This window comes from Plectrocnemia conspersa, unplaced genomic scaffold (assembly GCF_051122295.1).
Source record: "Plectrocnemia conspersa isolate PC_06_02 unplaced genomic scaffold, ASM5112229v1 ptg000010l, whole genome shotgun sequence".
NCBI lineage: Eukaryota > Metazoa > Arthropoda > Insecta > Trichoptera > Polycentropodidae > Plectrocnemia > Plectrocnemia conspersa.
This window is the reverse complement of record NW_028277174.1, coordinates 1,897,201-1,949,593: the sequence shown is the minus strand read 5'-3', so window position 1 is coordinate 1,949,593 and position 52,393 is coordinate 1,897,201. Positions and strand designations below refer to the sequence as shown.

General features: G+C 29.4%; 3 protein-coding genes across 3 annotated transcripts; all 3 read right to left on the bottom strand.

Annotated features, from left to right (window-relative positions):
* Window positions 1–18,582: 18,582 nt before the first annotated feature.
* On the bottom strand, window positions 18,583–21,342 carry LOC148230299 (uncharacterized). The gene is made up of 2 exons (XM_088195589.1): window positions 21,201–21,342; window positions 18,583–19,413 (listed from the first exon to the last, which is right to left on the bottom strand). Exons 1-2 carry the CDS (start codon window positions 21,240–21,242, stop codon window positions 18,634–18,636), a joined length of 822 nt encoding a protein of 273 aa, XP_088051715.1. The 5' UTR covers window positions 21,243–21,342; the 3' UTR covers window positions 18,583–18,633.
* Window positions 21,343–24,145: 2,803 nt separating this feature from the next.
* LOC148230298 (uncharacterized) lies at window positions 24,146–42,959 on the bottom strand. Its single transcript, XM_088195362.1, has 4 exons — window positions 42,824–42,959; window positions 41,584–42,377; window positions 32,369–32,552; window positions 24,146–25,112 (listed from the first exon to the last, which is right to left on the bottom strand). Exons 1-4 carry the CDS (start codon window positions 42,863–42,865, stop codon window positions 24,282–24,284), a joined length of 1,851 nt encoding a protein of 616 aa, XP_088051488.1. The 5' UTR covers window positions 42,866–42,959; the 3' UTR covers window positions 24,146–24,281.
* A 5,096-nt stretch (window positions 42,960–48,055) lies between these two features.
* On the bottom strand, window positions 48,056–52,092 carry LOC148230297 (uncharacterized). Its single transcript, XM_088195361.1, has 3 exons — window positions 51,938–52,092; window positions 50,811–51,575; window positions 48,056–48,640 (listed from the first exon to the last, which is right to left on the bottom strand). Exons 1-3 carry the CDS (start codon window positions 51,977–51,979, stop codon window positions 48,071–48,073), a joined length of 1,377 nt encoding a protein of 458 aa, XP_088051487.1. The 5' UTR covers window positions 51,980–52,092; the 3' UTR covers window positions 48,056–48,070.
* Window positions 52,093–52,393: the final 301 nt, after the last annotated feature.

The window sequence follows — 52,393 nt, the reverse complement described above, 5'->3', positions numbered from 1 at the left end:
ATGCAAAGATTATCTATTTTCTTGTAGCAAATGAGAGACATTTAATTTTTTTTTCTGAATATAATACTTATTTATGATGAAGGTTAACACGAAAGATTCTTTAAGATTGGCGTTAACCAATTATTCTTTTAATGATATTATTTTGGTGGATCAATTAAAACCGTCTAATAAAAAAATCTTTGCTTATGTATATTTAATAATATGCTGTACCATTGTAAATGTTTTTCTAAACATATTAAAATAGTTTATAAATTGTCGATTTATTACAGCAAAATAAGTCGATCGTAGTGTCTAAAAAATATATAACCAATCCAATCTAAACAAGTTTTCCATCCCTTCCTCACATAATACTCGTGATCTATAATATATCTATATTCGTAACTATCTATTCACGAAAAAATCTTTCTCCAGTGAATCCGATTTAAACGAACATGTACAGATGTAACCTCACACACAATCAAACTTTTATTCACCAGACACACAGCACAGATACAACACCGCCCCTTGGAAAAGCAAATAAACACGTTTGATTTTTATATAATACATTTTCGGGGCTTGCGCACGAGCGAAAGCAAAAAAAGTTACAGAGATTCGTGCGTGCGTGCGAAATTGTTTCTTTTTCCCCTTACGTGCCGCGAAATTTCCCAATAGTTACCCATCTCCCCACCCCTTTCTGCCCCATCAGCAGTGAGTTGTTCTCATGTTTTTGTTTCTTCCGAGAAAAACAAAGCGGCAACGATGTAGCTACATTAACCGGCAGCAAACGGCAGTTTTGGCCGAGTAAATCTTCTCGGGACTCTGTGCAATAAATCGTTTGGGGGCCTCGACCCCTAATTGGCAAAAATGCGACCGGATTTTGGCACAAATCATCCAGAGGCACGCATAAAGTTATCAACGGGAAAATATGCCTTCTCGGGGAGAGTGAATCATATCGTAATCTTCCCCGTTCTTGGCGTTTACACTTTTCTGAGCGATCTTCCTTGCTCTATTTATCCTTATATATTTACTTCAAAAGTCAAAATTTATATTGACGCGACGTTTTCGTTGACATTGAGAAAGCGTTTGACATTATTTGTTTTAAGCTTTTTTCTTTTTAAATTAGGTTAAATAATATAATTTTTTGTCGAATTATGAAATTAGATTCTAAAAAAATAAATCCATTAATTTGTTTACAGCGTCGTAAGCAAATGAAAAAGTATTATACAAAGCAATATTTGGGATACTAAACAGTTAAACTAAAATTAACGTACAAACTAGATTCAGTATCTTTGTCAAAAACAAAATGTCAGATGAATTAGCTAGGTCACCAATAAACAAAGGACATCAAATACCATGACTTAAAAAATGTAATATGTATAAGGTATTAGACGTCGCATATACAGATATTGAGAAGGCTTTCGACAGGGTTTGTCATGGGATATTATTATAAAAATTGCCGAACCTCAGTTGCTCGGATGATTTAACTCGGTTATTTGAGCGATCGTAGACAGTTCGTTACCTATTGTCACAAGAATATATAACCCCTCCGGGTGTTCCTAAAGGGTCCAAACTGGGTCCTCTGCTCTTTATGTTGACTCCTTCTCTCTACAGAGTGATTTAGAGATGGGCTTCCGTTAAACATCTGCTTTGTCGGAAAGTGCCATACTGTGTCATTTTCTTGATCCCGTTCGCTATCACTTTATTCTTACGATCTCCGTGGGAACATTTTGACTACAGAAACTTCTACTTAAGATCTCAGAATTACTTTTAAGACCAAGTAGAGGTTCTCTCTACTCATACACGACGTCTATAATAAATCTTCCAAGATGAGGAACGCCTTTCGCTTTGACGTTTCGTCTGTTATTTGCGTCCTCTATGACATCTTAGCTTGTAGCATTCTTAAATTGGGATATATAATTTAAAATGCCCGAATAACAAAATATTTCCTTTTAAGGAAAAAGATTTAAAATAGATTTTTAAGATATCTTTTCAAAAAGACATTTGGTTATTATCCGCTTTTATATTTCGATGTTATTATTTGCTCTTAAGAAAATGTCACTATATAAAAAAAAATTAAAATTGTTTAATTGATACAAAATAGCAGAAGTATATGTGGTACTCATAAAGTGTCATAATACAGGGCCGTAATGGGCGTACGTTGCGTCCAAATTATTATATCCTAAAAACGTGTATGATATGTGACCACGCAATATGAGGCAGTTGTACATGTGTTAGTATAATATATGCTTATACACATATGATCGAGAAAGTTCAGAAAGAATGAAAGGATAATATGGATTTAATAAGGATTTCCGGGTTTAGGGTGAATATAGGGAAATATAAATTAACTTGACTACGTAATCTTAAATACGTTATATCTGATTATTATTAGATATTAAATATTAAATATTTACAAAAAAATATATATAACAAAATAAAAAATAAATATGACAAAAAATACATTTATTTCATATTAACTAATATCATCTATTTTTACTTATTAATTTAATAAAATAAGAAACCAGTTTTTATTTTGTATTACATAAAAGCGTTTTTTCTAGAAAAAATTGTAAAAGTTAGAGAATTGATATTTAAAATAAGAGCAAAAGCAAGTGCTTCATTATTCCAAGTAAAATGGGTAGCGAATTTCTTTACAACAAAACGGTTTAAAAGATAGGATATTCATTATTTAAAATTGACAGACGTTAAATAGTTGATATCAAATCACGATTTATAAATTACAAGAAAAAAGAACACTATTTTGATTTTTAAAGATGTAATCTAATTAAAAAATAAATTAATCCTATTCGATAAATATCTAGGAAATAAATCCTAGATTTATTTGTAAAATTGCGTAAATATCTTACTTTTATTAACCTTGAATATTTTTAAGCATTCTTAATATGCAGGATTTCTTCTGCAAAAATTTAAAAATAAACAAGCAACCCTAACTTTTTTTTAATGTCTTTCCATTGCTAAGGTTTTATTTATTTTAAATTGCAAAAAATACAATTTTTGGATTGTGTTTATTGAAATTTAAGCAACATGAGCAATATTTATAAATATAATGTGTATAGTAAAATAATAATAATATATGTATATATACAGCTTTGGGTATAATAATGGGACACCCCTTCAAATGGTATGTAACTCTTTACAAGTGCATTGTCTGATCGAAATTATGAGAACTATACAAAGCAATTTGTCGTTTTTAATTGCTCACCTGAGTTTTAAAAAAAGGTTGTAGGTCTAATTGTTGAGTCTCGCATTTCTCATTTGGTGCGATAAATCTAACTTTAATATAATTTTTAAAAAAAGTTGATTTTTATAGAAAAATATTGCTTTGAAAAATTTATACAAAATTTTCTAAAGCAATAATTTTTTGAAATATTCATATTTTTTTACCATTTTTTAAAGTTTTTGTGACCCTTGGTGTAATACACGTGCATCAAAGAGTCGGAGAAAAATATCTAGCTGATTGCGTAGCACCCAAAGTCATATATTATGGTGGAAGCTTTATAGCAACAGTGCTGGGTAACCAGTATGTATGAATGGTGACATTTATATTTTAATGTTAGAATCCACTTTAATGGATTCTTACTGAAAAATATTTTTAAGGAATTACTACTCGATTTCAGCAAGAAAACGCTTAGTAGCATACTTCCCTAAAAACCAGGAGTTAATTTTTGTCAAAAGACACCAGACAACAGTCACCAGACCTAAATTCTATAAAGCATTTATCGGCAAAATTTAAAGAATATTGCTCAACACAATCGCAAATCGCAGATGGAATGGAAAAAATTGTCTCCGTCTAGTTCAAGCCTCGGCAACTTTTTTTGGCTGCAGGTCAAAATAATTAAAATGTGACTATTAAAAAGACTATTCGGGTCAGTGAATATTTTTGGTCCTAATAACCATATACGTGGTCTAGTCATGACATCATAACACGTTAAAAAAATTATATTTGCAGAACTGAAATGGGTCACTTCAAATCATCAAACGGGTCACTTGGTGACCCGCGGGTCATAGGTTGCCGAGCCCTGGTCTAGTTATTAGTTAACAATATGGTAAAAAGGGAGACAGCTGTAATTAGGGTAAAGGGTATGCCTACTAAATAAGCTAAAAATAAACAACCATAATTGTTTTTTATTTATATTGTCAAGATTTTTTTAAGATATAACACATTTATTGGAACACGTATATTGGTAATTCGGTAATATGATACATTTGATTTTGACCGACCGCTGAAAAATGTTTATTATTGCTGTACAACTAAGATCATTGAATGACTACGAGGCTAATAAACATCGTCAAGGTTAAACATAATTAATAACAAGAAACACGTTTGAATATAATTGCTATTAAAATATATAATTAAAGAAAAAATATTTCAAGCACTTGAACTTGAAGCTCTCTCTCTCTCTGCAATAGATGTCAAAATAAAATAAAATCGCTAATAAAAAAACCCTCCTCCCGTTAAATTAAAACAGAGAGACCCTTAAGACCAGACTGATAGATGATTACGTTCGTTTGACGTTATCGGATTTCAAGTAACAACGGCTCTGGCAATCACTTATTTGCAATTTCTGCTAACAAACTGAGGCATTCGGGTCACGTGCCCCCACCCAGAAGAAAGAAAATGAAATATAAGTCTTTTCATACACCTCTTTCGGCTGAAACTTTAAGCCAATTAGCTGAAAATATGTACAAGGCAGCGACGTGAATTATGGGCCGCTGCGGATATTAGCAGACTTGCATTTGTGTATTGTTTGCCTGCCTTGCCTTGTTGCCCGTCGAAAACAACAAAAATACGTTTAACAAACGACTCGCTAATTTACGTAGTACTTTTTTTTCTTAAATTCTTTTCTCGGGCTGTGTATATAAGGAAACGTAAAGTTTATTGCGATTTTCGCTAAAGATGGAGCTTTGACGAAATGCGAGCGCCGAGAAGATGTGACGCGTTTAATCTCAACTTTGTAGATTTGTAAACAAATCAGACGTCAAAAATATGCTGAAAACGTAATTTTAATTAAAAGTAAGGCGCATTCGTGTAAAGTATTGGAGGAAAAGTAATGGAAATATAAATAATAAATAAATTAAACCGACTGGTGGGAATTTTTATTTGTAAGAATTATCTTTTATAACAGTGTTATTTAAATTTTTTTTGCAAATCGACTTTATTTTATTTTATTTATGATCAAGATATTTTTTCGAAAGATCAGGATAATATAGGAAAACTTAATCTATGATTTTCGGTCGGGGTAACGCGATGGAAAAACTTTCAATGGCCATAAAGATATCACTGATGCTTTCGCGGAGTATTTTTATTACGTCTACGGTGAATCATATAGCAATGAAGACAATCTCACCTCACGACCTAGCTGGTCGTCTGTTTAAGCCAGTGTTTTTTAACGTGGTGAGCACGCCCTACCGAGAGGGGGAGGGGACGATTTGAATGCTTTGGCGGGCAATGCGCAAATCATTAATATGTGCTATATTTTTTAGTATTTATAAGAATTCTTAAAATATTTTTAAAAACGATTCAACATAAAAAATACAATGACGTGACTTTGTGTAGAGATCAAGGCCGACCTAAGGGGCAGGAAGTACAGACGATTGCCTGAGGCACTAGATCTTGTTGGGCGCCGTGATACCAAATAAAGGCGTAATATTTAATTAAAATGGTGAATAATATAATCTGATATTATTTGCCACGCTGATGCGCTAGCCTGAGCAATTCGCTATAAAGCTATTAAAACATGTATACATTATTTCTAGTTGGAAGCCGTAAAGTTAAGCTGTTGAAAGATCGACAGTATGAAGAGAAGACACCAACGGCGATCCTACATATATAAAATTCGCTAATAAACAACTAAACATTATATATACCAGTCATTTATTAGCTAGGTACAATGTTTCAAATTTTTCAACTTTATATAAATCGAGCATCGTCAATCGTTCACCGGTTAGATTAGGCTAGCTATCTGATACTTAAACTTTATATAAACCGAACATTCACCGTTTACAATAATATTTTTTCCATCTTCTTCCTGGAGTCTTCCAAATACACATTGACGTGTTTAATGTTATCTACGAGGAGCTGGTTCATTTCGTATCATTAAATGCACTATAAACCTTAAAGTTTAATTTATTTTTAAAAGAAACGGTTTATGTCGCGCTCTACTACCTCTTAGTCCCATATTCTTGAGCCTTTTTCTTACTGTTTACAAATAAATAGATAGCCAATCGCTTGCAGAGACTTTAACAGACAGCTTTAAAGACGTTTTTCGATGATTTTAAAGGGACTCGCAAATCAAGATTCGATATTTCTGTGTACTTGTTTCCCATTTTTCTCTAAATTATAAGACCTGCAATCCAATTTTTAAAACTCAGGTGAGCAAAAAAAAATATGTATTATTTTTTTTAGTTTTTAAAATTACGGCTTAAACTACTTGCTAAAATATGTCGGTCAGACTAACAACTTGTAAAGAGTAACATAATATTTTAAGGGGTGGCACGTTATTTAGGCAAGGCACCCAGGCTCCATATTATAAGAGGGATTGCAATTTTTATTTAAAAAATATAAAAAAACTAACATGGTTGACAAACTAAGCAGAAATAAATACAAAATTTATATTAAAAAACAATTAAATGTTAAAACTGCAGCATTGTTCGTGTCTTAACAACAAATAATTGAATAAAATGTAAAATATTTTTTTTTTAAATTTTTTTTTGTTTTTAATTTTAGTATTAAACATTTTTACTGTCTTTACTTTTTACTATACGATTTTTTAATTTTTTGAACTGCTACCATTTAAAAACAAATTGGTGGATATAGCTGGCTAACAACTATATTTGAGATGTTTATATGGTATATTTTTTGGCAAAATAATTATGCTGTTACAATTAGAGCATCAGAAGTTATAGTGTCTTTAATTTTGAGTAAATTCCATATATAAACCTATTATTTTTATGCAAAATGTGTTTTTATAAGAAATGAAGTTAGGTTGAGTTAGGCTATGCTACGATTTATCCTAGCATAACCTCACTATCGTAGCATAACCTAACATAGCCTAACTCAAAAGATTTTTGTTAAAGAGAAAATATAAATTTATGTAGATGCGTTTTCAATTTTATACAGGTACATATAGAGGCAATCACCGGAGCGGTACAACGGGTGCAAGGTACTTAGGCTGCATATTATAAGGGCGTCCAATTTTTAATTTTTTTTTAACTTTTTATATAAATTATTTAATTTCAATTGTTCTTTTAAAAAATGCAACTTCTTTCTATATAAAAGAGCAATTCCAAGGGCGGTGCAAAAAGTGCAAGGTACCCAGGTTTCAAGGTATAGGTAGTTGCAATTTTGAAAAAAAAATAAAAAAAAAATTATGAAAATTTTTTTTAATAAAAAAAATTTAAAATAAAAAAAATTTAAAAAAAATTATGACAAAAAAATTAGGAAAAAATATTAAAAAACAATTTTAATTTTTTTAAAAAAAAAAGTTTTTTTGAAATTTTTATAAAAATCAATAAATTGAATTTTTTTTTTAAATTGCAACTTCTTTTACTGTGGAACATTAGTACTTGTACAACCCTTGTTACTGCCCCTATATGTAAATAAATTCATAAAAAGATATGTTAATTTAAGAAAAAAAATTAAATTAATAATTTTTTAAATGGTTCAAATTTTTTTTAATAGGACATCATCACAATATGTAGCATTGAGACATTGAACCCGTTGCACCGCACTGGTGATCGTCTTCTTGTGTACCTGAAATATAAAATTAAGAACACATCTATAGAAATTTATATTTTCTCCATAACAAAAATCTTTTGAGTTAGGCTATGTTAGGTTGTGCTACGATAGTGAGGTTATGCTGCGATAAATCGTAGCATAACCCAACTCAGCCTAACTTTATTCATTATAAAAACACATTTTGCCTGAAAATAATAGGTTTATATATGGAATTTACTCAAAATTAAAGACACGATAACTTTTGCTGCTTTAATTTTATTAGCATAATTTTTGCGCTAAAAAATAGACCCTATAAACATCTCAGATATATTTGTTAGTCAGCTATATCCATCATTTTGTTTCAAAATGGTGGCTATTAAAAAAATTAAAAAATCGTATCTTTGCTAAAAACTATTTTAAAAAAAAAAGTAAAGAAAGTAAAAAGATTTTGTATTAAAAATAAAAGCAAAATAAATATTAAAAAAAAACTTTTTTTCATTTTTTTTTAATAATTTGTTTTTAAGACGCGTTCAGTGCTGCAGTTTTTGACATTTTAAATTTTATCTTAAAAGATTTTTTTTTTAGTTTTGTTTAGTTTGTTAGACATGCTAATTTTTTTATTTTTTAGATAAAAGTTGTTACTAATTTTATTATATAGAGCCTGGGTGTCATGCTTTATTAATGGGGCATCCCTTTATATGGTATGTAACATTTTACAAGCTGTTAAGTATTCACAAATATATTATTTTGTACTCTCACTTGGCATTTGACATTTCTCATTATGAGTTTCCCCAAGAAGATTAGTTTTTTTGGTACACCCTACTGTACAATACTTGGATTAATCCACGCGTAAAAAATTGCAATGAAACAAAAACTACAAATTCTTAAATACCCACAATTTCAAAAAAGAGTATCGTATCAAATATAATATTTAAAAACTTTAATTTGACTAATATTTTTGAGTTCATGTTTTAAGTTATTAAAGTATTAATAGGGGAAGGTGGCGAAAATTTAGTTTTTTTCTAGGGCGCTAAATAACTTAGGGACTGCCCTGGTCGAGATCAAGAGTCGTAAAAATCAACCGACTCTGGCTACTTTTTAACCCTTTCCACTAGAAGAATATTTTTTAATTTATCATCATGCGCTATGCGTTTTAAATCGGTAATATGTAGTAAATAAAATTATAATGCACTTACTCAAATACCAAACAACAGCCGAAAATTAAATTCAAATTAAAACATAATATCGATCTTTTTTTTATTTACTTTACTTGTCACATCAATAAAATTTAATGAAATAAATGTTCTTTATCCAAACATTAAAATTCCAAGAAGATCTTAATAACCATCTTATTATATAAGTTTAAGTCAAGTATTATGTTTTACTTGGAAATAGATCTTTGTCAAATTTTGTAATATAATTTCACTATGATATTAATTAGCTCGAAACTGCAAAATTTTATTGCCTAATAATATAATATAAATAGTTATTTATTAACTAAAATTATATAATAAAAAAAATTAATAACTAACTGTTATCCTATGAAAAATGCACAAGTGCTACATTTCAATATGTTCATTTCATCTAAGAAGCTTTTTACGAGCTTTTATTGCATTTATTCGAATAGCATAAATTCCTAATTAATATTTTTACAAAACAATGATGATGCTTAGACATAATTTTCTATGAAATACCACCACTTTGTAAAACATTAAAAGGGAGCGGTTTGATATTTCAAGCAATTTCCACGAAACCGGTTTAATTAAGCAAATCGAATGGTTTAACAAGAATTAAACCAACTTGATAACTAAGAATTTGACCGTAAATTTTCAGTCAATACCTGATTGAATAACCGCTTTGTAAAATACGATTGGCTCTGATATTTAAATTGAAACTATATAATCAACAACATTTTCAAGAAATTTAAAAAATTATTTTTATCAATAGAATTTAAAAATATATTTATTTTAAAACATCGTATAATATTTTTAGGAATCGGACATATTTGTTATAAATCATCCGTATCTCATTAATTTAACTTAATGGCGCAGCATGTGCCAGTTGTTTGTACACAACACACAAGCACATATTATACAATATTTTCGGAATGGTTGCTAAATAAACGAGATTAATTATCTGGACCCTTTCGTAGGGGTACAAAACCGCGCCAGGGTTTGGCATTCCATGAAAATGTCATTAGTGAACGGCGCTTGATAATTTTCATAAATTAAGGTCACAGCGAAAATTTATTAATTGCTCGCAGTATAAAATTTTTAAACGGTCGCTAAATATCTATTGTTATAAAAGTTTTATATCAAATTCTGCAAGGTCATAGAAAGTTTATAAAATATATATGAAATATGATGAATTTTGCTGAGCATGCGAATGGCGGATAAATTTATAGTGAAAGTTGAAAAGTTAAACATTATATAGCGTCGATTTTTTGTTTTATAAACTGACTTTTGAAAACCCTTTTATTTTAGTAAAATAAATAATGTATGAATGATATATAGCGTTTCATTATTTTTTGAATATCTAAAACATGGTCTTGTAATGTATTTAATCAAACAGTTTTTAACCTGTATTTTAAAGAACATACGTAATGTTCTTATAGCCTTGTCTGCATCTAAATATTAGTTTGAACTTTGCATTTTAAACGTTAAGTTAAGTTTTTTTGCACTAGCAGAGCTACGTCAAGTAGCAACATATACGACTTGTAGAAGTCAAGGAAGCAGCCGCTTTCAACTTTAAGCAAGGAATCTAAGAGTTTAACAAGATTATTAAGACAACTTAAAGACTGAGAATAAACAGGAATATCTTCGTATAATTTTAGGAATATTTCTAAATATTTGATTTCAAACTATGATTATATTAAAATAACCGTATGCACAGTATTAAACGTATTTACATTAAAAATTCAATAATAAATAAAATAATATATATCCAGTTTGTATAAAATATTATACTCAAAAAACAGTTCATTAAATATTCAATACCAAATAAAGTATATGAATGATTTTAACGCTAGATGCAAATACCGTTTTGGATTTTCACATTGGGATTTTCATACATTTTTTTTATTTGTACGCGCAAATTAAATTTTTAATTGAAATCAACTGATGAAAATATCAGGGAAATCAAATAATAGAAACTCGAACGAAACGTTAATATGTTTTTTTGTTGACTTTGAATGGAGGATGATGATTGTTTTTACTGATATTAATTTTCAATATCATTAATGGGTATTATAATTACTTAAGTGTTTTATGGATCTATAAAAAATATATTTTTTTTAATTTCTTAAAAAATATACTATTAAATTAGAAGGCATGTTAGTTTATCTGAGCGTATATATTATTAATTATGATGGTTTTGAGTTTCATGGTTGCGGCCAGGACGTCAGTTGTACGAGCCATCTAGCATCTTAATGAGCCTGCCAAACACAAAGATGTTTTCGGCGATAGCTATGAGGAGCTGGAAGAAATGTGGGATGATGCTCATTTATATATATCATCTATTTTATAAGATGTGGACCGTAATTATTTTAAATATTTTATGATATATTTTTTATTTGTATAATGCCCATATATACAAATCATGATATAAAAATCATGATAGTCAGATTTGTGATAAAAAATAGCAAAAGCATATTTAAGGAATGTTTGACAACATTAGAAAATATCAAATAGTTTTTGATTAAAATCAAACCCTCGATCATATGCTAATTTTCGGTAACGCAACACGAGTTATACACGTGCTCTGCTCCACTCTATATATATATATATATATATATATATATATATATATATATATATATATATATATATATATATATGTATATATATATATATATATATATATATATATATATATATATATATATATATATATATATATATATATATATATATATATATATATATATATATATATATATATATATATATATATATATGTATATATATATATATATGTATATATATATATATATATATATATATATATATATATATATATATATATATATATATATATATATATATATATATATATATATATATATATATATATATATATATATATATATATATATATATGTTTTTCTTTTATTTTACTCTAAGGACCCAGTATAAATTTATACCATATTTAGCGCAAATAAATAATGTCCGTTTCAACGGCTGACGACTAAAAAAAAGTTACCGAGTCCGGCCACAGCCAGATTTAAGCTTGAGCAAGCGGCGACCGTAAGAGGTTTTCCAGGCTTAGCTGAGAGAAATTTGCATTTAGAGCGCATTTTTATTATTCTCTACCCAAGCCTTGATTCACCAATGCAACATAAAGTGAAGTAACACGGCAAAATCCGCACTAATGTGCTCTGAATAAATTACCACCGCTGGATTCTGTAAATCGCCCGTCAACGGATTACTTGGAAAATTCGCTAATTTTGTCCCACGAGACATTTGGTATGTGGGCGAAGAATTCGAAGATTTAACTATTCTGGGTTTGCAAATGCAGTTGTAAAGGAAATGGTGAAAGCATTAGCAAAACACAAAAGAGCCCCCTTGGGGCGCATACCGATCTCGGCGCCGAGAAAAGCTAAAAGGTGCATCATCAAACAAAAACACAAAAGAGAATGTTGCACAAATAGATGAAAGGAGTTGTGAAGGAAATTATGTGATTTAATATTACGGTAAATATAAATCAAATATTAATATATTTATATTTTTACCAAATTGATGTTATATAATAACATACAATAGCAAAATTAAGTCAAATAGATTAATTAGTTTTAAATATATAAAATGAATGCAAACAATAGTGTTGAGTGTGATTTTTTATATTTATTTAAATAAAATTAAGGACATCGTATTGATAATTTTGACCATCATGCATCATGATGGTCAAAAATAATAATTGTATTTTTGCAATACACAAAAAAATATATAATTGAAATAATACATTGTAGTGACCACACACGAGTTCACAGTAACTATTCTTCGTCATTAAGAGAATCCCTTTGAGGCGAAACGGTCACGGATATCCTAAATCACCACATCCGTGACCGTTTCCAAAAAATGCAATACGACCTTGGACGAGTGAACGTCGCTTTCTAATGGCGTAGACGTATTTCGCCGTTCTACGAAGCGACTGCAGCTACTTGCGTTAACACAGTAAATTCGAAAGCTATCCGTTCCATCATTATTTATAATTGAAAAAGAGACGGCAAGTTTGTATTGACGGTACCTTTCATGACAATATTTTTTATATTTAACAATTAACAACCGCTACCCTTTGGATTTGCGCCTGCGAAATGCAATAAGTTTCGTGTTTTGTCAATTGTATTGCATACAATAATATTTACAGGTGTATTACTTAAAATTGGTCGAGAGCATTTATTTTATAAAATATATTTGAATTAAAAAATATATGCATTTATACAATATAATTATAAAATGGAAATAAATAAATATAAAATTCAATGTACAAAACTATTCATATCAAAAAATAATGGTACAATGAAAAGAAAAATTGGTATTAGGGTGCTTTTCCAGGAACTCCAAGTACCAAATATAGCCAAAAATCCACAATTTGTGTAATAATAGATTATTATACATTATGGTAAATACTACCAAATATAAAATTTTGTTGAGTTAATAGAAATTGTAGGATTATTTTCCAAATAGTTTGAAAGTTTTGTTTTATAATTTACCCTTAAATATTGTTATAGGCAATACACTGGACTGGAGCACAAAGTTATTGCATACCGCAGGCGCAAATCCCACTGATAAACGCTTCTTTTTAGATGCCAGTGATGTGCAAGCGCGCTTTCGCTGTCAGATCGGCAAAGCCAAAATCGTGCGAACACACAAATGCTACTGCAAACACATTTTTTAATAAATTAGATTTTTTCGTTATTATAATACAGAGACATCTAAAATTGTTATAATGTTCAAGTTTTAAACCGTTCTTTTATTATTTACTATCGAGCAAACTGTCGTCAGGGCTCTTACAATATTTTCTCAGAATATGATGAATCAGAGTAGAAAGAGAACAGCTGAATTTCAATCAGTGTGAGCTGACATTATATAGGGTAGAAATTTTAGATAAACGCATATACATATGTTGACATGATATTTTTAAAATGAGTCATTAGGGTAAACTCCAACGATTCCATGGTATCTAAAAATGCATACATCTATATTATGAAAAGAAACACATGTTTCACATTTTAAGGTCAAGCATAAAATTCAAAAGGTTCAGTACCGGTTTTGCTGTCTTTCGCGACGCGTCGATATGTTGATTGTGGATTAAACACAAAAACAAAATTTTGTAAATTTACAAACATTTGTGTTTATTATGTTTATTGTGCACATTTTAAATTTAAACATTTTATAAACTATATCTATACATTTGGAGGGGAAAATTGTTACGTGTTTTATGAATATTGACCGGGATAACAGTTGCCAGATTACCAGGTTCGTGGGTTTCTTTTTTAAAACAAAAAATTCTCTCAGGCAAAGGCCGCAATAATTAGTATGTAAAGTTTATTTAATTTAAATTTAATTCTAATATCTATTATAGAACGTTTATGAGCTCTACTTTTTTTTATTGTTTCATTTTTGATTTTTCTTTCATTTTCTGTTTAAATTTTTTTCTATAATTTTCACTTTTTGCTGCAGGATATTGATTAACGAAATTTAATTTTTTTATGTTTATGAATAATCGCTATATTGAAACAAGATAGCTGATCAGGCTCTCTATCGAACATAGCCAAGATATTTACAAGGTATATTTAAAAAAATGTTTTATGTTGATAGGATTAACCCTTTAGCGCGCCAATTAATTATTTTGGAATTAAGGGTTGAAAAATTACTTTTGATAAAAAAAAATTAAAAAAAAAAAACTACGGCAGTTATTGAAATGACTTACAAAAAAATCATTTTTTATTACCGTTTTACATTTTGTCAATTTAAATTTATTTTTATTTTTATTTCTATTATAAAACATTTTTGACTTATTAACTTTTTTCTATATTTTTTTGACGAATTTGGAATTTTTTAATAATTTAATTAGCCGCCATTTTGATATAAGATTATCAGATAGATTTTCAGAACAAGCTTTATGTCGTTACGATTAACACTATGGCAGCTATCGGGTCCTATATTAATATAAAAAAGCAACCAAAAATTTAAAACATTTAATATAAACCACATTTTTTTAACTTATTTTTTCCGTATTTTTTTTCACTTTATTATTAAATCTTAAGAAAAACATAAAAAATAATTCCGGGTCAATAATGTTTCTCTTTCATAATAATTTGAAGCGTTGAAAATGGTGGCGTACATCACAAATTCATAGAAATTTGCTTGGCGTCAAACAGGTGTCAAAGAGTATAATTTTAGAACCTATTAGAAAATAATTCTACCATTCCCATTAGCACATAACATAATATGGAAAGTGCTAATCTTTATCTAAATATATATTCATCTTTTATTACACGATTAGTGGATTCAATTCTATTGTTGGTACTTTGAGTTTCTGAAGAAGCACCCTCATACCAATTTTTGTTTGTTTTGTACCATTCTTCTTAAAAGTATTTCAGGAATATGTTTGATATTAGTTTGATGTATTTAATTTTATTTATTTTTTATTGAATTTTTAAATTTATTTACTGCTAATTATTTATTATTGTAATACTTATATTTTCTTATTTCACTTAATATTTTTTATAAAATAAATGCTCTAGACAATTTTGTAATTTACCTGTAAATATTTATATATGCAATTGATTCGATGGAAGCACAGTGTATTGCATACCGCAGGCGTAAATTCAGAAAGTAAAGATAGAAAACTCACTACAGTGGTGCCTTGACATACGGGTTAAATTCCTTCCGTGACGGAGCTCGTAAATAAAATTACTCGTATATCAAATCAACTTTTCCCATTGAATTTAATTAAAATCAATTAATTCATTTTAATCGGGAAAACTCTTATGAATTAATGGCGATTGAAATGGTAAATGCATATTACCGAAATAAATAATTAAGTTTATTTTTAAGTTATGTACTACGTTTATTTTCTCGTATGTCAATTTAATGAATTTATTTTATTACATGCATTTTATTTTATACATTAATTTTATTAAATGCATTTTATTTTATATATTGCTCATTAAAATTGTACTTTAATCTTATTTTTTTATTGAATTTTATATTTACTTATTGCTAAATTTTTATTATTCTAATGCATATTATTTTAGTTTACATTTTTTATAAAACAACCGCTCTCGACCAATTTCATTAGGTAATTTACATGTAAAATTATTATAGGCAATACACTCGACAACGTACAAAACGTGTTGCATACCGCAGGCGCAAATCCAGAGAGTAGCGATAGAATACTCAATACATACAATATATTTTTAATTCTCATATATTATATTTTATAAAAAGCTTACAATATTAACGCTTTTTATTTTATATTATGCTCATATAAATTATGTTTTATTTTATAATATCAAACTCAAAATAAATGTTATTTCGAAACATACAAAACTATTCCAGAAATTTATAAACGGACACCCATCCAAGTACTGACTATGCCCAATACTGCTTAACTTTGGTCAGCATCATAAGATTCCCCATCGAGCTTGACGATATACCGTTACATTGTAATTATAATCCACTACTATTTGTCTCTCAGCCATACACCGTCGGGGTGTTACCCTACGTTTCATTTCATTTCTAGTGTATAATAATACCCTTTTCTTATAGTAAATACAAATATTTTATTCCTTTAAAAGAAAACAATTAGTAGGAGCACATCTATGATAATTATATTTATTTAAAAGATCGTTGAAATTCTGCGCAAAATTATAGAATAAATTTAGTGGTATTGTAGGTTAATCAAATTATGCATTTAACAATACAGGACTGACGCCGATTCCCGAGAAAGAGAAGTGTCGCATGCAACGAAGAAAGAGATAAAGCATGCTATTTCGTGTAACGGTATTTTGTTCAGACGACATGGAAATCTTATAAAACCTTCGGTCGTGGTACAACGGTGTAAGCATAACAACTAATAAGTAGTAAGATACTAATTCTAAATCAAAATAATTTAAATACATAATTATGAAATTAGATTATAGCTCAGTCAATAAATGTCACAACTTAATTAGTTCATTCATTATAAAAAAAAGTAGCAAAACTTATATGTGATAATCAATCATATTTTTATTTATTTTTTAATCAATAATTCTGAACTCCCAGACACAATAGAAATTTAGAAAACACTTCAGGTTTTTATGAGACACGAACTCAGGATTAGTCATCGACTATGATGCTGGTTTTGTAAATAAACTGGATATATATTGATTGATTTTTATTTATCAATGCTTAGAATATTATTAGATACAATTAAAAAATTACTATATTAATAAATGAGGCTACACCTCCTTGTTTTTTATTACTGAATTTAAAAAGTCACAAAGTAAAATTTAATACAAGGATGTAAATATACATATATAAAAAAATTCAGAGCTGCTAAGCAATATTTTACGACGACGATCATATAATAGAATGGTAAAAAATGTGTTTATCAATATTTTAATAAAATTAAAGCTTCACAAGACTTTTAGTTTTTTATCTGTTCAAGATTAAAAAAATGTTAAAATAATAAAAATATTGCACTGTATTAATTTTTTAAAGTAATACTCGAATAATTTTTTTTATGGCTTCTATCGTATCATACAATAAAATTTAAATCTTCTTTTATAAAATGGGTTGCATATTTGCGATTTTAATTTTGTTTACTGCTGCACGAAATATTTCAGTAGGATTGCACTGCATTGTACTTTACCTCTCCCTTCAATGATGAGTTTGTTCGGTTTGAATTTTTCTCTTCATAAGATGACAAAGATATTATAGTATTCTTATCCAAATGTTCTGCAGAGCTTGTCGTTATTTTGTCATACCTTTTTTTCTTATTATAACTCTGCAAAGCTTCTTAAACTTCATCGAAAAACAATATAATAAATTTATTCCAATGGTTCCTTTGGCTTGTTTTTTATTTTAATGTAGTTGATGTTTATTTTTGTTGATGCTTACGTTAAAGATGTTGTGTTTACTTTTTAGCAGTGGTTGTAAATACATTGTTTGGGTTGTTGAGTCTGGGTTTTTTATTTAAATAATATAAAGATAAATTGTTTCTTTCGAAACAGTTCATGGGTACGTCCGTGGACTGCAGACATCTCCGAAGTGGGTCGCTCTGGATTCCAGACGTCGAGCTTGACCAGTGAATGAGAAGGAATAAACGGTGGTCAGCGATCTTTGCTGGTTCAAAATATCGTGGATTTTGTCGATCGTTTCTGGCGTAGTTACCTCAAGTGGACGTACCAAACGATGTTCATTACTTATGGATGCACGACCACGTTTAAAGACATTCACCTAATTATAAACAGTGTTAAACCCTGGTGCAGATGTGACATTAACTTTATCTAACTCGTCAAATACCTGGTCTTACACCTGGACTACAAGCATAAATTTAATGAACCTATTTTGAAACTTTGCGTTAAGGGAATTATCGCCATTGCGGCCCTTAGGCTGATATTTAAAAGAAAGAGGGCGTTAAATATAAAAAATAAAACGTTATTCACGTATGGGACATGATAAACACATGTAATTTATAAATCATACCATTACGTTTAACTATCAATACAAATAATTGAATGAATTAATCAGTCGCTTGAACTATAGAATCATACAGTCGTATTATTCACGGAGCATCTTTACTTCTATTATCTCTATTATAATTGTTGTTAAATATCCTAAGGCATTTAAGGTTTTATATTTCTTTTAATAAAGGCATTAAATTATATATTTATATTTAAAAAATACAGATATAAAATAAATATTACATTATATTCTGACGTGTGCATTTGCAAATGCTCTGTGCTTCTCACCACCATCGCAATCTTCGTCGTGGCTGTATTTTTTATGAGAAATTACTTGATCTGAAGAATCACAATTTTCATGCAATTCAACTTTATGGTGTTCTCCTTCTTCGTGTTGATCTCCTTGACTATCGCGCGATTTGCCGAAATGCTTTTTAGTGATGTGGTGCAATACTTCTAAATATTTACTTTTCCACATTTCAATTTCTTTTTCGTGCGACTGTGAATAATGGCATGAATCTGGAAGGCATATTCCAGGTGCACCTGGTAGACCTGATGATCCAGGTTTTCCTGTTGTTCCTGGCTGGCCAGTAAATCCGGGTGGACCAGCGGGTCCAGGTGCTCCTATAGTTCCCGGTGGGCCGATAGGTCCAGGAGCTCCCGCTGCCCCCGGTGGACCACCAAGTCCTGGTGCACCAATAAGTCCAGCTACACCTGGTGGTCCTATTGGACCCCCAGGTCCTAGTGGACCGATCGGTCCAACTAATCCCGGTGGTCCTTTTGGACCGACAGGACCAGCTGGGCCCACAGGTCCTACTGGACCAACAGGTCCAATTGGACCAATAGGTCCAACTGGACCGACAGGTCCTACAGGACCGACTGGTCCAGCTGGGCCGACAGGACCGGGAGGACCGGCAGGTCCAACTGGACCGACAGGACCTGGTCCACCTGGCGGCCCAGGAGGACCAGGAGGTCCGTCTTTGTTTAGCCCTGGTGGATCTACAGCCTGTGCTTTTGTTAATACCTAAAAAATAAAATACGCAACATTATAATATACTGATGTCAGTAACAATACTCAATAGACATATTTTTGTATTTTATTATGAACTATAAATAATATGCCATAAATTTATACCACTTCTGAGTATCGATTTAAATATTGAAAGGGACCATATGTTTAAGACAACACAAAAAATATGTTAACTCATGTACACGTATTATAAAAAACAATATTTTTTATCAAGTACTCAATTTTGATTCGTATTTTATTATTTTTAAACTTCTTATACTAATGCTCTTACGTATACTTAATTTCCACATATATTTTATAGCATATAGCATGCTTGATCTCTGCGTAATAATATTTAGTATCTTACATAAATATTTTGATTATTTAAAAAAAAACACGCATTAATTTAAAGTACCAAATGTTTAAACACATATTTTAACTATTTAGTTAAACGCATATTGGCAGTTAATTATTTACTTAAGTATATTAAAAATTTAGTATTTACATACTTTACTTTAATATCTTTTAGTTCTATTCTAAATATTCAAATACCTCTTTGTTAAGAAGATATTTAATGTATGCAGAATTAGCATATATTTTTTAAAATAAAGAAAATTCTACTTACAAAGTAAAACAAAATAACAGCGAGCCTTTTTTATGAAAAAATATAAATTTATAATTTAATACTATATTAACTATTTTTTTTAAGTATTTTTATATACATATATCTTAGCACCAGCTTACAAGTAAATATTAAATTAATCAAATAACTGTAATAAACATAAAATATCGGTTAAAAAAATGTTTTATTTTAATGTTGTAGAAGTATTATTAAAAGTTTATTTTTAATGTTAATTAGATAACATATAAAATTTATTCTCTTTTGGATTACTGCTAAATGTAATGAGATTGATTTATATGTGTCTTTGATACACAATATTATTTTAGATAAAACTAGCCTGAAACTATACTAAAATTGAAAGGTTTTCCGACTGGATAAAGTTGCGTCATACACTGCTCTTACAAACCTTCGGAAAATTAATCCATAAACAAAGAGAGATAGCATTAACTTTTTCAGGTAAAAGTTGCTAGATTTATATTTATATAACTTTTAAATTAAAATTTTATAATAATCTTACTAATTAATGCGTGTCTGATTATATAAAATAATAAACCAATAAACAAGTTGAACTTTCAATATATAATGGCAATTCTACACATGTATAGCAAAAGGCAAAGCAAACTATATAATACAAACAAATCATGAATTTGCAAAACTATAATTAGGACGTAATTAAATCTCATAAAAAAGTATAATTACTAAAATCGTTAATATTTTTTCTGCTAACTGATATTTTTGTTTAATAAATAATTTGATATTTTTAGCAAATAATGAAATATTTAGGTAAATGGTTTTTGTCAAGGAACTGGTTTGAAATTCTGGGCATTGTAAATATTAATTAAAAGTACTACTTCTTTATGCAAAACTATATTGCATCTAAGATATTGGGGTAACAAGAGCTGTTAATAAATAGTAATTTTAATTAAAAACGAAATTAGTTTCAAATTTATTTAATTTAATAATTAATAATAATAATTAGGTCCTGTAAAACTAAATGAAATTCATTAAAAAAATTAAATGTATTTATAAAGCCATATTTAATCTAAGATGTTTGAGTTTTAATAGTTTAATATAAGTTAACGTTTAAGACGCATGTTTTTTAATTTATTATTATATAAAAAGTTATTTACATTTAAATACGTGCTAATTAAATAAAAACTAATTATTGGTATATACTTACAATTATTAACGACAAACACAAAATCAATTTTATGAGCCACATAGTTGATTTTTTAGAATTTTGATCTTCTTCTAAGTGACTCCAGAAGAAGAATAGATACTGGTTGATGAAACTTTTTTATTTTATAGTGAAAGTGCATCGAATACGTCATTAGAAAATATTTTTCATCTGATGAAAAACAATCTGTGCAAATAACATTAGTATATTATATTCATTAAAATGTACTGAAATTGATTTCATTGCGATTCAATATGTATTTAGCTGCAGATTTAATGGTACATTGCTTTTATAATGTTAATATTTATCAATCGGTAGAAATTAATTTAACAATTGACTTGATTACTTAAGTGCAAAATTATGCCCAAAAAAACCAGAAATATTTTTTAAAATTAGCTCTGAATAATACAATTTAAGAAATAATTTCTTAAATATTGGTTAGTACAGTGATAAATCATAATACTATTTATGGATAGATTAAGTTTTTTCACATAATTGCTGATTATGTGCAATTTTTAGATATAACTGAAATAATTTGATTTTTATTAAATTAATATTAAAATTCTTATTGCATTATATGCAATAAGTATTGTGTATACATGTATTTAAAGTTTAGCACGTCACAATCCATACTTATAATTTAATCTTGCTGAATCTCAGATAGTCTTTTACATAACTTTGAATCGAAACAATAAAATATTTTATAATATGGGACTATTTTGAGTTTAAAAATATTATATAATCATCTTTTTGTAAGTGAAAAATATTCTCGATTATAGATACACTACAAGTTACAAGAAAAACAGCAATTTACTTAATATTTGGTTATAAGTTCAAACGCATTTTATTAAAGTAAAAGACGTCTGCTTTGTCAACATTTATTTAATAAAACAGTAAATTTTTATTCAAAAAATAAAATAATAATAATAGTTGACATTGAACATTCTGAGCTTCTCAAAATAAATATTTACCAATTAACTTTATATATCATGTGTATGTAATTAAAGTTTAAGTATTGGGCGGTATTGTCAAATGCGGTAGAATCCAGGGTTATTTAGACTTTGCAGTGGTGATACAGTATGGATGCAACTTCTTAAATTGTACTTTATATCAAAATGAGTATCTTTTTCTCTCATAGCCTGTAACTAATTACGCAAGTGTTTTCTATGGGGTTTTGTATGAATGAAAAAAAAATTGAGAGTGATAATGATATGGTTTCTCGCAAACTGAGATAGAACGAGTAGCTCACGCGTAGGCGTCCTATGGTCAACACGCATGTCGAGCACTGCATCGTGGTCACGTGGTCAAGTTATAATACCACATGCTTATCCGGGACTTCAACAGACTCTTACTGACTTTTTTCAATATTTTAAGGCACTTAAAGAAATTAATTATATTTTTGATAGTATATTCTTCTAACAGATATCGTTATTATATTTTTAGTTATATTAAATTAAATATTAAAAAAATAATTAGTGGTACTTGATTTTTTTTTTAAATATAGTTTCGAATATTTCTATGTATTTTCCTAGATCGGTTTATATAAATGTCACACCATAACGATTTCTTATTTAAAATCGATGGCGACAAACTCTAGAATAGTCACAGATGTAGTGCTCGTATTCTGAAGTATGATTTTTATGTCTTATGGCATTTTGCAAAAGCCGACAAAGATTTTGCGTATTATTTACGACCGAAAAGTTTTCACTGATATTGTATTGGTGAGTGCCTACACAAACTTTTGTAATTATCAGTAGCGTAATTTTAATATTATGACAATTTAAAAATTGGCACATTTTTCGATCGTGCGCAAATATGCTAGCTGTGCGTGACAGCAGCCGCCGTGCAGACGTCATTTATGGCCGCCGTCCGGACTGCATATGAAATTTGTGGCAGTGTGGCCGCTACTCATAAGTCGGCGACCTCGGCCGATTTCAGTTAAACTTCGGTTCGTATAACTTCCAGAGAGTGTAGTACAAGCATGATACTGCTTTAAAAGCAAAACAAAAATATTTGTAAAAAAATTACTTTTAAAAAGATACTTTAAATATTTAAATTTGTGTTTTGAATCTACTTAATATGCGATTAAGCATTTTCGTATTTAAAAATATTAAAACAAAAAAACTAGGTTAGTTCTTTAAGGTAATCGTTAGCCAATTATTCTCCTGATTTTCTTTTTTAGGCGGTAGAAATAAATGTACAATATTTTTATTAAATATTCCTTGTTTGTGTATATTTTATTTTGTACTATAAATATGAATATTGTACTGAAAATAATTAAATACATAATTTTTAATATGTCTGTATCCTAAAATTAAAATAAGTCGATCGCAGAGTGTCTAAAAAATATAGTAAAACACAATTCTAAAAGTTCTTATCGCTCGTACAAATGCTCTAATGAAGACGAATAGCTTGAGCAAACTATCCTTCAGGACTCCATCTAGATTTTTACGCAGTATCGAGTATTTCATTATTTAGCGAAACAACGTATTTTCACCTTTTAGGTTTGAGCGTATTATGTGTATTAGAAAATCAGGGTCATTATATTCAGATACTATAATAGGTTCAGCCGTCGTGCAAAACGTTATCGAATGCTTTATCTATATCGAGCATTAATAATCCTGCACTTTTTTTCATGTTAATCAAAAGTTAAATGTGTTTCTTTAGCTAATTAAGTTGGTTAGTCGTTGAATGCATTTCGCTAAAACCGAATGATTCATTTATAATATAATTACCAAGAGATTAATTTTTGAGATATTTTTTTTGATACTTCGCTAAGTTGGACTAGTTAAAGGATAATTGATCAAAATGCTATGTTTCTTTCTGAGATATTGGCTTTTTCCACATAGTTATTCAAGTGGATCGAAATCATACTTTTTATGACTTGAAAATATAGACAACCCAAATATTAAGTAATATTATAAACGAACAGAAATAAAAAATATGCATAATATTAAATACAATTTATTTAAGAAAAACATAAATTAAATAAATAATATATAATATTTAAGCCTCAGGATTTAATATAAAGTAGATCATGAAACTGTTTGTAGTATTGTAACAATACTATTAAATTAACTCAGATTAAATTCTGACATGCGCATTTGCTGATGCTCTATATTTCTCTCCGCTTCCACAATCCTCTTCCTTGCTTCCTTTATGGTACTTCTTTTTTGAATCCTCCTCACAGTGTTCAGAACTTCCACCGTGTTTAGTATGTTGTGTGACTGTCAAATGATGGACCATATCACCATAATCTGATAAATGTATATGATGTTCGTCGTCTTCGTGGTTTTCATGCGATCCACTGAAGTGCTTTTTGACAATGTGTTGCAATACCTCTAAATATTTACTTTTCCACAATTCAATTTCCTTGTCGTACGGTGGTTTAAAGTGACACGATCCTGGACTGCAAACTCCCGGTGCACCTGGTGAGCCCGGAGATCCTGGTGTTCCTGGTTGTCCTGGTGCTCCTGGTGCACCGAAAAATCCTCGTGGACCCGCTGGTCCTGGTGCTCCCGGAGATCCAGGTGGACCGACAGATCCAGGTGATCCTGGGGCGCCCGGGCCTCCGATAAGTCCTGGTGGACCAATAGCTCCAGGTGCACCTGGTGGTCCACCTGGACCGACAAGTCCTGGTGGACCGATAGGTCCAACTGGTCCCACTGGCCCTATTGGACCGATGGGTCCAACAGGACCGACAGGTCCTACTGGTCCAACAGGTCCTATTGGTCCAATAGGTCCAATTGGTCCAATAGGTCCTATTGGACCGACAGGTCCACCAGGTCCGGGAGGTCCTGGTGGACCAGCAGGTCCTGCTGGTCCAACAGGGCCATCAGGACCTGGAGGACCGGGAGGACCGGGTGGTCCTTTGTTAAGTCCTGGTGGATCTACAGCCTGTGCTTTAACTAACACCTAAAAAATAAAATACATATATGTAGTTTTTGCACTGTAAGTAACAATGTTTAAAATATATAAGTTTATATTAAATAATGAAATATTTAAAATATATATTTGTACAGAATAGCCTTTACACTTTGACTATTATAAATTATGTTTTATAATAGTCAAAGTATAAAGGCTAACCTGTACAAATATATATTATACATATATATGGAATATGTTCCACGCCAAAATCATGGTATCTAGAACAATATTTTTTTATCCAGAAAATACCTAATTCCAAATCTAATTTTAATTTAAAATAATTAATACGAATGCTTTTACCTTTTTTTTATTTACATTTATATTTATTTTATATTCATTATCAAATGCCAAAAATTAAAAAAACTTTAATTTATTTATAATTTTAAATCGTAATGTCAATACAAAATAAATTATTGATTTATACTTACAATTATTAATGACAGTGACAAAAAGACTTTTAATAGCCACATGGTTGATCTGCTTAAAAATCTGATCTTCTTTCAAATCTCACCAGACGAAGAATGGATACTAATTGTTGCAACTTTTTACTTTTTATAGTGAAAGTGCATCGGATACGTCATTGAAAAGCTATCTTATTTTTTCAAATGATAACAATCTGTGCAAAGATCATTAATTAATTCTTTTCATAAAAATTTATTTGAATTGATTTTACTAAGATTCGTTATGTATTTAGCTGTTTCGTTAGTATATGTCTTTTGTGATTTAAATTATCAATTGGATCTTAAAGATAATATTTGTCAATCCACTTGGATATTTAAGTGAAAAATTCTACACAAAAAGAGAGCAAAAATAATTTAAGAATAACTGTTATAAATATTAAAAAATAAATTTTATTGTAGTTTTAAAATATAATATTATTAAATATTACAATAAATATTTTCAGATAATTTTATAATAATAATATAAAAATATTGCCTAGGTTTAATAAATATTTTTATTTTATTAACTAGTTTTAAATCTAAAATATGCATTAAAATATCTACATTAATTGTTTATTAAATTAAAATACAATATAAATAAACTACTTCATGTAAATCGAATAATACTGAAGCAAACCTGTAATAAATTTTAAGGTGAGAAATAAGATTTTGTTTATATAAAACGGTAATTTTATTACAATAATTAATTATTAATATATAAAATACATTTAACTTTAATGCTGACATAATTAATATTACTTAGAATACAATAAAATGAACATATAGATATATTATATTATTAGATGTTACAATTTAAAGAGAGAAATATTTTTTTTAATTTAAGTAAAAGAAAAACAAGAAATTGAGTGGTTATTAAAATGTTTAGCTAAATATTTAGAATTCATCAAATATATTATTCAATCTCCAAGGTAATGTGTGCATTTGTAAACTGTCATTTTGTTTATGTATTAAAATTTAAGGATGTTAATATTGGGATCACAAAAAATAGGCGAAATATTTTAAAAGTATTTTGTGGTACGAAAATGTGGTTTTTCAAATGTTAAAGAAAAAATTATTATTTATAATCTAAATTCACAATGATAAAGCACATTTAATAATTAATTTATTTGAATAAATTTAGACCATGGTGACCTAATAGGTTATTTCAATGCGTGACAATAATACAATTACACAAATTATTATTGCACAGTGGTTTATTGTCGTTTTTCACAGGTATAGTTTCTTTGGCGCAGCCTCTGGTGTCTGCTCAGTCTCTGGTAGCGTAGTTTCTGGAGACTGCTCATTTTGTGTGCCCGGGTCGATTGGGCGCTTATCAACGTTTAACCAAAAAGACGTGTGTATTTTTAATTTTAACCTAAATTTTACTTTTACAATATTTCTGTCAATTAAAGGACAACAGAACCCTTCGAATTTTATTTTTTTAGTAGCTTAATAATTATTACCAGAGCGTAATTGTATTTTTGTGCTATATTTATTTAAATTAGAAAATAAATTAATTCAAAGCTCAAGTTTGTTTGATATTTGAACATTATTGGCAATGTATGTTTAACCAATTTTAAATATTAGCACATTGTATACAAAATTATAGATTCCACTTTTAACAACGAGTAGCGAACATGCAATGTCAGAATATACTAAATGCGCAATATGTGAACCCTATTGTTTTTTTAAATAAGTTATATTTAAACAGTTGTATTTAAATGTCAACGTTAATTTTAAATATGTAGACAATTATTATATTTAATTTGTTTTGTAGACTTCTAGATTAAACCTTATTTTTTTATAAGATCAAAGAAAGTTCCTTAGAAATCTGTACAATAATTGTAAATGATATTAGTTTTTTTATTAAGTTGTAATATATTTATTATAAGCCTAATGATTATTAAATTTCTTATTCAAAAACAATGCTGTAATAATCGTATTATTTATTTATCTTTTTAAAGTTATAGATTAGAGCTTAATATGATATTTTCAATTACTTAAATTTAATTATTCGTCTATATATTTTTATTTACTTATATTTAATTATTTGTACTTTTTGAATGTACAAAATTATTAATATTACTTTATTTTATTTGTAGTGTATTATGTATTGACATTTTTATTAAATTATTATGCATCAATCTTTCATGAAATTTTAATAAACATATTATTGCTTAGAAAATATATACTTGATATACAGTAAAATAAATTTCCATTAATGCTGTATAAAGCAGATAGTTTTTTTCTTAAGTTGTTTCAATTGCAAAAATATTTTAAAATATTTTTTTAGGTTTATAATTTGTGAAATAAGATTTATGCTTTTTTTTAATTGTTTTTTGACAGAGTCGTCTTAAAACTTAATGGCGAATCAGCTAAGCTAGTAAGCATAGTAATTATGTAATGCATCTGTCTTTGTATTCGGACCACTTTCCTTTGTTTTTACACTGAAAGGTGAAGCTGAGGTTGTCTTTGATTATAGCAATGCTAATTGGAAGGGTTTCAAGAGTATTGTCGAGTCACGTATAGTGGCAAGGCGACAGAGCTATGCCCCAATAGACACTGATATTAATTATTTAACAACCGTAATCGAACAAGCTAAAATATCATCAGTACCGTAGCGTATTTTTTTCATAGTTATATTGAACTCCATTGATTAATTATTGTTTTAAAAATAAAATTAAAAAGCTATGGCAAAAAAACATATTTTTTTTCGCTTAAATTGTAAAAGTTTTCTTCATTTTTTCCTTAAATTAAAACCACAATCGTTTTGTTTTATATAAATATTTTTTTATCAAATTGTAGCTAATAACAAACATAAATCCATAATAAACCAAAAACATCTATAATATATGTATATTAAATATAATTAGTATGTCTGTAAAATTATTTAAATTACAGAAATGAACGTTTATAATAAGCTGACTTATTATGGACTAAAAAATTTAGAATATATACATGTAAGTAATTCTGAAAAATACGGCATAATTGGTCTGAGAATGTTGTCTGAAAAATTATGTTTATTTTACATTTTCTTCAAGCAGGTTTATTCGCATATTCGCATACATTTGATTAGCTGAGCTAACAATGCTTTATTTACTTACATTGCTGATGATGACAAATTTACTCAACTGCAGCTGGTCGTAAAATGGAGCAATTACAGAGGCAATAGGCAATAAAATCTAGATTTTTATTTTAAATAAATATGATTTGCTTGATCGTACATATGCATTCATTTTTTGTTGATGATTGTGAATATTTAATTTTTATATTTGATATAATAACAGTATCTTAGTTCACCACTAACTTTAATACATATCTAGGCTTAAGCAGATTAAGGTAAAAGTAAAGAAAACTCTTTAAATTTAATTAGCTGAAGTGCCGAGTTTAATATTGCGAGAAAATTAAAGAGGACCAAACAATTTCGCTTCGCTCCCTTAATCGCCATAGGATTTAACTTTCAGATTTTGCATTCTAAATGGGAATTTTATTATATATTATTAATATATAAATTGCAAGAGTGTCGCGCGTGTCTTCAAATATATACATTCGTATGTATGTATATAAGTACGAGGAGGTGTGTTCTAAGATCTTAACAGTTTCCACCTGCTTCTTACGATTTTGCCCAAAGTTGTTTTCATTCGTGTTTGATTTACTTTGGACCACAATGCACTCTTATCTAATAATATAGACCCTTGATACGCGCCTAGGCCTCTTTGCAAACTACATAAAATATGAGCACTAAACGTCTATCGGGATTTAAGACCGGTGTTACTTCGGAAACCTTGCTTTATGGTATTACGATATTATTTTAGAATATATTACACTATACATGCTTATGATCCTTGTAATACCTATCGAACGTCTTTCTTTCGTAAGAGAAAAAACTCCTAAACGAAAAGACTGGAACTACAAAGGGATTCCCTTAGATTCGAATTGGGAAAAAATCTTTTATGACCAAATAAATTTTCGACAGGGGCATGCGCATGCAAAGGAAATTGGGTTATATTGACTAAATAGCCATAACACGTACCGCTCTCAGATTTTCCTTCGACGGCTAACGCATTTTTTTTCTTATAGGATCTTATTCGGATTTTCGTAACATGAGGTACTTTTAAGGAATGTTCAATAAGCAGAAAAAAATTGCGATATTCCTTCATGAATGCGACTCTTCTTTTTGAACAAATTATATTTATTTAAAAAATTTTACCTCACAAACTATATACTCTAGAAAATAAAATAAAATATTGAAGTTAGTAAACCCACTTCAACGCTTTAAAAATTGATATGTGAGCACTTATATTTTTTAGTCGAAAAAACTGATCGCTGCTTAATTAAGAATGCACATAGTGAAAACTATTTTTAATTTGCCTTCGTAAATATGTATCAAAAAAATTATATATTAATATATTATTGAACAATTGTTTTACTACAATTAACTTTAATTTTTAAGTTATTATGTTCTTAACTTAATTTAATTTAATAATATGGACAACTTTAATTAAATTATTTAATACGTTTATTTATAGAAGATAAGTTAACAAGAAACGTTTTGCAAGTACTTTATTTTATATTTATATTAATAATTAAAATGTTATGTATATTTATTTTTATACTCCCCTCAAATAACATCAAGGAAAAACGACATTTATTTACCAAAGAAAAAAATTAATAAACTTCTCTGAGATGTTTTATGTGTATATTACATGTACAACTCTGAATAAAATAAAATGCAAATTAGTGTGATCCTTGTACATGATATGTGCTGCAAAGAGTTTTTATAAGGTACTAATTTAGTATATTTTTACCTTAAATATTCACGGTTTGTAATATCTTAACGATTATTTTTTTTCAATAACAAATCATTTAAATCTGATGATGCGAATAGTATCAGTACTAGTATCAAAACTTGTCGTAATAGGTATTCTGTTTCTGCCTCGACACAAAGACACGTTATTGTATTTTTGATACGATATTGGTATATATAATCCATGTAGCCAAATATCGATTAAATATACCAATATCGATTGTGTTATCAAAGGTAGATTAGCAATTTCTTTTGAATCTAAAAATATAGTATAGTAAAAAACACAAGGTATTTTACTCAAACGATCCACAATAACAAGTATAGCTGATCAGTCACCTCATACTTATTAAGCAAATAAAATTCTCAAATAATTGTCTGATACATTTTTTTCATACAATTGCAGTAATTCAATGGAATAATAAGGGTTCTATTTGCTCCTTGCAGCTGTTTACTTAACAATATACGAAAAAATTTTGATCATGGCCGGTATGCGCATTCCCATAATGCATGCATTAGGGCGCCATGTCGACGTCACATCTTGCGTCTCTTTCTAGCGTCGTCTTGAAGGCACCTCGCTGCCGACTTTTACTATAGAACTAAACAACCTAACCTTTTTTTAATGATATTGTATTGGTTTGTTTTCATTTCGGTATATCTTGTAATTGTCTATGACTAACTGATCCCGCGATCGCAGCGGCGTATGAAGCGACACCTGTGAGTATTTGTGGAACTGATTTCGGCGCCGGCGTAAAACGTCATCGTGACGTCACTGTGGCGCTCTAACGCGTGTATTTTGGGAATTCGCGGCCGGTATATCATAGCGAGTATAATTATTTTTTTTTATTGATTTTCGCGAGTATAATTATTTTTGAAATGTCGGGATTCATCGCGATTTTTTCTTACTTGTATTCTATATTTCGGTCGTGATTTTCCGGCATCCAAGGGGTAACAGAAAAGATCGGAAGAACCCTAACGAAGCACAATATCAGAACTGTTTTTCAGTCCAAGAACAAAATTAGTTCAATGCTTCCAAACGGGAAAGATCATCTAAAAAATGAATCCCAAGGGGTATTTAAAATCTCATGTTCAGATTGCGAAAAAATCTACATTGGACAATCTAACAGACGCATCGCACACAGAGAAAACGAACATAAAAATGATGTAAAAAAATTCAAGAGCTACTTTAGCCGAACACAGTTTTACAGAAGACCATAAAATTGATTTTAGTAGCACAAAAACCATAGCTAATATTAAAAACCCTTTTGTTCGTACGAAACGAGAAGCACTCGAAATAGAAATTTACAAAAGAATCGCTATGAACAAAAGAGATGATAGTAGCATATTATCAAAATCTTGGCTTCCGGTTTTAGAGTCATTACGAAAAATAAAATCACAAAAAAAATGTCACCAGCCAAATTGCCACACCATTAGACAAAAACATGAACACAGACACAAATAAATCATCAAAGACAAATGGACAATTAATTAATATAATTAATAATGCCCCACCGGTAAGAGTATATATGACAAGGTCAAGGACAAGAGCGGCAGTCGCAAACAATTCGTGACGATGGTCAGAAAATTACGGCCGAAATATAGAATACATTAGATTTTTGCGAGTATAATTATTTTTGAAATCTCGGGATTCATCGCGATTTTTGCTTACTTGTATTCTATATTTCGGCCGTGATTTTCCGGCCATGATCACGAATTATTCGCAACTCTTTGCTTTAAGTTGAAAATAATTCGTGATTATGGCCGGAAAATCACGGCCGAATATATATATATATATATATATATATATATATATATATATATATATATATATATATATATATATATATATATATATATATATATATATATAATAAAAAGTACTTAATATATTCTGGATATATATATATATATCCAGAATATATTAAGTACTTTTTTGTGGTTCAAAAATATATATTGAACGCTGCAAGAAATTTAAATCTAATTTTAACCAAATGTCAAACGCCAGTCCAGCCAGTGCCTGTCGGTGGTCTAAATCCAGGCCTGTCCCATTCAGGCATTTTCGGTAATTTGAGATTCATATCAGGAAGACGGATCGGCGACCTAATGCCGAACGTGCCCATTTCTGGAAACGCTCCAGCCCGCGATGACAAACGACAAAGACGTGACAATACCTCCCTCTGCCCTCTACGGAAAAACAAACACAAGATTTTTGCGTGTACACATTCGGCTCACACAATTAATAAACCAAAATCTCGCGGAGCTAATTAATACAGCAACAACAAGAACAAAGGAAAAGTTTAAACAGACCAGAGAAAAATCGTATTGTTTTTGAGAGAGCGCTGAAACGGAATACGTAATAAGTAGACGTGGAATTGCACCAAAGCTGGGAATTATTACATGGGGTGTATGTCAGGGGTGTTTTATTTATGATAGAATGCTGTGCAGTGAAGTCTATGCAACAATATTTTATGTAGCAGCATTTTAGTGAAATTGCTGGGAGGTACTAATTCGAATAATTGTATAGTCCTATTATTATAGATTATATACGTTTGCGCTTTTGTGTTATAAAATAAATTATTGTGATTTGAAAATAATATTAAATAAAATTTATAAATAATAATAAAAAATATTTTGTGTTATTACTATCGTCGTTGATGAACGACGACAACGACAGACGGTATGTACTAAACAAAATCTTTTTGCAAAAGCCGTTGTTATTATGATCCCTTTGGATGCTAAACAACGAGATATTACTGTTCGTATTAGATATAAATTATTCAGCAAAATCTGTACTTTTATTTACGTTCACTATAAAAATATTTATTCTTAAAGCCCTACAAGAGTAAATAATAAAATGATTTTTAAGCATATTTTAGTTATCGATTTAATAATTTAATGTTAAAGAAATATTTTTTCTTTGGTTAAAACTGAATTGTTTAGTATAAACTATCATTTCGGGTTTTTAATATCCGCCATAGGCTCTTACAATTAAATATATGATTTTATTTAAAATGACTTATAAAAAATATTCTATATTATAAATTGCCTTCAAAGTTGTTTTTGTGTATTTCTATATAAAATTTAACTTAAAAAATATATTCAAAGCGAATGTTTCAACGATCTTTTTGAAGAAAATTGAAATAAAAAACACTGTTAAATAAAATATTTAAACAGCTTGTTTTAAATAATAAATTATTAATCAATCTATTTTAGAAATATTTTGCTTGACTCTTTTAAGCAGTTGAGTAATCAAATCGATTGATCGAAATTATATAGAGTGCAGTTGAAAAATTGAAAAATATTTTCATGAGGGTGCTTCGTCAAAAATGTGTCTGTATTTCAAGTGATATTGAAAAAAAATAATAAATGAACATTTACAATAAAAGTGAGAAAATCAGAATTTTAAATGGAAATCTGAATAAAATTCATGCTATTTTATAATTTAAGTCTAACGATTAAACTAAACTTAATAAACACTTAATTTATCTTTAAAAAATAGTTTAAAAACAACATTATATATATAAAACTATTTTTTATCTTTTAACGATTTTTTATAGCCGCTAATTTGAAAAACTTGTAATCAAGGAATACAATCATAAATTATCATATAATAATAAAATAGATAGGGATGTCTTTTTTATTTTTTACAATGTAAAAGTTTGCGAATGTGTTTTTTAATATTATTTAAAAATCATTTTATTTTTTATTGTTTATAACAGAATATAGTACATTTTATATTAGGTAGCTAACATAATTTTATACATAAATACATAATTATGTAATAAATATTGTGTATAGATCTATCTTTAAGCATTTGATGATCTTATATTTATTAATTTGTTTCTTAATTATATTTTAACAGAATATTTAATAAAAATTATAGGAATGTATAAATATTATATACCCAGTTAAAAGGATAAGTATTTAATAGTCAGTCTCCTTGGCAAGCAATAAGGAAAGACAGAAAGACAAACGTGCAGACAGTCTGGATTAGCACTTCAATGCTTTTACATTATGGGTCTGACTTGTACTATGAAAATATTTAATTTTATCAAATGATAAATTCGGCGAAACACTCTCTGTTTGTTTCGGCTCTCATGTTTTTAAATTAAACATGTCCTTTGGACTGCTAGTTCGTGTTTGATTGAATTAAAACCGATGTAAAAAGAAAAACATTGTCTCTCTCCGGCCCTAATTACTGACTTCAGCGCCGGTACGGATATCTTTTTGCCCTTTTTAACCCAAAGTCTCAAAAAACATTTAAAAAATGATACAACTTGTGATTTAAAATAATATTTGACTAATTTATAACAAAAAAAATGTTATTTTATTTACTTTGATTTTAAGCATGGTATATATCAAATATTATATTTTTAAAATATACTTAGTATATTAATTTATTAAGTTTAATACAAAAACACATATTTTTTGGATTAAAACACAATTTATTTAATTTAAATTTAATTTTAAGTCATTTGCTCTGACACTAAAAATGATATTTTTATAACGTTAGCGTTAAAATATTAAATCATAAAGCCCAAATGCAAAATGAAAAAGGCTTTTTTAATATACTCTGTACATTTTTTTAATTAACCCGAGTATTAAAAATATATTTTCTAAGTAATATTTAAATTTTAATAAAAATATATTGCTACAGTTTGTGATTTTAGATATAAACTGATTATTAATCACCAACATCTGTGTTTACATCTACGTTGACATTTAAAATATTTTATTATAAAGCCCTAGAGTACCATATAATAAAATGATTTTAAAGCATACATTGTTATTGATTTATGAATTTTGACTTGTATAAATATTTTTTCTTTGATTAAAACTAATTGCTTAAATTTAAATATGATTTTTAAAGTTAAATTTACGTCATAAATATTATTTATACCATGATGTAGCTAGAATGATTGAAAACATCTGATAGCGATTGAGGCAATAAAAATAAAAATATGTGTTGACGGATTGTTGACACCGCCCCTCCGCAAGCGTTTCATTGCGTAGACGCTACGCCAAAAATTCAATGAATTCTGTCGCAACGCTCCTAGCTAAAAACCACGAAAATACAAATACGGATACGGCCCGTACTCTCTATTTTTTTGATATCTTGAAAATGTTTTCGAATCACCTCCAACAATAAGGATTACTTCACTTTTCTTGAATTCCATAAAATAGATTTAAATTCGAGGACGCAACAAACTACCGTATGTACTCTTTTGAGAATAATTTTTACATTCTGAATTAGAATATTAGTGAAATCACAAACAAAGGTGGCCAGCTGGAGCTATCAATTAACAAGTCATTGTTTATATTGTCGTAGACACCAAAATTTATCTTTAACACACAACGATTATAAATATATATTTCGATCTTAATCTGCCGCTTGAAGGAATGTCTTTCAAGTCCTGATATTTATTATAAAAAATAAATAAAAACGCACTCTAGATTTAATCATTGCACTGATTAATTTAAAAAACTCAAATAAAATTGTTACATTTTTTTTAGCAGAATACAGTTTGCTCTAAAACGATTTTGATGCTGTGCTTGGACTTGGTAACAAGTCCAAGTCAAAGTATTTTTTTGTACAGCATTAGTTTATAATTCATTGAACAGACCTTTTATACATTAAACATAGTTAATGGTCCGATTGTTTAGCGAGTCAAACTAATCGATACAATTTTTTTATCAAAGATTGATAAAGTATTTTAAATTAGATAGTTTATTATTTATTTTAATGCAATCTCAATATAAATAAGTATTATTTATAATATAGTAATGTATTGTAGTTTAAATTTACTTATGTGATTTATAATAATGATTTTTTAATTTCACGTGAAACTTTTCACATATATTTTAGTTGATAAATTTACACCCCAACCACTTTCCGGTATTATTTTAAATTAATTGAACCCCCTCTTCACGAAAAACATTGAAATGACCACTAGAACACCTGGGTGTCGACTTATCCGAAACCAGAGTGCGGCGGTCACGCATCCTAACTTTTATCCATTATCCTAGATTTATCCAGGCTTACGATCTGTGTTTGCGCAACGGCCGGAGAGAGCAACGGGAAACGCTGCTCCAAAAACGGCAACCGAAAATATCCGGGCAGCTTTTAATTCCCGGTACGGAAGGGTAGTTAAAATGTCAGCGCCAGGTAATGTATACCGTCATCAGCACCGGCTCTATCTGCCTTTGTGGAAGCGAAATTTACCGTCGCACATTAGACTCGGAGTGGTTTACCCCTGGCCGCCGCCCCCCACCACCGCCGAAATACTTTCGATATAAATTACGCTCCAAATCGGCCTCAGGAATTCTTCATAAATTTACTGCCACGATCCACACGTATACCGCGAATTTTCCGCGATGAAAAATTCGACCCCTAGGTGCCTATTAGAACGTCAATGTGCCAACATTTATTTGTGGATATTTGAAAAAAAATCCATTAAACTATGATTGAGGCAAAAGCACTAACTAGGATTACGCTAGGTTTTACCAGTTTGTAATAATATATATGAATATCTATTCAAAATTTAGTGATAAGGATATCGAACGTATATCCGTATCGTGTGCTTTAAAGCTAATAGTAAGAACGTTAACCTAAACTTGCCATTTTTTCTCAATTATTAACAATGATGAAATGGATAGCTCATGAACTGACTTTGTTAACGCAAATAGGGTATACATTCTAATATTTTGGAACGAGGATTTTTTTAAATAGTTTCTCAAGCTCTTAAGGGTAAATTCGTTCCATCATAATCAATCTGTAGAATTAAATTAAAATATAAAATCACAACTATCAGGATATATATTCATATATATCTTCATTCGGAGATGTTAACCGAAGATCTCAACACTAGACACGTGCAATGGAATTGATCCGGTGTGAATTTATCCGAAGCAACGATTTTTAACAACTTACACGACACGGATACGGTTTTAAATTATCTAAAACCAAGAACGTAATAATTTCATCTGTCAATTTTAGATATTGCTTTAATTAATGGCAATGCTCAGATTTCAGATATGCTATGTATCTAGATTCTGTCCACGGAGCACCTACCTGTGTTTTTTAAACTCAAGAGTGAGGTCAAAGTTATTCATAAAATTGTCTATAAATAAACAATGCTTATTGGAAGGGTTTCAAGAGTATTGTCGAGTCCCGTCTAGTAGTTGAGCGTCAAAACTATACAACAACTAGAGTATTACTCAAATATTCAATTATTTAAATTATCTGCCTGATGTTCAATTGTATGAATATTGGAATAATTGATCAAATATTCGTAAAATATTTGTTTATCTCAAAGAAAATTAAAAAAAAATATATTAGAACAAAACAATTTGTTTATGCATCACAAGTAGTCATATTTCGTTCTCAACATACCTGGCTGATTAGTGTTGCTTTAAAATATATAGTCGTTGCTTCAAAAAGTATGCGCCTTTATTTTGTTGCAAAACGTGAGATAATAAGACGCTTTTACTCAACAACAAAAATGTTTGTGCGCTTTAGAAAAATATTTGTGAATAGAATGTTTATTGGAGTGTATACTATTGCCGAAATTTGCAGAATTCGTTGGTTAAACAGGTAAATGACAAAAATAAAAATCTATTTTATTAATAAAATCATGAAGACAATTTAATTAATACTTTATTTTATAAAACTAATTGTTTATGAGTTACAATAATAATAAATAAAAAGTGAGCGCCAAAAGGAAATCAAAGACAACTAATAACTTGAGCACATTAAGAGTATTGTGTAAATGGTGCAATTAAACAGTAAATTACAATAAGAAATTTATCATTTAAATAAATACTATTAATAAATAAATATAAATAAATTGTTTATGCATTACAATATTAAAACATGAACATTAAATAAATACGTAAATTTAGCAACATTTTCTTTTCAGTGTGTACTAAAATATATAAACTGCGAATTAGCGTTTCATTAATTTAACGAACGACCGAAGCTAAGCAGTATTGGGCATGGTCAGTATTTGGATGGGTGACCGCTTATAAAATTTCTGGAATAGTTCTGTATGGTTTGAAATAATATTAAATTAAATTTATTTTAATAAAATAAATTACAATATCTACATTAAAATGCGCCTGTATTGTAAATATTTTATAAAATACATATGTATAATATACATATGTATTTTATAAAATAATATTAATTCACATATACATTGTATATGTGAATTAATAATATTGCGGATTTTATAATGCAACCATTTGTATTTGCGCCTGCGGTATGCAATACGTTTTGTAATTAGATCAAGTGTATTGCCTCTTATAATATTTACAGGTGAATTACAATATGGAATTGCTCGAGCGCATTTATCTTAAGAAATAAAAAAAATAAAAAAATGTAATAAATAAAGATAAAATTCAATAAACTATTCATTAAGTAGTTTCAATAAATTTCAATAAAATAAATAAAAATTGGTATGAGGGTGATACTTTCAAGTACCAAACATGGTTTTAATCCACAAACCGTGTAATAAAATATAAATATACATTAAGGTAAAGAGTACCACTTTCTAGATCTTGTTCTGTACTTATAAAAATGGTTGAATTTTTTTCTAAAAATTCGAAAATATCCAATATGTAATTTACCTGACAATATTAATATAGGCAATTTACTACACGAAATACAAAAATTATTGCATACCGCAGGCGCAAGTCCTACTGGTAAGCGCTTCCGTTCAGACGTCAGTGACGTGCCGGAGCGCATGTATTTATATATTTCTTGTTTAAATTTAACTTTATTTTTTATAATAAACTTAAATTTAACATTATTGCAAAAACATAAAAAGAAAGTAATACAGGAATATTTGTAACCTTTTAGCTGCCCAGGCTCCCACGCCCAACATTTTAAATGTCTAAAAATAGGGTAACAATTTTTTTTTTATGTAAAACATACTCTTACTCACATAATAACAGCTTTCGGATTTTTTATACTTAAAAAACGTATAATAGTTTGGTATATTTATTTTTATTGAATTTAATATTTATTTATTGTTATTTCTTATGTATTTACTAAATTTATTTATGATAATGCATATATTTTTTTAATTCACATGTATTTTATAAGATAGACGCTCTCGAGCAATTTCATGTTGTAATCACCTGTATATATTATTATAGCCAATACTCTTGCCTTACATATAAAGCAATTGCATACCCCAGGCGCAAATGTAGAAGCTAGCTATATATTTTTTATTCACTTTTATTTTATAAAATGCTTACAATACAAGCGCATTTTAATTTATATATTGTATTTTTTTAATATAATAAATTCAAATTTAATATTATTTCAAAACGTACATAACTATTCCTGGAATTTTATAAGCGGTCACCCATCCAAGTACAGACCATGCCCAATACTGCTTAGCTTCGGTCGTTCGCTATATATTTTAATATTTTTTTTAGTTTGCCAAATGATTATTCAAAAAAAAATCATTTTCATAAAGAATGGTACCTTATTAATTTATATTTTAGTAATGCTTAAAGAGAGAATTGCTACTGCGTGATTTATAATTGTTCTGTCGCAATACCAAAGATGGAAAATTTGTAGCCTCATTTCAACACATTGCATTATATTTTGTTGTATTGAACGTTGTACGTTGTATTGAGTATAATAAATGTATATTTGCGACATTTTGGCTTTGAGCGTTTTCGACCAATTAGAAAATATAAATTAGTGTTTTGCTTGTTTGTGTTTTATTAGTCAAGCAAATTGAAGTCATATTTGCTCAAGAGGAATAATTACTTTTTTTTCTGGGGTGGCATGGTAACATGTAAGTAATCAAATTTAATAAATCGCCAAATAAGTCGCCACGTCGTTCTCTCATTGTTTCTGAAAAATTAATGTAAACCATGAGAACTATATACATATAAAGTTATAAGCTGGGCACAATATTCCTAGTTATAACTAGTAAATGCAAATTGAATGTGTAAAGCGAAGAAAAATTATATTTTTATATGATATTTAACATATATGGTATGTTGACTAAGAAAAAATATTGGCTTTTTATATTTTAAATACATATTAGTTAATACGATTGCTTTACTTTAAATGATTATTTGCTGTGTATTGTAACATATTGAGGTTAAGTGAAATTACAAAGCCAAAATGAATAACAAATGAGCATTTGATCCTAGAATGTCAATAATAATTTTGTTAGAATCACCGTGCTAAATTTTTTAATAGTAAAAATAGTTAAAAAGTCACTGTTCTATTAAAACGTTTCGTTTATATTGTTTACGTTTCCATGTGCTCCAATGTCTTGCATAATCTTAACTTATACTGCGTAAGAGATATCTGTTTGCTGCTTTTTTATGAATTTTATTATAGGCACTTATTGGCATTCTACGATGCAGCGTAATTTACAACGCGAAATTTGACAATTACTGTCATTTTATCACATTGGGAGAATCCCAGTAAAGACTTATTTAAATTATTTAATATATTTTTTTGTTTAAAATAAGAAAACGCTCTATATATTTATAAAATTATTTGCATATTTTTCTGATGGACATTACATTTTTTTTAAAATTTAAGAGCAGTTTACCTGAACAAACATAATAATAATAAAATTAGCGGACTGGGTGTTGTGAATAATTCGCAATTGTGTAAATTTGTGTCTAATTGCCACTCGCCACCTCTCGTTGCAAATTTATTAATAAAATCGGATTCTTTTTTAATTAATTTTTAAAGTTGGTAGGTCATTGAAAGCATTTTGCGAAGACCAAATGGTTAGTTTACAATTTTATTACCGAGAGTTTATTATTGCTGAGATAAAATTTTTTTTTTTAATATTTTACCTAGTGAAGATGATATACAAGTGGGGGATAATTGATAAAAAGTATATGTTTATTCCTGGGGTCCTTAACGGTTTGCGGTTTAGCTATTTTTCAAATCGTTATTGAGTATCGCATTCATACTTTATAAATTCAACTTTTCATGGCTTTAAAATAATAAAAACTTAATTATTAGATAATATTATGTACGTAAGCACAGAAGTAAGTAAAAAACATGAAGTATACTGAATAAATTTATTAAAAAAAAAACATTAATGCAAAAATAATATATAATATTCAAGCTTCAGAAATACCAGAAATTATTATAAAAAATCAATAATAGTAAATTATGAAAATATTTTATGTAGTTTTATAACACTATTGTTTTCAATCAGATTAGGTTCTGGCATGCGCATTTGCTGATGCTCTATATTTCTCTCCGCTTCTAGAATCCCATTCCTTAGTTTCCTTACGAGACTTCTTGAAATCATCCTTTGAAGAATTACAGTATTCAGAACTTCCACTGTGTTTAATATGTTCAGTGATTGTCAAATGATGGACGTCGCCATACTCTGATTTTTCGTGAGATCCGTTAAAGTGCTTTTTGACTATATATTGCAATATCTCTAAATATTTTTTTTTCCACATCTCGATTTCCTTGTCGTATGGTGGTTTAAAATGACACGATGTTGGGTGACAAAATGCTATCACACCTGGTGCACCCGCTGCTCCTGTTATTCCTGGTTGTCCTTGTGCTCCTGGTGGACCGGAAAATCCTGGTGGACCACCTGATCCTGGTGCTCCTAAAGGTCCCGCTAAACCATCAGCTCCAGGTATTCCTGCTACACCCGAGACTCCGATAGGTCCTGGTAGGCCAATTACTCCAGGTACACCCGGTGGTCCGATTGGACCGACAGGTCCTGGTAGACCGATAGGTCCCAGTGGTCCCACTGGTCCTATAAAACCGACAGGTCCAGGAAGGCCGGTAAGTCCTATTGGTCCAGGAAGTCCTACAGGGCCAATAGGTCCGATAGGACCGGGAAGTCCTATTGGACCGCTAGACCAGGAAGCTGGACCAATTGGTCCCGGTAGACCGGGTATTCCTGGTGGTCCAATTGCACCAATAAAACCTGGAAGACCGGGTAAACCGGGAGGACCAGCAGGACCGGGTATAAACTGCGCCTTAACTAGTACCTGAATATAAAACACATGAATGTAATTTTTTTATTGTGAGTAATAACATTTAAAAGATATAAGTTTATATTTAATAATTCAATATTTATTATATGTGTACATATTATATTTAAAATAATTGGACTTTATTCATAAAACTAGTATATAAAATATTTTACGGTAAGAGCTTGGAATCGAAAACAAATTTTTTTTTAAAAAAAATACATAGTTTAAAACTTTTTTTAGTTTTAAATAGTTATTAGAATTTTTTTTACCTGTGGTTGATTTAAATTTATATTTATTTTATATTTATTTTAAACTATTATATTTTAAAGAAAGGTATATTCAATCTTAGTTCTTCGATTATTAAAAGTTGTTCAATTTTATCCAATGCCGAAAATACACATTGTTTATTTTTATATAAAAAAGTTATTATATTTATATTCGTAAATTTCAATAATACTTACGATTATTAACGACAAAGACAAAAACACGTTTATTAGCCACATGGTTAGTCAGCTTAGAAATATGATCTTCTTTCAAATATCACCAGATGAAGAATAGATACTGACTGGCAAAACTTTCTCTTTTTATAGTGACAGCGCATCGGATACGTCATTAAATGCGTCTCAGTATTAGCCTTTAACAATCTGTTCATATATAATCAGTATATTCATAAAGACAAAATATTTTCTATTTTATTTTGTTGTAAAATATCATGATATTATTTATTATTAAAATTGCTATTTGTAAAAACTTTATTAAAAGTTCTATAGAAAAATTTGCCGATGTTGGTTTAATAATTGGTTTTCCTTACTAGTTATAGATTTAAAACACGCATTACATGCAATATTTGAATTGTTTATTTAATAATTTAAAATAAAATATAAATAAAGTACTTTATGTAAATCTAATAATATTGATGAAAAGCTGAAAAGGTTTTAATAATCATACGATGAAATAAATTTCAATGTGAGAAATAAGATTTATTTTAATATAATCGTAAATAATCAATATATAGAATACATAAAACTGGATTGAAACAATTTTAATGCTTACAATATTGTTGTTAGCTAGAATGTAATAAAAATATACATATAGAGGAAATAAAACGTTGGACGTTATTAAACGGAAAATACTACATATGTTATTTTTTTAACGCGCTTATTTTAAAAATATACATGGGTACAATAGTATACAGAAAAGTTAAATTCGCAATACTGGTATATATAACCATTTCCATTGGTAACAATTGAAAATTAAAAAAAAAGTAAAGATACAAAGAAAAACACAAAAAAAATTTAAATTTTATATTTTTTTTTATCAAAATATACATATATAAAATATAGCATACATAATTAAAAATACAAGATCAAATAAATCGACGAACTAAAGCTGTTATTGTTAAAGTTTGAATATCCAAGAGCAGCATGTTCTTTGGAATTTTGTGTATATATTTAAATTTAAGTACTTTTTTGTCTTTGTTACCAATACTAGATATTAGTGGATTAGTATGTTTTTGCGAAATGTTTTTATAATATCGTTCCGCGTGATAATAGCAATGTTCTTTTGTATCGAAATTTTATATTTTTTATGTAACTTTTTTAAGATTCGTATAAAATAGGGTGTAATATAATATTATTTTTATTGCTTTATTTTGAATTGCTTGTAATCTATTAAAGTTAGTTTTACTCGTGTTGCTCCATACCGGGCAAGCATATGTTAATACTGGTCTAATTAACTGTTTATAAAAAATAATTTTATTTTTAATTATTAGCGCGCTTTTTCTGTTAAATATTGGTCGAAGAGCAGCGATAGCGGTTAGCCCTTTCTATCGGAGTTCTTTTACGTGCTGGTTGAATTTAAGCTTGGAGTCCAAGTGGATGCCTAGGTATTCTCTATGCCATGGTTTCCCAAACTATGTTCCGCGGAACACTGGTGTTCCGCGGAGCCGAAATAGATAATTAACAAAAATTTGGAGTAGATTAAAAATATTGTTAGTCTTGCTAATACATAAAAATTGTTTATAAATCTGATAAAAAAACTTTAAAATATGTGTTAAATATTCAATATTGATGTGTACAAATTCTGAAGGGAAATGTTTCATATGTCAGCGTTTGTTATGAAAACTTTATTTATGTGATGTCACTTTGATGCAATTTCTTTGGCGCCACGAATGCCACTTTTTACACGATTAATTTACGCAAATTCACTTGTACGTGATTTTTATACAAGATTTTTCAATCTTAGGATTCAATCTGTCAAATTTACAAAAGGTTATGGCGGATAATTTTTCACGCCTTTTTATTCTACATGTTAATTCTTAAAACTAATTTATTGCGTTAAAACAGGATTGGGTGTATACTTTTGGAAATGTAAATGTATTTAATAAAGTTTGCATAAAAATGAATCGATTTTTATGCAAACTGTAGCAATCAGACGATCTGATTGCTACAGATTTTTTACATTTTGCCAAAAAAAAAATTACAGAATTTACATAGTATTCAAAAGCTACCCATGGATCTTTGGTTTAAAACAGGAAATTTGACGAAATAAAGGCCAAATACTTTTACTGATACGTCTACATCGAAGAAGAAAATAATCCAAAAACTGTGATTTCTTCAAAATCGAATAAAGAACAAGTGTCATCTATGAACAGACCAAAATGAAAGTACGATGAAAGTTATTTAAATTTTGGATTTAAGTATATTGGCAATTCAGATGTTCCTGATGCAATGTGTGTTTTGTGTCAAAAAATACTCGCAAACAGTTCTTTGGCTCCAGCTAAACTTCGAAGGCACTTCGAAACGACACACTCTGATTACAAAGGAAAAGACATGCAATTTTTTAAAAGACAACGTGACTCACTAGAAAAGTCCAAATTTCAAATGATTACAATGGCTGAAACTGAAAATGAAATGTTTCACGACGCATTAAAGATATTTCTACTAGAGTTAATTCGTCGACTTGGACTTTGCAGTGAATATACATTGCAAATGGATGAATCTACAGATGTCACAGGACTAGCTGTGTTATTGGTATTTGTTCGTTACACATATGATAAATGTATTGAATAAGATTTACTCACGTGTGCATATCTACATGGAAAAACTACAGTATTATTGATTACATTACAAAACAAGAGATAGGCTATGAAAAGTGTATTGATATTTGTACAGATGGTGCTCGTGCAATGGTAGGAAAAATGTAAGGTGTTGTATCACGTATCCTGAAAGTAGCTACAAGAGATACTAGCAGTCACTGTATTTTGCATAGGCTTGCACTGTTGACTACAAAAATTTCCACAAATTTAAAAAATGTTATGAAGAAGACGTGAAAATGATAAACTATGTAAAATCTAGACCACTTCAATCAAGATTGATTAAAATTTTGTACGATGAAACGAGTAGTGAACATAAAGCACTTTTATTACATACTGAAGTGAGATGGCTATCCAGAGGAAAAGCACTATTAAGACTTTATGAACTTCGAAATGAATTATTAGTCTTCTTGAAGGCATAAAATAATTTGCAACATTACTTTATAAAATTTTTACCAAATCCTTCCTGGTTGATACATCTTGCATATCTGGTGGATATTTTTACAAAGTGCAATGATGTTAACTTATTACAAGAAAAAAGTATTATAATTTTTAATATGAGAGATAAAATTTAATCTTTTGATAAAAAATTACAATTTAAGATTTTATCGGTTGAATCTAATAATTTTGATTGTTTTCCTGTCTTGGATGAATGTTTAAATGAATTGAATTTTCAAGTTGATAAAATTTAGAACACCTATAAAACTTGAAAATAACTTTCGGAATATTTTCCGAAAACTAGTAAGGACGATCGGTATCCATTTTCCGTGACAGTTAAACCAGTGGGCTTAAGTGCAAGGGATTATGAGAATTTAGTTAATTTAATTAATGACTCTGATTTGAAAGAAAAATATAAAGATCAGCCATTAACTGATTCTGGGCGAGTGTGACTGGAGATTTCCCCAATGTGTCTAAACAAGCTCTGGTTTGTTTACTTCCATTTTCCACGACGTATTTATGCAAAGTGCGATTTTTTAAATATATTGCAACTAAAACAAAATACAGAAATAGACTCGACGCAACGACAGATATGAGAATACAACTGACCAATATTGTGCCTGATATAATAAAATTGTAATTTAAGAACCCAAAATCATCAGTCATTAAGAGTTTTATTTTTTTGGGTATTTTTATGTTTTTTAAATAAATTTAATAACATTTTTTACCCAACCTAAAAAATAAGCTAAGTGTTCCGCCAAAATTTTCGGATTTACAAAGTGTTCCGCCGCTGAAAAAGTTTGGGAAACCCTGCTCTATGCTATGGGACTGCCTTGCTCACTTTTGAGAGGTGGGGTAAAGGTTGTCGCGGGTGGTGAAAATAATGGCTGGTTAGTATGGCTGTATCGTCAGTATACATTGAGAGGTAGGTGTTTTTTAGCGTTTCTGCTTTTCGTTTCTGAAATTCTCAGGTGAACTCTTGGATTAAAGTTCCAAGATAGCGGGCTTTTAATTCGAATTTATTTCTGTACTCGTCCTTTCATATTCAGGGGGGTTTCTTTGGTTCTTGAGATCCTCTCAGCAGCATAGCTTGCGTCTTGTCCGGAGCAAAAGAAAGTTTATATTTCTCGTCCCGTGCTAATAGGGGTAGTGTTATTCGGGGGTATACTGTAGTTGATAATTTAACTATCCCATAAAAAAATCCAGTTAAATTCTAAAATTAAAATAAGTCGTTCTCAGAGTGTAAGAAAACATATAATAGATCGTAACCTGAACAGATTGTCCATCCCTGGAATATATGTTATAATGAAAAGAAACGGCATGAGCCTACTACCATACGGCACTTTAGCTGGATTTTTACGCAGAATCGAAATTTCATTATTTACCGAGATAACGTACTCAAAACTTGTCTGACGTATTATACGTGTGGTTAGGGCCTCTATATTTAAATAATTTTACTGGTGAAACCTGTTAATTAAGTTGGTCGTTCATTGAATGCATTTCGCTAACACGAGATGGTTCGTTTACAATTTTATTACCAAGAGTTTACTTTTGGTGAGATAAGATATTTTTTTTGAATATTACACTTAGTGAAGATAAATATACTAGTGGGAGGATAATTCATCAAAGTATGTTTATTCTTGGGGTTCTCAATGATTTGAGGTTTGCTATTTTTCACATAGTTATTTAGGATCAAATTCATACTTTTTAAATTAATATTTTTATGCCTTCAAAATATAGAAAACAAAAATAATATATAGTGTTATGTACGCACAGTATTAAGTAAATATAATTCATTATAATAATTAAATTTATTCATTTAAAACATGAATGAAAAATATTATATAATATTTTTTTAACCAAAGTTTATTATCAAAAAATCAATAATAATAAATTATGAAACTATTGTATGTAGTTTGGAAGCATTACCACACTATTTAATCAGATTATGTTCTGGCATGCGCATTTGATAATGCTCTATATTTCTCTCCGCTTCTAGAATCCCGTTCCTTGGTTTCCTTACGAGACTTCTTGAAATCATCCTTTGAAGAATTACAGTATTCAGAACTTCCACTGTGTTTAATATGTTCAGTGATTGTCAAATGATGGAAGTCGCCATACTCTGATTTTTCGTGAGATCCGTTAAAGTGCTTTTTGACTATGTATTGCAATACCTCTAAATATTTTTTTTCCACATCTCTATTTCCTTGTCGTATGGTGGTTTAAAATGACACGATGTTGGGTGACAAAATGCTATCACACCTGGTGTACCCACTGCTCCTGTTATTCCTGGTTGTCCTTGTGCTCCTGGTGGACCGGAAAATCCTGGTGGACCACCTGATCCTGGTGCTCCTACAGGTCCAGGTAAACCATCAGCTCCAGGTATTTCTGCTACACCCGGGACTCCGATAGGTCCTGGTAGGCCAATTACTCCAGGTACACCCGGTGGTCCGATTGGACCGACAGGTCCTGGTAGACCGATAGGTCCCAGTGGTCCCACTGATCCTATAAGACCGATAGGTCCAGGAAGGCCGGTAAGTCCTATTGGTCCAGGAAGTCCTACAGGGCCAATAGGTCCGATAAGACCGGGGAGTCCTATTGGACCGGGAGTTCCCGGTAGACCAATTGGTCCCGGTAGACCGGGTATTCCTGGTGGTCCAATTAAACCATCAAGACCTGGAGAGCCGGGAAGACCGGGAGGACTAGGAGGACCGGGTGGCAATGTCATTTGTGCCTTAACTAGTACCTGAATACAAAATACATTAATGTAAATGTTTTATTGTGAGTAATAACATTCAAAAGATATAAGTTTATATTTAATATTTAAATATTCATAATATTTGTACATAGTATATTTAAAATAATTAGATTTATTCATAAAACTATTATAAAAAATATTTCACGGCAAGAGCTTGGAATCTAAAACAATTTTTTTTTTTTTAAAAAATACCTAGTTAAAAACTTTTTTTAGTTTTAAATAGTTATTAGAATTTTGTTTACCTGTGGTTGATTTAAATTTATATTTCTTTGAAAATATTATTTTTAAAGAAAGGTATATTTAATCTTAGTTCTTCGATTCTTAAAAGTTGTTCAATTTATCCAATGCCGAAAATACACATTGTTTATTTTTATATAAAAAAGTTATTATATTTATATTCATAAATTTCAATAATACTTACGATTATTAACGACAAAGACAAAAACACGTTTATTAGATACATGGTTGGTCAGCTTAGAAATATGATCTTCTTTCAAATATCACCAGATTAAGAATAGATACTGACTGTTAAAACTTTCTCTTTTTATAGTGAAAGCGCATCGGATACGTCATTAAATGCGTCTCAGTATTAGCCATTAACATTCTGTTCATATATAATTAGTAAATTCATAAAGACAAAATATTTTTCATTTTATTTTGTGTTAAATATTGGCTGAAGAGCAACGATAGCGGTTAGTCCTTTCTATCGGAGTTCTTTTACGTGCTGGTTCAATTTAAGCTTGGAGTCCAGGTGGATGCCTAGGTATTCTCTATGCTATGAGACTGCCTTGCTCACTTTTGATAGGTGGGGGTAAAGGTTGTCGCGGGTGGTGAAAATTATGGCTGGTTAGTATGGCTGTATCGTCAGTATACATTGAGAGGTGGGTGTTTTTTAGAATGGGAATGTCGTTTGTATACAATATGAATAGAAACGACCGGAGCAAACTTCCCTGCGGTACTTCAGTTGGTATTTTACCCGGAGACGATATTTCATATAATACTACAATTGCTACAATTTAAGTAACAGAAAAAGTAATTTATTAAGTGCTTATTAAATTAGGTTTAACTAAATATTTGGAATAAATCAAATATGTTCTTTAGCCTCCAAAGTAATTTGTGCTTTGGCATTTTTTATAGGGTTGTTTTTAAAAAATAGGAGTAATATTTTTAATAATTGATCTTGCTAGTTTTAATCATTTTAATAAACGTTCTGCAAAATTTAGAAAACCATTTCAAATATCTCTAGTTGTCTTTTCATTTTATCTAGAACTTTATAATATTTTTTACTTCATATACATATCTCTTTGTACATAATCACCTTTACCCTGAAGTTGAGGCCTAAGTGTTTCTGCTTTGTGTTAGCCTGCACATTGCGTTTCTGCTTTTTGTTTCTGCATGTCTCAGGTGAACGCTTGAATCAAAGTTCCAAGATAGCGGGCTTTTAATTCGAATTTTATTCTGTGCTCGTTCTTCTATATTCGGGGGGATCTCTTTGGGTCCAGAGATCCTATCAGCAGCATAGCTTGCGTCTTGTCCGGAACAAAGGAGAGTTTATTCTCTCCTTGCCCCATGCTAATAGGGGTAGTGTTATTCGGGAGTATACTGTAGTTTATAATTTAACTATTCCATAAATATTATACGTGTGGTTAAGGGCTCTGTATTCAGATAATTTTACTGGTGAAGCCTGTTAATTAAGTTGGTCGTTCGTTGAATGCATTTCGCTAACACGAAATGGTTCGTTTACAATTTTATTACAAAGAGTATATTTTTGGTTAGATAATATGTTTTTTTGAATATTTAACTGAGAAGAGTGAAGATTAATATACTAGTGGGAGGATAATTCATCAAAGTATGTTTATTCTTGGGGTTCTTAATTATTTGAGGTTTGCTATTTTTCACATAGTTATTTAGGATCATATTCATACTCTTTAAATTATTATTTTTATGCCTACAAAATATAAAAAAAACATAAATATTAGATAGTGGTATGTACGCACAGTAGAAAGTAAACAATATTCATTATAATAAATACATTTATTGAAAAATATTATATAATATTTTTTAACCAGAATTTATTATAAAAAAATCAATAATGGTAGTAAATTATGTAACTATTGTATGTAGCTTGGAAACATTACGACACTATTTAATCAGATTAAGTTCTGGCGTGCGCGTTTGCTGATGCTCTATATTTTTCTCCGCTATAAGACTTCTTCTTAAAATTATCATTTGAATCACAGTATTCAGAACTTCCACTGTGTTTAGTATGTTCAGTGATTGTCAAATGATGGAAGTCACCATAATCTGATTCTTCGTGCGATCTGTTATTGTTCTTTTTGATTATGTGTTGCAATACCTCTAAGTATTTATTTTTCCACAACTCGATTTCCTTGTCGTATGGAAGTTGGAAATGACATGAATCCGGGTGGCAATATCCAGGCGCACCCGGTGCACCCGCTGCTCCTGTTGTTCCTGGTAATCCTAGTGCTCCTGGTGGACCGAAAAATCCTTGTGGACCATCTAGTCCTGGTGCTCCTATAGGTCCAGGTAGACCGTCAACTCCAGGTATTCCTGCTACTCCCGGGGCTCCAATAGGTCCTGGTACACCAATTACTCCAGGTACACCCGTTGGTCCGAGTGGACCGACAGGTCCTGATACACCGATAGGTCCAATTGGTCCTACTGGCCCTGTAAGACCGATAGGACCAGGAAGGCCGGTAAGTCCTATTGGTCCAGTAAATCCTATTGGGCCATCAGCTCCAACAAGACCGGGAGATCCAGTTGGACCACTAGGTCCCATTGGTCCAATTGGTCCTGGTAGACCGATTAATCCTGGTAGTCCAGGTAAACCATCAGCACCTGGAGGACCGGGAAGACCGATAGGACCGGGTATACCAACCGATCCTTGTGCTTCAGCTAGAACCTGAAAATAAAATGTATGCATTTAGATTTATATTAAATAATTAAATATTTAAAATATATGTATATAGTATACTTTAACTAAATATATTTTATTCTTAAGACCATTATAAAAAATATATTACGGCTACCTAATTTCAAACTTTTTTTGTTTTAAATAGGTTTTACAAATAATTATACCTTTACTTCGTTTTATTTATGTTTATTGTATATCTAGTTTGAACTATTTTTTATACAATAGAAAGTTATATTTAGTTTAAGATTTATGATTATTGAGCATTCTCTATTTTTGAATAAAAAAAGCTATTGCATTTATATTTATAAATTTTAATGTCGATGCGAACTAAATTAATGGTTTATACTCACGATTATTAACGACAAAGACAAAAACACTTCTATTAGCCACATGATTGGTCAGCTTAGAAATATGATCTTCTTTCAAATGTCACCAGATGACGAATGGATACTGACTGTTAAAACTTTCTCTTTTTATAGTAAAAGCGCATCGGATACGTCATGAACAAACTGTGCAAATACAATTAGTAAATTCATGAACAGAAAATATTTTTTAATTTATTTTTATTTACTTGTTAGTGATAGATCATGAGAATATTTAGTATTACAATTCATATTTTTAAAACTTTATTTATAGTTCTAAAGAAATCCTTGCTGATGTTGATTAAATATTTTTTTTGTTATTTAAACAATGTAAATATTGCATTATATGCAATATTTACATTTTTGTTGTAAATAAAGTACTTTATGTTATTCCAATAACACTAATGCAAAGCTGTAAAGGTTTAATCATTCAGAAGATGTATT

Coding starts and splice junctions, on each gene's coding strand:
- LOC148230299 (XM_088195589.1), bottom strand. CDS start 21,242: ATGTGGCTCATAAAATTGATTTTGTGTTTGTCGTTAATAATT. Junction 19,414..21,200: donor TGTGTTTGTCGTTAATAATT/GTAAGTATATAC, acceptor TTTATTTTTTAG/GTATTAACAAAAGCACAGGC.
- LOC148230298 (XM_088195362.1), bottom strand. CDS start 42,865: ATGTGGCTAATAAACGTGTTTTTGTCTTTGTCGTTAATAATC. Junction 42,378..42,823: donor TGTCTTTGTCGTTAATAATC/GTAAGTATTATT, acceptor TTTTATATTCAG/GTACTAGTTAAGGCGCAGTT. Junction 25,113..32,368: donor CAGGCACTGGCTGGACTGGC/GTTTGACATTTG, acceptor TTTATTTTTTAG/GTGTTAGTTAAAGCACAGGC.
- LOC148230297 (XM_088195361.1), bottom strand. CDS start 51,979: ATGTGGCTAATAGAAGTGTTTTTGTCTTTGTCGTTAATAATC. Junction 51,576..51,937: donor TGTCTTTGTCGTTAATAATC/GTGAGTATAAAC, acceptor TTTTATTTTCAG/GTTCTAGCTGAAGCACAAGG. Junction 48,641..50,810: donor CAAACGCGCACGCCAGAACT/TAATCTGATTAA, acceptor TTTTGTATTCAG/GTACTAGTTAAGGCACAAAT.